The sequence below is a fragment of the Vidua chalybeata genome, chromosome 3 (genome assembly GCF_026979565.1).
Source record: "Vidua chalybeata isolate OUT-0048 chromosome 3, bVidCha1 merged haplotype, whole genome shotgun sequence".
In the NCBI taxonomy this organism is placed as follows: domain Eukaryota; kingdom Metazoa; phylum Chordata; class Aves; order Passeriformes; family Viduidae; genus Vidua; species Vidua chalybeata.
This window is the reverse complement of record NC_071532.1, coordinates 112,316,260-112,386,857: the sequence shown is the minus strand read 5'-3', so window position 1 is coordinate 112,386,857 and position 70,598 is coordinate 112,316,260. Positions and strand designations below refer to the sequence as shown.

Genomic DNA, 70,598 nt, shown 5'->3' with positions numbered 1-70,598 from the left:
GGGTGTTGGGATGCTGCCGGGATGTCGTGCAGAGCACGGGGAATTCCCAGGAGGAACGGCAGCTCTGGAGAAGGAGGAAAGCCCCGGGTGGTGCTGGATCCAATCCCAGGGCTGGGAGAGCTGGGAATGGGCAGCTGGATCGGGGAAGGATCCAGGGAATCCTTGGAGCCGCTCCCCGATCCCAAAGGGGGTCCAGGAGAGCTGGAATTTGGGGAAGGGCTGGAGGGCCAGGAGCCACAGAATGGCTTCCAGTGGGAAAGGGGAGCTTGGGATTTTGGGATCTTGGGAAGGAATTTCTGGCTGGGCTGGAATTCCCAGAGAATCCCCTGATCCCTGTGAATGTCCCAGGAACGTTTGGATCACCCTGGGATCGGGAAAATGTTGGGGCTGGACTGGGATGGGATTTGAGGTCTCTTCCCACCCAAACCATTCCATGATCCGATGGGTCCCTGCTCTGGGAATTCTCTGTTTCTCCCTTCCCAGCTCCCGTTGTCCCTCTCCATCCCAGCCCGGCTTCCCACTGCTTCCCTCTCCCTTTGGAATCCCTGTCCCGGGATCTCTGCTCCCGGCAGAGCTGGATCTGATCCTTCCCATTCCCACCTGGATCCTCCATGGGCTGAATCCCGTCCCTTTTCCCACCCCAGCTCCGTGGGATCCCTTTTCGGGAATGTGGCAGCTCCTGGTTCTCTGCTCCGGGCCCTGCGCCAGCGGCTCCGGGTCCGGAATTCCCGGGAACAAAGGGCAAAGCCCCGATCCATCTTTTCTTCCCAAAACTGGGCACGGGGCCAGGCCTTGGCACTGCTTCCCCCGCGCTCCGGCAGCCAAGGATTGCACAGAATCCCTGGGAAAAGGCCCGGAAAAGGGGATGAGAGGGACTCCTCATGTCTGACAGGCCCGGGCTGGAGAATTCCAGAAAAATCCAGGCACAGGATCCAGGGGGACTCCTGGGATTTGTAAGGCAAGCAGGGTGGGGGGAAGTGGCCCAAGCGAGTCACAGCCGGGCAATTCTGGAATTGGGAGCGGGAATTCCTTGTCCTGCTCAGGGATGAGCCTGGGAATTGCGAGAGGATTCAGAGCCAGCATTGGGATTTTTTTTTTCCCTAAAATAAATGGGGGGGAAATGAAGGAAAAAGGGATTATCCAAGGATACTGAGGGAAGCGGAGTCATTTTCCAGAGGCAAAGCTCCCAGTTTAAACGCAAACCACGATCCCTGGAAACACGGGATGAGGGATTGGCTCTGGATTCGTGTGGCTCTGAGAAAACCCAAGGTGAGCTGGAATTACCCAGCAGGACCCATCTGGGAATTTTTCCCATTTTTCCAAGAGTCTTTTTCCTCCTTCCTCTGTCAGTTTCCAGCACCTGGAAGTGGTTGTGGATTCCCAAGGGTCCTGCCCGCATTCCAGCTGGGATCACTGCAGGGATCGCTTCCACACCAAAGGTTGGAATTGGATAAGCAGGGAATCATCAAATATCCCGAATTTTGGGGATGATCCCAGGCTGGGATCCAGGTGTCCGGAATCGGTGTCAGGATAACTTTGGGATGTTCCCGAATTCCGTGACAAGCCTGGAATGTCATGGATCTCCCATGAACCCTTTGCCGCTCCTCTGTCCCTCCGGGATTTCCTGGAATCCCCAAAGTTCCTCAGATGGATCCGGACACCAAAGTTTGGGAATTGCCCGGAGCCTGGAAAACTGCAAGAGGTTGTTCACAATGCGCTCTGCTCCAAGGAAATTTCCAGTCCTGGAATCATGGAATGGCTTGAGGAGGGAAGGTTTCAATCCCATCCCACTCCATGGGCAGGGACAGCTCCCACGATCCCAGGTTGCTCCAAGCTTCTGGAAATCTGCCCTGGAAAACTTCCAGGGATGGGGCAGCCCCTGGGAATCCTCAGGGATTTGGCTTGGTCCCAGCACATCCCACAGGGCTCGGAATTCTGCTTCCAAGGGGAATCTGTGGAGTGAGAGAGGGTGGAAAATCGGGATTTGCATCCCCCAGGAATCCTGGACAACCTGTCCCTTCCCTGACCTTGTTTCTCCTTCTGGAAAGATTTTCCTGAACTTTCTCCTCCTTTCCTGCATTTGGAGCCTGGAATTTTGCCGGCCACCAGGACACAGGGAGAATCTCTTCCCATTCCTTATTTTTTCCTTTGGAAACAGCAGGATCAGCCCGGCCACAAAAAAAACAATTCCAAATCCTCCCAGCTGCTCCTGCAGGTTGGATTTTCCTGGAAAATCACGGGAAGCAAGGAAAGCAAAGGCCCTGGTGAGCCGGGATCCGGGAGCACCTCGGAATGCCGGGAATCCGAGGCTGACCCCGGGAGCTGCTGGAACCAGGACACAACAACCCCGGGAGCGAGGCTGGAAAAGCCACAGGATGTGACAGGGAGGGAGGAAATCAGGGAAAATCCCAATCTTAGCACAAATCCACCCTGACAGGAAAGAAGGGATCGGAACGTTCCCGGATCCGCCGTGTTCCCGGATCCGCCGCGTTCCCGAATCCGCTGCCTCCCCATGCCAACGCAACAGGATCCACAGCCGGGAAAAAATGGGATCCGGAGCTGTTCCCTGTGTTCCCTGCCCTTCCCAGGGCCTTGTGGTTGCAAATCCCGCCGGGAGCAGCCAGAGGAGGGCTGGGAATGGGATAGTGATCCCAGCCTTGGGACAGTGGGAATCTCCTGGACATCGACGGAATCCAGGGAATGGTACCGGGATGGAGATTCCCCACCAGGGCTCTTCCGGGAAAAATCTTTGGATTCATCCCCCACCAAGTGCAGATGGACAAAGTGGGGAATTCCTGCTGGGAATGAGCCTGGAGAGGTTCCAGAGGAAAATTCCAGGCTCTGTCCATCCTTTTCCTGGATCCAGCTGCCTTACCAAGGCTCTTCCCTGAGGGGATCTTGGAATTTTGGGTGGGAAGGAACCTCAAAGCCCCTCCAGTCCATGGACAGGGACATTTCCCACTATCCCAGCTGGATTTTCCCACATTTCCATCCGTGCTTCTCCTCCAGGAGTGGGAATGGTTGATCCCCCTGGACGAGGCCTCTGGGAGAGGTTTTTTTTTTCCGTGGATTTTCCTCGCCGCTTTTCCCTGCCTTCTGCTGGAGCCGATCCCCACATCCAAAACTTCTCCCAGCAGGTTTTCCCCAGCCTGAATCGCGGGATTGCCACCAAGGCTGGGTGTGGCCGCTCTTCCCTGGCGTTCCACGGTGGGAATCTGGGAATTCCCATCCCACCACATCCCCCCTTCCCCATCCCATCGGGATGGACGGGGCAGATCCCGGATCTCCAGGAGCTCAGGGGGTGTTTTTTTGGGAAAAGGGAGCGGACGGTGGCCCTTGGGGACACTCCCTGGTCCCCGGGCGGTGTCCGTGACCTTGGGAAGGGCAGCGCTGCCGTTGGGAACATTCCAATATTGACGTTTTCCGCTTCCGAGCCCTCGGAGCGGGGCTGTGGTCCGGGACGAGGCTCTCCGGCTCCTCCGGATCAATGGGAACACCACAAGGACCTCCCCGGCGTCCTTGTCCCCGCCGCGGGATGGGGACGGATCATCCCAACCCTGGCTCTTGGGATCCTCCCCATCCCGGATTTTCTGCGTTCCCTTGGAATGCCCCATGCTGCTCTCCAGGGAGAAGGGAAGCCGTGGAATCCCCTGGATCCTGGGAATGGTTTTCCGTGCGGGTGGGAGGAGATGGGGAACGGAGAACACGGGAGATGCTTCAAAATCCCAGGATTTTTGTGCCTAAGGGACAATGCGGGGCTGGGAAGGGCCCTCCTGGAATGTTTGGGAAGGACTCCAGAAGGTTCTCCTGGAGCTGAGCCCTCTCTGGGATGTTTCCCTGACTCCATCACCACATTCCCGGATGTCCCAGCCAGATGCATCCAGCCCCAAATCCCTCCCCATCATGGATTCATCCCCATCCATGAGATTTCATGGAATTCCGTCCTGGTTCGGGTGGGAAGGGACCTTCAATCCCATCCCAGTCCAACCCCGACACTTCCACGATCCCAGGGAGCTCCAACCTTTCCCTGGAAGCTCGCAGGGATTCTCTGGGAATTCCATCCCAGCCCCTCTCCACCCTCTCAGCCAGGAATTCCTTCCCAAGATCCCACCAATCCCTTTGTTGTTCCTCCTTTATTTCCGGTGTGGAAAATCCAGTTCCCCAAGCCTGGAGCAGGGTTTGGAGCACCTTCCACCCCCTCCATTCCGCCTGGAGAGGTGGAAAAGACAGGGAAAAGTGGTGAGGAAAATCCATGGAAAACACATTTCCCAGAGGGATCAGCCTGTCCCCACCTGGAGGAGACGCAGAGGCGGAAATGTGGGAAAATCCAGGATAGCGGGAAGTGTCCGTGCCCATGGAAGGGAGTGGGATGGATGGGCTTTGAGGTCCCTTCCCACCAAAACCATTCCATGATTCCCACCAAAACCATTCCATGATTCCCACCAAACCATTCCATGACTGCCACCAAAACCATTCCATGATTCTCACCAAAACCATTCCATGATTCCCACCAAACCATTCCGTGATTCCCACGCAGACCATTCCGTGATCCCCACCCAAACCATTCCGTGATTCCCACCAAAACCACTCTGTGATTCCCACCAAAACCATTCTGTGATTCCCACCAAAACCATTCCATGATTCCCACGCAGACCATTCCGTGATTCCCACCAAAACCATTCCATGATTCCCACCAAAACCATTCCATGATTCCCACCAAACCATTCCATGATTCCCACCAAAACCATTCTATGATTCCCACCAAACCATTCTGTGCTTCCCACCAAAACCATTCCGTGATTCCCACCAAAACCATTCCATGATTCTCACCAAACCACTCTGTGATTCCCACCAAAACCATTCTGTGATTCCCACCAAAACCATTCCATGATTCCCACCCAAACCACTCTGTGATTCCCACCAAAACCATTCCATGATTCTCACCAAACGATTCTGTGATTCCCACCAAAACCATTCTGTGATTCCCACCAAAACCATTCTGTGCTTCCCACCAAAACCATTCCATGATTCCCACCGAAACCATTCCGTGATTCCCACCCAAACCACTCTGTGATTCCCACCCAAACCATTCCGTGATTCCCACCAAAACCATTCTGTGATTCCCACCAAAACCATTCCATGATTCCCACCAAAACCATTCCATGATTCCCACCCAAACCATTCCATGATTCCAAGGGATTCTGCACCGCCTCTGTCCCAGCTTCCCGCATCCCTCCCCCGATCCTGCTCCGCATCCCTGGAACCAGCAGCTGCCGGAGGCAAGGGCTGCCTTTGATGGTTTTCCAGGAAATCCAAGGACACGGAATGACCGGGAGAGGCCCATTAGGGCCGGCAGGTGCCTGATGGAAAACAGAGACGGCCGCAGGCGCTTCCCAAAATTCAATTAGGGATTGTAAACAGCTCCGCTGGGCTGGGCCTGGACACCGGCATAAACCCTCTGGAAAATGCTCCTGGGGGAAGGGTTTCCTGGGAAAAGGGAATTTTTGGGGCAGCCCAGGGAGCTGGGGGAGGGAAAATGGAATCAAACTCGGCCCAGGTTTGGATCCAGCTCTGTCCCAGTGGTGGGAGAGGAGCCGAGCGGGGGGGAAACGGGCAAAATCCAGGAGCCTCCGGATGCTGGCGTGGCTTTGGGAAGTCACTTGGGCCAGGGAAGTGATGCCATGGCTGGACATGCCACAGGGATACTCCACCTCTGGATTTGGGTTCTGCACCTCTGGCTTTGGGTCTTTCACTCTGGGTTTGGGTCCTCCTCCTCTGGGTTTGGGTCCTTCACTCTGGGTTTGGATCCTCCTCCTCTGGGTTTGGGTCCTTCACTCTGGGTTTGGGTCCTCCTCCTCTGGGTTTGGGTCCTTCACTCTGGGTTTGGGTCCTTCACTCTGGGTTTGGATCCTCCTCCTCTGGGTTTGGGTCCTTCACTCTGGGTTTGGATCCTCCTCCTCTGGGTTTGGGTCCTTCACTCTGGGTTTGGGTCCTCCTCCTCTGGGTTTGGGTCCTTCACTCTGGGTTTGTGTCCTCCTCCTCTGGGTTTGGGTCCTTCACTCCGGGTTTGGGTCCTTCACTCTGGGTTTGGGTCCTTCACTCTGGATTTGGGTCCTTCACTCTGGGTTTGGGTCCTTCACTCTGGGTTTGGGTCCTTCACTCTGGGTTTGGATCCTCCTCCTCTGGGTTTGGGTCCTTCACTCTGGGTTTGGATCCTCCTCCTCTGGGTTTGGGTCCTTCACTCCGGGTTTGGGTCCTTCACTCTGGGTTTGGATCCTTCACTCTGGGTTTGGATCCTCCTCCTCTGGGTTTGGGTCCTTCACTCCGGATTTGGGTCCTTCACTCTGGGTTTGGATCCTCCTCCTCTGGATTTGGGTCCTTCACTCTGGGTTTGGATCCTCCTCCTCTGGGTTTGGGTCCTTCACTCTGGGTTTGGATCCTCCTCCTCTGGGTTTGGGTCCTTCACTCTGGGTTTGGATCCTCCTCCTCTGGGTTTGGGTCCTTCACTCCGGGTTTGGGTCCTTCACTCTGGGTTTGGGTCCTCCTCCTCTGGGTTTGGGTCCTTCACTCTGGGTTTGGGTCCTTCACTCTGGGTTTGGGTCCTTCACTCTGGGTTTGGATCCTCCTCCTCTGGGTTTGGGTCCTTCACTCTGGGTTTGGATCCTCCTCCTCTGGGTTTGGGTCCTTCACTCCGGGTTTGGGTCCTTCACTCTGGGTTTGGATCCTTCACTCTGGGTTTGGATCCTCCTCCTCTGGGTTTGGGTCCTTCACTCCGGATTTGGGTCCTTCACTCTGGGTTTGGATCCTCCTCCTCTGGATTTGGGTCCTTCACTCTGGGTTTGGATCCTCCTCCTCTGGGTTTGGGTCCTTCACTCTGGGTTTGGATCCTCCTCCTCTGGGTTTGGGTCCTTCACTCTGGGTTTGGATCCTCCTCCTCTGGGTTTGGGTCCTTCACTCCGGGTTTGGGTCCTTCACTCCGGGTTTGGGTCCTTCACTCTGGGTTTGGGTCCTTCACTCCGGGTTTGGGTCCTTCACTCTGGGTTTGGATCCTTCACTCTGGGTTTGGATCCTCCTCCTCTGGGTTTGGGTCCTTCACTCCGGATTTGGGTCCTTCACTCTGGGTTTGGATCCTCCTCCTCTGGATTTGGGTCCTTCACTCTGGGTTTGGATCCTCCTCCTCTGGGTTTGGGTCCTTCACTCTGGGTTTGGATCCTCCTCCTCTGGGTTTGGGTCCTTCACTCTGGGTTTGGATCCTCCTCCTCTGGGTTTGGGTCCTTCACTCTGGGTTTGGATCCTCCTCCTCTGGGTTTGGGTCCTTCACTCTGGGTTTGGATCCTCCTCCTCTGGGTTTGGGTCCTTCACTCCGGGTTTGGGTCCTTCACTCCGGGTTTGGGTCCTTCACTCTGGGTTTGGGTCCTTCACTCCGGGTTTGGGTCCTTCACTCTGGGTTTGGATCCTCCTCCTCTGGATTTGGGTCCTTCACTCTGGGTTTGGATCCTCCTCCTCTGGATTTGGGTCCTTCACTCTGGGTTTGGGTCCTCCTCCTCTGGGTTTGGATCCTTCACTCTGGGTTTGGATCCTTCACTCTGGGTTTGGGTCCTTCACTCCGGGTTTGGGTCCTTCACTCTGGGTTTGGATCCTCCTCCTCTGGGTTTGGGTCCTTCACTCCGGGTTTGGGTCCTCCTCCTCTGGGTTTGGGTCCTTCACTCTGGGTTTGGATCCTCCTCCTCTGGGTTTGGGTCCTTCACTCTGGGTTTGGGTCCTTCACTCCGGGTTTGGATCCTTCACTCTGGGTTTGGGTCCTTCACTCCGGGTTTGGGTCCTTCACTCTGGGTTTCGGTCCTCCTCCTCTGGGTTTGGGTCCTTCTCTCTGGGTTTGGATCCTTCACTCTGGGTTTGGGTCCTTCACTCCGGGTTTGGATCCTTCACTCTGGGTTTGGGTCCTTCACTCCGGGTTTGGGTCCTTCACTCTGGGTTTGGATCCTCCTCCTCTGGGTTTGGGTCCTTCACTCTGGGTTTGGGTCCTTCACTCTGGGTTTGGGTCCTTCACTCTGGGTTTGGGCTCTGCACCTCTGAGTTTGGATCTTCCACATCTGGATTTGGGTCCTTCACTCTGGGTTTGGGTCCTTCACTCTGGGTTTGGGTCCTTCACTCTGGGTTTGGGCTCTGCACCTCTGAGTTTGGATCTTCCACATCTGGATTTGGGTCCTTCACTCTGGATTTGGATCCTCCGCATCTGGGTTTGGATCCTGTGGATTTGGGTCCTGCACCCCTGGGTTTGCGTTCTGCACCTCCAGGTTCAAATCCTTCATATCTGGATTTGGATCCTTCACCTCTGGATCGGATCCTTTACCTCTGGGATTGAATCCTTCACCTCTGGGTTTGGATCCTCTGGATTTGGATCCTCCACCTCTAGATTTGAATCCTTCACTTCTGGGTTTGGATCCTTCACCTCTGGGATTAGATCCTTCACCTCTGGGTTTGGATCCTCTGGATTTGGGTCCTCCACCTCTGGATTTGAATCCTTCACCTCTGGGTTGGATCCTTCATCTCCGGGTTTGGATCCTCTGGATTTGGATCCTTCACCTCTGGATTTGGATCCTCTGGATTTGGATCCTTCACCTCCGGGTTTAGATCCTCTGGATTTGGAGCCTTCACCTCTGGACTGGATCATTCACCTCTGGACTGGATCCTTCACCTCTGGGTTTGGATCCTCTGGATTTGGGTCCTCCACCTCTGGGTTTGGATCCTCTGGATTTGGGTCCTCCACCTCTGGGTTTGGATCCTCTGGATTTGGGTCCTCCACCTCTGTATTTGAATCCTTTACCTCTGGATTTGGATCCTTCACCTCTGGGTTTGGATCCTCTGGATTTGGATCCTTCACCTCTGGATTGGATCCTCTGGATTTGGATCCTTCACCTCAGAGATTGGATCCTCTGGATTTGGGTGCTGGGATGGCCTGGAATGCCACTGTCCCTCCCCTCCCATCCCGCTGTGCACAGATTCAGGGAATCATGGAACGGTTTGGGTGGGAAGGGGCCTTCAATCCCATCCCATTCCAACCCTGCCACCTTCCTCTATCCCAGGCTGCTCCAAGCCCTGTCCAGCCTGGCCTTGGACACTCCCAGGGATGGCCATGGGATCTCGGCCAGGAATGTTTTCCTCATTTCTGAGTTTCTGGGGGACAGGGACAAATTGATCCTGTTTTGCTCCAGTTTCAGGGGAGCAGGAGCCTTTCCCTGATCCCGGATCCAGCCGCTCCCTCATCCTGCACATCCCTTTTCCAGCCGGAGATGGGATGTGGGAACAGGACACGGGAGGAGGATGGAGCCAACGGGTTGGAAAGGAGGACAAGGGCTGGAGGGGCAGCAGCCAGGGAATGGCTTCCCTGGGAAAGGGGAAGGAATTCCTGGCTGGGCCAGAATTCCCAGAGAATCCCTGGATCTCTGGCAGTGGCCCAGGAAAGGTTGGAGCACCCCGGGGTCAGGGACGGTTTCAGCATTGATCTGGGATGGGATTTAAGGTCTTTCCCACCCAAACCATTCCAGGATTCCATGGAACATTCAGGCCCCAGCATCCAGAGCAGTCGGAATGAGGAATTGTGGCTGTTCCCTATTCCACAGGCTGGAACAGAGCCGGGATCCAGAGCCTGGACCAATCTGCAAAGTGGAAGATCCTGGCTGGGAGTCGGAATTCCTGATCCCTGTCCCGGGCATTCCGGATGGACTCCCACCACCTCCTCTGCCTGCTTTAAATTTGGATTATTTCACCTCCAGGGCACCTTCCCGTTTTTCCACCCCAATCCCCATTTTCCACTCGTGTCGGATCCGGTGTCCCAAGTGTCCGGTGCCACCATCTGCTTCCCAAAGGGATGGATAAGGAGCTTTCCCTGGGACATAACGGCATTAGGGAGTCTGCCGGGAATTAGGGAAGCGCTCACAGGATTTGTTCCAGAGCTTAATCCAATTCCAGCCGCAGGAGAGTTTGAGCTCCGCATCCACAGCCCTTGGAGCAGGAGAGGCAAATCCAATTCCAATCCCCCTGGAAAACCTCGGCACGGGGTGAGGGCGGCACTCCCGGGATGCTCCACAGCCGCCCTTCACCCAGAGCAGGAATCCGCAGGGCTGGGAGAGAGGGATCCAAACTGGATCGGGGGTGCCCAGGTCACCAACCCCAACATTCCCGATGTCATCAGCTTCAGTATTCCCAACCCATGTCATCCATCCCCAACATTCCCAACCCATGTCACCAACCTGAACATTCCCAACCCATGCCATCCATCCCAAACCTTCCCAATCCATGTCATCCATCCCCAACATTCCCAACCCATGTCACCAATCCCAACTTTCACAATCCATGACACCAACCTGAACATTCCCAATCCATGTCACCAACCTGAACATTCCCAATCCATGCCACCCATCCCAAACCTTCCCAATCCATGTCATCCATCCCCAACATTCCCAACCCATGTCACCAATCCCAACTTTCACCATCCATGACACCAACCTGAACATTCCCAATCCATGTCACCAACCTGAACATTCCCAATCCATGTCACCAATCCCAACATTCCCAACCCATGTCACCAACCCCAACAATCCCAACCCATGTCATCCATCCCCAGCAGTCCCAATCCATGTCACCAACCTGAACATTCCCAATTCATCTCATCCATCCCGAATATTCCCAATCCATGTCATCAGCTTCAATATTCCCAATCCATGTCACCAACCTGAACATTCCCAATCCATGCCACCAACCCCAAAATTCCCAGTCCATGCCATCCATCCCAAATATTCCCAATCCATGTCACCCACAGGGAAGAATTCCTTCCCAAGATCCCAAAATCCCAAGCTCCCCTTTCCCACTGGAAGCCATTCCCTGGCTCCTGGCCCTCCAGCCCTTCCCCAAATTCCAGCTCTCCTGGAGCCCCTTTGGGATCAGGAAGCGGCTCCAAGGATTCCCTGGATCCCATTTTTTTTTGTGCTTTGATCCCTCGGAGCTGCATCCCATAGGATTTGTCTGCTGGGAAACAAAATCCCAGCCTGGAGCCATCCCGGCAGCTCCAGAGGATCCTGGAATGGTTTGGGTGGGAAGGGACCTTCGATCCCATCCCATTCCATTCCCTTTCCCTATCCCAGTTTGCTCCATTCCTATCCAACCTTTCCTTGGGCAATTCCAGGGATGGAGCAGCCCCAGCTTCTCTGGGAATTCCAGCCAGAGCCTCATGTGCTTTTCCCGAATTTTTTCCAAGCCTAGGAAAAATTCACTGGGATTTTCCCTCTTGTTTTGACTCCGAATACAAAGGGAACGCTGGGAAAACTCAGCTCCATTTTTAAATTTTCCTATTTCCTACTTTTAAATTTTCCTATTTCTTACTTTTCCCTATTTATTTATCCTCTTTCCTCGGTTTTTTTTTTTTTTTTTTTCCTGCTTTGTAGCTCTCCCCACTCCAGGAAAACTGTGGAGGAGGGAAACCTATTCCCGAAAAACCATCATCTTCCAGCTGCTCCAGGATTTTCCTGCCTTTTCCCTGGAAAAGGGAACTCCACGCTCCCAGTTAAATCCTGACCTTCTCCTCCCCTCCTCCCTCAGGGAGATCCGTCCTTTCCAGCAGAGACTCCTCCAGGATTTTCCAGGAAAGTCCTGGGAAGGAGCTGGGCTGGGGCCGTGTGGCAAAAATTCCAAGATTTGGGATGGGTTGGTCCCACCTGAGCTCACCTGGAGCCAAAAGGGGAGGCCTAAAGGGGGAGTGCCCGTGGGAAAGTGGGGAAAAAGGAAAATATGGGGGCAAAAAGTGGGAAAAGGAGGGGGAAATAGGTGGGAAAAGAAGGGAAAAGAGGTGGAAAAATAAAGAAAAAGAGATGGAAAAAAGAGGGGGAAATAGGTGGGGAAAAGAAGGGAAAAGAGGTGGAAAAAGAGGAAATAAGAAATGGAAAAAGAGGGAATAAGAGGTGGAAAAAGAGGGGAAAAGAGGTAGAAAAAAGAGGGAATAAGAGGTGGAAATGAGGGGAAAATAGGTGGAAAAAGAAGGGAAAAGAGGTGGAAAAATAAGGGAAAAGAGGTGGAAAATAGGGGGTGATAAGGAAATAAAATGGTGATAAAAGATATAAAAGGAGGGCGATAGGAGATAAAAAGTCATAAAATGATGATAAAAGGGGCAAAATCAGGATAAAAGGGGCTTAAATGGAGGGCGATAAGAGGTTTAAAAGGGGACTGATAAGAGATAGCAAAGGAAATAAAATGAGGTGTAAACTGAGGGTAAAAGAGGTGTAAAAAGGGGTAAAATATGTAAAAAGAGGAGTAAAAGTGGTGCAAAAAGAGGCGTAAGAGTGGTGTAAAAGGGGGTGAAAAAAGGTGTAAAAAGAGGAGTAAAAGTGGTGGAAAAAGAGGTGTAAAAGTGGCGTAAAAAGAGGTGTAAAAGTGGTGTAAAAAGAGGAGTAAAAGTGGCGTAAAAGGGGGTGAAAAGGTGTAAAAAGAGGAGTAAAAGTGGTGTAAAAAGAGGAGTAAAAGTGGCGTAAAAGGGGTGAAAAGGTGTAAAAAGAGGAGTAAAAGTGGTGTAAAAAGAGGAGTAAAAGTGGTGTAAAAGGGGGTGAAAAGGTGTAAAAAGAGGAGTAAAAGTGGTGTAAAAAGAGGAGTAAAAGTGGTGTAAAAGGGGGTGAAAAGGTGTAAAAAGAGGAGTGAAAGTGGTGTAAAAAGAGGAGTAAAAGTGGTGTAAAAGAGGGTGGTAAGAGGTGTAAAAGGAGGGTGATGAGAGACAAAAAAGGAAATAAAAAGATGAAAAAAAGAGGCGTGAACTGAGGGTAAAAGAGGTGTAAAAGGGGGGTAAAAAGGTTTAAAAAGAGGAGGAAAAGAGGTGCAAAAAGAGGAGGAAAAGAGGTGTGAGACGAGGGTAAATGGGTTCCGAAAGGGAGGTGATAAGAGATAGAAAAAAGAAATAGAAATTTCTTTTTAAAGAAAAATTCCTTTTGTTAAAGAAAATATTTTAAAACTTTAAGGTTTTTTTTTTTTTTAATGGTTTAATTTTTTTAATTCCTTTTTTTTTTTTTTTTTTATGAAATGAAATAAAATAAAATGCTGATAAAGGAGATAAACCGAGATGGTCGTAAAAAGTTCTCAAAGGCTCCAGAACGACGACAAAAGAGCTGTAAAAGGGCAGGGACGCGACCCCAAAACTCCCTGCGCTCCCAGGGCCGGGCAAACCTTGGAATTGTGCCATGGAATTGTGCCCCTCTCTGGATCCCATCCCGGGCAGGGATCTGCGGCATCAAGGACGAATTAATGAGAGGCTTTAATTAATTATCCTCCCCGAGGGCGGGGCACAGATGTTGCCCACAGCTGGAGACGGGAGATCCCAATCCCAGCCTCAGGAAGGGACTGGGAGAGCCTGGGAATGAGGATGTGCCTGCCCAGATCCCGCTGGGAATGAGCCCGGCCCCGAGCTGGGAATGGCCGGGAAGGGTCTGGAAGTTGCCACCAGCGATTTCCAAGGGCCCGAATGTGTAATTACAGGGATTAGAGGGATTAGGGGAAAGCAGGACACGGCAATTCCCTTAATTCCACGCGTTCGCGCTCCCGGGAGCATCTGGGGACAGCCTGGAATGGTTTTCCAGGGGGATTCTCCGTCCTTGATCCCAGCCCAGCCATGGATCAGCTCAAATCCCCTGGAATACGGAGTGGGGGGGATGGCTGGAACTAAGTGAGGGGAGCTGGGGGTGGGATTTTGGGAAGGAATTCCCAGCTGGGAGGGCGGGGAGGGACTGGGATGGAATTCCCAGAGAATTCCTGGGAGTGTCCAAGGAAAGGTTGGAGCACCTTGGGATGGTGGGAGATGTCCAAGGTCCCTTCCCGCCCAAACCATTCCAGAATCCTCTGGAGCTGCTGGGATGGCTCCAGGCGGGAATTCTGTCTCAGCAGGCAAATACTTTGGGATGCGGCGCCAAGGGGAAAAAAATAGGATCCACGGAATTCCTGGATGGATTTGGGAGGACATGGAACAGTGGCAGGACTGGAAATTCTGGGAATGGCTGGATCCCGCCTTGGAGAACTTTTCCAACCTCAACAATTCCATGATTCCAGGAGCAGCATCCTCGCTCCTCCCATTCCACCCTCTCCATCCCGCTTTTCCTCTCATCCCCAGGTTGGGTGAAAAAATCTCCAGTCGGGGGGGAAAAAAAATTCCCGAATCCCTCCCGATCCTTCACCTTGTAGTAAACGCCGTTGAGGTTGGAGAAGAAGCACTGGTGGTACCACCAGCCCCCGTGGGAAATCTCGGCGCAGATATTCCCGGAATCCGGAGTGCTGAAGCTCCTCTTGTCGTGGTACCAGGCGAAGGAATCCTCCACGGTGCCGCTGAATCCGTCCACGTGAAGCCGGTAGAAGTTTTCCTCGTCCTCGATGCTGCAGGGGACAAAGGAACGTTTCCATGGGATCGTCGGAATTCCGCCGGAATTTTCGTTTTCCAGCCGGGATCGCGGCTTTCCTAAGGCGGGGCTGCTCCGGCCGCGATCCCTGCTGGGATTTATCGCCTCGAAAAGTCGTGGATGGGGAGGGATGGGGGTGGTGGGGAATTTGGGAATTTCGGGATGAAGTGGGTGGAGCAAGACTGGGAAAACCATGACAAAGGAATGTGGGAGCCTTGGGAAAATCCCTTTAATTATCCAGCGTAAGGAGCATCCCGGAGATGGAGATAATTCGTGGAATCATGGAATTATGGAATGGTTTGGGTGGGAAGGGACCTCAAAGACCATCCCATTCCAACCCTGACACTTCCCACTATTCCCAGGTGGCTCCTGGGATATGGCAGGGCATGGAATGGGATGGGATCGAAGGTCGCTTCCCACCCAAACCATTCCAGAATCCTCTGGAGCTTCTGGGATTGCTCCAGGAGGGAATTCTGTCTCAGCAGGCAAAGACTTTGGGATGCGGCGCCAAGGGGAAAAAAATAGGATCCAGGGAATTCTTGGAGCCGCTTCCCGATCCCAAAGGGGCTCCAGGAGAGCTGGAATTTGGGGAAGGGCTGGAGGGCCAGCAGCCAGGGAATGGCTTCCAGTGGGAAAGGGGAGCTTGGGATTTTGGGATCTTGGGAAGGAGTTCCTGGCTGGGCTGTAATTCCCAGAGAATCCCTGGCAGTGTCCAAGGAAGAGCTGGATGAGATTCTGGGATAGCTGGAAGTGCCCCTGCCCTTGGAATGGTTTGGGTTTTGAGGTCCCTTCCCACCGAATCCATCCCTCAATTTTGGGATCCATCCCTCCTGCTCATCCCAGGAGCATCCAAGGCCTTTGCAGAATTCCTGCCGGGATTTGCAGAGCTCACAGCTCATCCCTTATTTATGATCCCCCCCAAAAAAAGAAAAAAAAAAAAAAAAAAAAGGAATTGTTCCTCTCAAAAAACTGGAGCGGTTTCATCATCCCTGCAGTCAAAGGCAGCTTTTCCTTGGGATTTTTCCAGGTTTTTCCTGCTGACGTCACCGGCATCCATCACCTGCCTGGGACTTCAGAGGTGGAGAGATCCGTGCGGGAAACGCGATCCCGTGTCCCCAAAAAGAGTCCAGAGGGGGAATTCTGAGCTGTGCCAAAGGAATCCAGCAGCAGCTCCCAAGGATTTTGTTAAAATCCAGGGATCTGAAGAGATTCCATCAGAATTACCCGGGAAAACCCCAAGGAATCTTGGAATTGTTTAGGTGGGACAAGAGTTCCGAGAGCACCGAGTCCATGGGGAGTTTTTCCCCCCTCCACGGGGAGTTTGTTCCTCTCCCTTTTCCCGGGAATGTGGATCCTCGAGAGGACATCTCCATCCTGGAGGGCCAAAAGCTGGGAACGGAGCTGGGATTTGCAAATTTCCTGGAATTCTGGAATGGTTTGGGTGGGAAGGGACCTCAAATCCTTCAATCTTATCCCGTTCCAGCCCTGACACTTCCACCATCCCGGGGTGCTCCAACTTTTCCTTGGACACTCCCAGGGATTCTCTGGGAATTCCAGCCCAGCCCCTCCCCACCCTCCCAGCCGGGAATTCCTTCCCAAAATCCCAAACTTCTCCGTTTCAAGCACTTCCTTTCCACGATTTCCCCCCGCGCCACGATCCCCGCTCCATCCCGATATTCCAGCCTCGCCCTTTTCCCGGCCGGGAATTGGGATCGGGAGGGATCTCCCGGTGCAAATCCCACCCGAATGAGGGAATCCCGGAATGCCGGGACACCGGGAATGGAGCCCCCGTGGCAGCGGGCAGGGCTGGCTGGGATTTGGGGCAGGAATTCCTCCCTCGGGAGCTCCCAGGGATGCAATTCCCGAGCTCTTGGTGCCCTCTAAAGGGCTGGACCGGGAGCAGCTGCAGAGCGATCCCGGCAGTGGGAAAAATCCATGGAAAAGGCAAAAAAAAAAAAAAAAATCCTGCCTTGGAATCGCAGGTTTGAACTGGGAGCGGGTCCAGGGCCAGAGGAGGATTTGGGATCGCCCATTCCAGGTGGGAACATCCCTGAAGCCGGAAAGGAATTTCGGGATCAGATCAGCCCTGAGCTTCCGGCCTTCCCGTGAAAGATCCCAAAAAATTCCCAGATCCATCCTGGGTTTTCCTTTGTTTTCCTCCTCCCCCCACCCCGTTTTCCCCCAAGTTTTTTCTTCCTGTTTTAATTTTAATTTTAATTTTAATTTTAATTTTAATTTTAATTTTAATTTTAATTTTCGGGTTTTTCTCGATTTTTGTTGCCTTCGTTTCCTCCTTTCCTTCCTTTTCCTTTTCCTTTTCCTTTTCCTTTTCCTTTTCCTTTTCCTTTTTTCCTTTTCCTTTTCCTTTTCCTTTTTCCTTTTCCTTTTTCCTTTTCCTTTTCCTTTTCCTTTTCCTTTTCCTTTTCCTTTTCCTTTTCCTTTTCCTTTTCCTTTTCCTTTCCTTATCCCCAAATCCTGACCCCAAAATCCCGTTCCCAAATTCCTGACCCCGCAAATTCCTATTCCCAAATCTGGTCTTAAAATCCCAATCCCAAATTCTATCCCCAAAATCCCGTCCGCAAATTCCTGTCCCCAAATCCTGACACCCCCCCCCCCACAAATTCCAGTCTTAAAATCCCAATCCCAAATCCTATCCCCAAATCCTGTCCCAAAAAATCCCATTCCCAAATTCCTGCACCCCAAAATCCCGTCCCCAAAATCCCATCCCCAAATCCTGACCCTAAAATTCTGTCCCCAAATCCCTGCCCCCCAAATCCTGTCCCAAAAATTCTGGGATTTTTTTGGGGAGAGGATTTGGGATCGGGATTTTAAGACCAGATTTGGGGTCAGGATTTGGGGGGTCAGGATTTGGGAACAGGATTTGGGGACAGGATTTTGGGGAGAGGATTTGGGAACAGGAATTTGGAAGCTGGATTTTGGGGACAGGATTTTGGGGACAGGAATTTGGTATCGGGGATTTGGGAACGGGATTTTGGGGACAGGAATTTGGGGACAGGAATATGGGAATGGGATTTTTGGGACAGGATTTGAGAATGAGATCTGGGGCCCGGGATTTGTGGCCAGGATCTGGGGAGCAGGATTTTGGGGGAGTCAGGATTTGGGGACGGGATTTTGGGGAGTCAGGATTTGGGGATGGGATTTTGGGGACAGGAATTTGGGAATGGGATTTTGGGGACAGGATTTGGGGATAGGATTTGAGATCGGGATTTTAAGACCGAATTTGGGAACAGGAATTCGGGGGGTCAGGATTTGGGGGAGAGGGTTTGAGGGGTCAGGATTTGGGGACAGGATTTGAGGGGTCAGGATTTGGGGACGGGATTTTGGGGAAAGGAATTTGGGGACAAGAATTTGGGGATGGGATTTTAGGGACAGGATTTGGGGGACAGCAATTTGGTATCAGGGATTTGGGATCGGGATTTGGGGACAGGAATTTGGGGGGTCAGGATTTGGGGACAGGATTTGGGGACAGGATTTGGGGGGTCAGGATTTGGGGACGGGATTTTGGGGACAGGATTTTGGGGAGAGGAATTTGGGGATGGGATTTTGGGGTGCAGGAATTTGGGAATGGGATCTTTGGGACCGGATTTGGGGATAGGATTTGGGATCAGGATTTTAAGACCAGAATTTGAGGGGTCAGGATTTGGGAATGGGATTTTGGGGACAGGAATTTGGGGTCAGGATTTGGGGGGTCAGGATTTGGGGAGGGGATTTTAGGGACAGGAATTTGGTGTCAGGGATTTGGGAACAGGAATTTGGGGACAGGATTTGTGGAGAGGAATTTGGGGATGGGATTTTGGGGTGCAGGGAATTTGGGAATGGGATTTTGGGGACAGGAATTTGGGAATGGGATTTTTGGGACAGGATTTGGGAATGAGATCTGGGGCCCGGGATTTGTGGCCAGGATCTGGGGAGCGGAATTCTGGGGGAGTCAGGATTTGGGGACGGGATTTTGGGGACAGGAATTTGGGAATGGGATTTGGGGTGCAGGAATTTGGGAACGGGATTTGGGGACAGGAATATGGGAATGGGATTTTTGGGACAGGATTTGGGAATGTGATCTGGGGCCCGGGATTTGTGGCCAGGATCTGGGGAGCAGGATTTTGGGGGAGTCAGGATTTGGGGACGGGATTTTGGGGAGTCAGGATTTGGGGATGGGATTTTGGGGACAGGAATTTGGGAATGGGATTTTGGGGACAGGATTTTGGGATAGGATTTGGGATCGGGATTTTAAGACCAAATTTGGGAACAGGAATTCGGGGGGTCAGGATTTGGGGGAGAGGGTTTGAGGGGTCAGGATTTGGGGACAGGATTTGAGGGGTCAGGATTTGGGGACGGGATTTTGGGGAAAGGAATTTGGGGACAAGAATTTGGGGATGGAATTTTAGGGACAGGATTTGGGGGACAGCAATTTGGTATCAGGGATTTGGGATCGGGATTTGGGGACAGGAATTTGGGGGGTCAGGATTTGGGGACAGGATTTGGGGACAGGATTTGGGGGGTCAGGATTTGGGGACGGGATTTTGGGGACAGGATTTTGGGGAGAGGAATTTGGGGATGGGATTTTGGGGTGCAGGAATTTGGGAATGGGATCTTTGGGACCGGATTTGGGGATAGGATTTGGGATCAGGATTTTAAGACCAGAATTTGAGGGGTCAGGATTTGGAAATGAGATTTTGGGGACAGGAATTTGGGGTCAGGATTTGGGGGGGTCAGGATTAGGGGAGAGGGTTTGAGGGACAGAATTTGGGGGGCAGGGATTTGGGAACAGGAATTTGGGGGCAGGATTTGTGGAGAGGAATTTGGGGATGGGATTTTGGGGTGCAGGGAATTTGGGAATGGGATTTTGGGGACAGGAATTTGGGAATGGGATTTTTGGGACAGGATTTGGGAATGAGATCTGGGGCCCGGGATTTGTGGCCAGGATCTGGGGAGCGGAATTCTGGGGGAGTCAGGATTTGGGGACGGGATTTTGGGGACAGGAATTTGGGAATGGGATTTGGGGTGCAGGAATTTGGGAATGAGATTTTGGGGACAGGATTTGGGGCCAGGATTTGGGGGGGTCAGGATTTGGGGGAGAGGGTTTGAGGGACAGGATTTGGGGGGCAGGGATTTGGGAACAGGATTTGGGGACAGGATTTTGGGGACAGGAATATGGGAACGGAATTTTTGGGACAGGATTTTGGGGAGAGGATTTGGGAACAGGAATTCGGAAGCTGGATTTTGGGGACAGGATTTTGGGGACAGGAATTTGGTATCGGGGATTTGGGAACGGGATTTTGGGGACAGGAATTTGGGGACAGGAATATGGGAATGGGATTTTTGGGACAGGATTTGGGAATGAGATCTGGGGCCCGGGATTTGTGGCCAGGATCTGGGGAGCAGGATTTTGGGGGAGTCAGGATTTGGGGACGGGATTTTGGGGAGTCAGGATTTGGGGATGGGATTTTGGGGACAGGAATTTGGGAATGGGATTTTGGGGACAGGATTTGGGGATAGGATTTGGGATCGGGATTTTAAGACCAAATTTGGGACCAGGAATTCGGGGGGTCAGGATTTGGGGGAGAGGGTTTGAGGGACAGGATTTGGGGACAGGATTTGGGGGGTCAGGATTTGGGGATGGGATTTTGGGGAAAGGAATTTGGGGATGGGAATTTGGAAGCTGGATTTTGGGGACAGGGATTTGGGAATGGGATTTTTGGGACAGGATTTGGGGAGAGATTTTGGGATTGGGATTTTAAGACCAGATTTGGAGACAGGATTTGCGGGGTCAGGATTTGGGGACGGGATTTTAGGGACAGGATTTTGTGGACAGGAATATGGGAATGGGATTTTTGGGACAGGATTTGGGGACAGGATTTGGGATTGGGATTTTAAGACCAGATTTGGGGTCAGGATTTGGGGACAGGATTTGGGATCGGGATTTTAAGACCAGATTTGGGGTCAGGATTTGGGGACAGGATTTGCGGGGTCAGGATTTGGGGACGGGATTTTAGGGACAGGATTTTGGGGACAGGAATTTGGGATTGGGATTTTAAGACCAGATTTGGGGTCAGGATTTGGGAGGGTCAGGATTTGGGGGAGAGGGTTTGAGGGACAGGATTTGGGGGGCAGGGATTTGGGGACAGGAATTTGGGATCAGGAATTGGGGGACAGGGATTTGGGGGATCAGGATTTGGGGACGGGATTGTGGGACAGGATTTGGGGATGGGATTTTGGGGTGCAGGAATTTGGGAACGGGATTTTGGGGACAGGGTTTTGGGGACAGGAATTTGGGGTGCAGGAATTTGGGATCGGGATTTTAAGACTGGATTTGGGGTCAGGATTTGGGGGAATGGGATTTTGGTGGTCAGGAGCTGGGGATAGGATTTGGGATCGGGATTTTAAGACCGAATTTGGGAACAGGAATTTGGCGGGTCAGGATTTTGGGGATAGATTTTGGGATTGGGATGTAAAGACCGAATTTGGGGTCAGGATTTGGGGGGTCAGGAATTTGGGAATGGGATTTTGGGGACTGGAATTTGGGGACTGGAATTTGAGGTGCAGGAATTTGGGAATGGGATTTTGGGGACTGGAATTTGGGGGGTCAGGAATTTGGGAATGGGATTTTGGGGACTGGAATTTGGGGACTGGAATTTGGGGTGCAGGAATTTGGGAATGGGATTTTGGGGACTGGAATTTGGGGGGTCAGGAATTTGGGAATGGGATTTTGGGGACTGGAATTTGGGGTGCAGGCATTTGGGAATGGGATTTTGGGGACTGGAATTTGGGGACAGGAATTTGGGAATGGGATTTTGGGGACTGGAATTTGGGAATGGGATTTTGGGTGCTGGAATTTGGGAATGGGATTTTGGGGACTGGAATTTGGGGATGGGATTTTGGGCCAGGAATTCCCGGAAATTGCACTTTAATTTGCATATTTAATTAGCATCCCTTCCCTGGTTTCACCTCCCTTTATAATGAATAGAATATAATTAGCATTATATTCTCTAATAATATGCTAATTATTCGAGCATAATAAACATACTTAATTAGCATATCCCATTCCCGTGGCTGAATAATTTGCATCTTTAATTAGCATCCCTTCCCTGGCTTCACCTCCCATAATTAGGAAATAATTAGCATATTTAATTACTATATCCCATTCCTGTGGCTGAATAATTTGTATATTTAATGAATATATCTAATATAATGTCTAATATCTAATTAATATAAATAATAAAATATCTTTGCTCTCTAATTAATATTGTAGTTGCTCTCTAATTAATATATCTAATATAATATCTGATACCTAAGTAATATAATTAATAGATTATGATTCCTCTTTAATTAATAAAATATAGTTGCTCTCTAATTAACATATCTCACTCCCATGGGTGAATAATCTGCATATTTAATTAGCATCCCTTCCCTGGCTTCACCTCCCATAATTAGAGAATAATTAGAATGTTTAATTAATATATCCCATTCCTGTGGCTGAATAACTTGCTCTCTAATTAATATATCTAATATAATGTCTAATAGCTAATTAATATAATTAATAAAATACCTTTGCTCTCTAATTAATATGTTTGCTCTCTAATTAATATATCTAATATAATATCTAATATCTAATTAAGATAATCAATAGATCATATTTTCTCTTTAATTAATGAAATATCTTTGCTCTCTAATTAATATTGTAGTTGCTCTCTAATTAACATATCCCACTCCCATGCCTGAATAATTTGCATCTTTAATTAGCATCCCTTCCCTAGCTTCACCTTCCATAATTAGAGAATAATTAGCATATTTAATTAATATATCCCATTCCTGTGGCTGCAAAATTTGCTCTCTAATTAATACATCTAATATAATACCTAATATCTAATTAATATAAATAATAAAATATCTTTGCTCTCTAATTAATATTGTAGTTGCTCTCTAATTAATATATCTAATATAATATCTGATATCTAATTAATATAATTAATAGATTATATTTTCTCTTTAATTAATAAAACATCTTTGCTCCCTAATTAATATATTTGCTCTCTAATTAATATATCTAATATATTACCCAATATCTAATTAATATAAATAATAAAATATCTTTGCTCTCTAATTAATATGTTTGCTCTCTAATTAATATATCTAATATAATATCTAATATCTAATTAAGATAATCAATAGATTATATTTTCTCTTTAATTAATAAAATATCTTTGCTCTCTAATTAATATTGTAGTTGCTCTCTAATTAACATATCCCACTCCCATGGCTGAATAATTTGCATCTTTAATTAGCCTCCCTTCCCTGGCTTCACCTCCCATAATTAGAGAATAATTAGCATATTTAATTACTATATCCCATTCCCGTGGCTGAATAATTTGCACCTTTAATTATGGCAATTATTTCACCGTGGGATTAACTCTGCCGAATCACGGTTAATTAACTCCGGCTGATTAATTAATGAGGAACGGGAAACAGCAGCGGCGCCAAATTCGCTCCCAACCGACCCGCGGACGCTTCCCCGTGAAAACTCCGGGATGAATGCGGGAAGCTCATCCCGGCGCTGGGGGAATTCGGGATGAGCAGGAGCCGCTGGCGAGGCTCCGGGATAATCCCGGGGATTACCGGGATCTCCTGAGGAGGTCACGCCGGGGCTCCTGGGGGAATCTTCCTTCCCGCTATTTTTAGGGCCGTGAGAGGATCAGCGGGAATCAGGATTCCGCGGCCTCCGGACGGAATCCGGCGCTCGCCCTTTCCCGGAGAGTCCAGGGGTGAGTTGGGAATTTCTTGGGGAGCAACGGGATCCCCCCCACACCCCCGGTGTAGCTTATCCGTGGTTTTCATCCGGAGAAATGTCGGGAAAAGGGGCGGGGAATGTTGGGCAGGGGGGGATAATCCGTGACCCGGATCCTTGGGAATGGCTGGGGTGGGATAGGGAATGTGGGGAGGGGTCTGATCCAAGTCCCGGATCTTTGGGAATGCCTGGAATGGGATAGGGAATGTGGGGAAGGGTCTGATCCATGTCCTTTTTTCCTGGGAATGGCTGGAGTGGGATAGGGAATGTTGGGAGGAGTTTAATCCATGCCCTTTTTTCCTGGGAATGGCTGGAATGGGATAGGGAATGTTGTGGGGGGGTCTGATCCGTGTCCTGGATCTTTGGGAATGGCTGGAGTGGGATTGGGAATGTTGGGAGGAGTTTAATCCATGCCCTTTTTTCCTGGGAATGGCTGGAATGGGATAGGGAATGTTGTGGGGGGGTCTGATCCGTGTCCTGGATCGTTGGGAATGGCTGGAATGGGATAAGGAATGTGGGGAAGGGTCTGATCCATGTCCTGAAACCTTGGGAATGACTTGAATGGGATTGGGAATTTTGTGGGCTCTGATCCATGTCCTTTTTTCCTGGGAATGGCTGGAGTGGGATTGGGAAATTTAGTGGGATCTAAACCATGACCTGGATCCTTGGGAATGCCTGGGATGGGATAGGGAATGTGGGGAGGGGTCTGATCCGTGTCCTGGATCTTTGGGAATGGCTGGAGTGGGATTGGGAATGTGGGGAGGGGTCTGATCCAAGTCCCGGATCTTTGGGAATGCCTGGAATGGGATAGGGAATGTTGGAGGAGTTTAATCCACGTCCTTTTTTTCTTGGGAATGGCTGGAGTGGGATAGGGAAATTTAGTGGGATCTAAACCATGTCCTGAATCCTTGGGAATGCCTGGAATGGGATTGGGAATGTGGGGAGGGGTCTGATCCATGTCCTGGATCTTTGGGAATGGCTGGAATAAGATTGGGAATGTGGGGAGGGGTCTGATCCGTGTCTTGGATCTTTGGGAATGGCTGGAATAGGATAGGGAATGTTGGGGAGTTTAATCCACGTCCTTTTTTCTTGGGAATGACTGGAATGGGATTGGGAATTTTGGGTGGATAGAATCCATGTCCTTTTTTCCTGGGAATGGCTGGAGTGGGATAGGGAAATTTAGTGGGATCTAAACCATGTCCTGAATCCTTGGGAATGGCTGGGATGGGATAGGGAATGTGGGGAGGGGTCTGATCCGTGTCCTGGATCTTTGGGAATGGCTGGGGTGGGATTGGGAATGTTGGAGGAGTTTAACCCACGTCCTTTTTTTCTTGGGAATGGCTGGAGTGGGATTGGGAATGTTGGGAGGAGTTTAATCCATGCCCTTTTTTCCTGGGAATGGCTGGAATGGGATAGGGAATGTTGTGGGGGGTCTGATCCAAGTCCTGGATCGTTGGGAATGGCTGGAATGGGATAAGGAATGTGGGGAAGGGTCTGATCCATGTCCTGAAACCTTGGGAATGACTTGAATGGGATTGGGAATTTTGTGGGCTCTGATCCATGTCCTTTTTTCCTGGGAATGGCTGGAGTGGGATAAGGAAATTTAGTGGGATCTAAACCATGACCTGGATCCTTGGGAATGCCTGGAATGGGATGGTGAATGTGGGGAGGGGGTCTGATCCATGTCCTGGATCTTTGGGAATGGCTGGAATGGGATAGGGAATGTGGGGAGGGGTCTGATCCGTGTCCTGGATCTTTGGGAATGCCTGGAATGGGATAGTGAATGTTGGGAGGGGTTTGATCCACGCACTTTTTTTCTTGGGAATGGCTGGAATGGGATTGGGAATGTGGAGAAGGGTCTGATCCATGTCCTTTTTTCCTGGGAATGGCTGGAATGGGATAGGGAATGTTGGAGGGGGCTAATCTGTGTCCCGGATCCTTGGGAATGGCTGGAATGGGACAGGGAATGTGGAGGGGGTTTGATCCATGTCCTTTTTTCCGGGGAATGGCTGGAGTGGGATGGGGAAATTTAGTGGGATCTAAACCATGTCCTGAATCCTTGGGAATGCCTGGAATGGGATTGGGAATGTGGGGAAGGGTCTGATCCATGTCCTGCATCCTTGGGAATGCCTGGAATGGGATTGGGAATGTGGAGGGGGTTTGATCCATGTCCTTTTTTCCTGGGAATGGCTGGAGTGGGATTGGGAAATTTAGTGGGATTTAAAGCATGTCCTGAAACCTTGGGAATGCCTGGAATGGGATTGGGAATGTGGGGAGGGGTCTGATCCATGTCCTGGATCTTTGGGAATGGCTGGAATGGGATAGGGAATGTTGGGAGGGGTTTGATCCACGTCCTTTTTTCCCGGGAATGGCTGGAATGGGATTGGGAATGTTGAGTGGATATAATCCATGTCCTTTTTTCTGGGGAATGGCTGGAGTGGGATTGGGAAATTTAGTGGGATCTAAACCATGTCCTGGATCCTTGGGAATGGTTGGAGTGGGATTGGGAATGTGGAGGGGTCTGATCCATGTCCCGGATCCTTGGGAATGGTTGGAATGGGATTGGGAAATTTAGTGGGATCTACACCATGTCCTGAATCCTTGGGAATGCCTGGAATGGGATTGGGAATTCTGTGGGCTCTGATCCATGTCCTTTTTTTCCTGGGAATGGCTGGAATGGGATTGGGAATTTTGGGTGGATATAATCCATGTCCTTCTTTCCCTGGGAATGCCTGGAATGGGATTGGGAATTCTGTGGGCCGTGATCCATGCCCCTTTTTCCTGGGAATGGCTGGAATGTGATAGGGAATGTTGTGGGGGGGTCTGATCCCTGTCCTGGATCGTTGGGAATGGCTGGAATGGGATAAGGAATGTGGGGAAGGGTCTGATCCATGTCCTGAATCCTTGGGAATGACTTGACTGGGATTGGGAATTTTGTGGGGGGGTCTGATCCATGTCCTGCATCCTTGGGAATGCCTGGAATGGGATTGGGAATGTGGAGGGGGTTTGATCCATGTCCTTTTTTTCTGGGAATGACTGGAACGGGATAGGGAAGTTTAGTGGGATCTAATCCATGCCCTGAGTCCTTGGGAATGCCTGAAAGGATCCAGGAATTTTGGGAGCACCTGTGGATATTCCTCCCAAAAGATTTTCCATCCTCCATCCCCTTTCTCTGATCCCCATTCCCAGGAAACGCCGGAATTCCGGGATACCCAGTCCGGGGGAGCCGTCTCCTCCCCACACCTGATCCCGAGCGGCCGGAATTCCCGAATTCCCGGGAATTCACTCACCTCATCCCGACTTCCACACCCTCCCAGCCGCTCCAGAGGGAGGGAATTGCAGCCCACGGAGCCGGAAGAGAGCGGAGGATCCCAACAGATCCCAGCTTGGAATTTTCCGGGATCCGCGATCTCTCCGATCCCATAAATCCGCATTTTTCTGGACTCTGGGAACAGGGAGTCGACACCCGTCGGGCGGCCCCTTTCCCCCATGGAATTCCACCCGGGAAAAGCCGGGCTGCTCTCCCTCCTCCTCGTGGCCGCGCTGAGCCGCCGATCCCTGGAAAAATCCCTTCCCGCCGGCTACCGGGAGCACGAGGACCCCCGGGAATCTCCGGGGTTGATCCGGTGCGGGGAGTACAGCAACCAGGTGCTTCCGGACGGGCGGTGCCGGATCGTGGCCACGCTGCCGCAGGGGGACGAGCGGCGCTGCCCGGACCTGTTCCGCTGCACCGACGAGGTCTCCTACTGGCTCCACGAGAACGAGGAGCGCAAGCAGCAGATCCTGGAGCTCCGGGAATCCATCGCCGAGCTCCAGGAGGAGCTCCGGAACCACCGGCACCGCGTCAAGGCCCTGGAGATCCAGGTGGGAAAAAGGTGGCGTCCGTGGGTTTGGGGTTTTTTTTTCGGTGGGGAATTCCAGCTCCTGGAATTTGGCTGGGTCGGAACTCGCATTCCAGGCCTGATTTCCTCAACATCAATCCCAAATCCTTGAGTTTCATCCATGGAATCTCCTCCACCATTTTAAGAGTTGGGGATCCTTCCCATTCCCAAAGCCATGGAGATCCAGCTCCTGGAATTTGGCAGGGCTGGAACTTGGATCAGGAACATTCCAGGGATAATTCCCTCAGTATCAATCCCAAATCCTGGAGTTTCATCCATGGAATCTCCTCCACCATTTTAAGAGTTGGGGATCCATCCCATTCCCAAAGCCCTGGAGATCCAGGTGGGAAAAAAGTGACGTCCATCAGTTTGGTTTTGTTTTCCATGGATGATTCCAGCTCCTGGAATTTGGCAGGGTCGGAAGTCGCATTCCAGGGATGATTTCCTCAAAATCAATCCCAAATCCTGGAGTTTTATCCATGGAATCTCCTCCACCATTTTAAGAGTTGGGGATCCATCCCATTTCCAAAGCCCTGGAGATCCAGGTGGGAAAAAAGTGACGTCCATGGGTTTGGTTTTTTTTTTTTCCCCGTGGATGGTTTCAGCTCCTGGAATTCTGATTTCCTCAAAATCAATCCCAAATCCAGGAGTTTTATCCATGGAATCTCCTCCATTTCAGGAAGGGCTGTGGTTCCATCCCATTCCCAAAGCCCTGGAGATCCCAGGTAAAGTTGTCCCTGGGAATTTTTTTGGTGAGTGTTTTCAGCTCCTGGAATTTGGCAAAGCTGGAACTTGGATCAGGAACATTCCAGGGATAATTCTCTCAGCATCAAGGCCAAATCCCTGAGTTTCATCCATGGAATCTCCTCCACCATTTTAAGGATTTGGGATCCATCCCATTCCCAAAGACCTGGAGATCCAGGTGGGGAAAAGTGGTGTCCGTGGGTTTGGGGTTTTTTTTCGGTGGGGAATTCCAGCTCCTGGAATTTGGCAGGGTCGGAACTCGCATTCCAGGTATGATTTCCTCAAAATCAATCCCAAATCCTGGAGTTTTATCCATGGAATCTCCCCCATCTTTTTAAGGGCTGGGAATCCATCCCATTCCCAAAGCCATGGAGATCCAGCTCCTGGAATTTGGCAGGGCTGGAACTTGGATCAGGAGCATTCCAGGGATAATTCTCTCAGCTTCAAGGCCAAATCCTTGAGTTTTATCCATGGAATCTCCTCCACCAATTTAAGGGCTGAGGATCCAGCCCATTCCCAAAGCCCTGGAGATCCAGGTGGGAAAAAGTGGTGTCCGTGAGTTTGGTTTTGTTTTCCATGGATGATTCCAGCTCCTGGAATTTGGCAGGGTCGGAAGTCGCATTCCAGGGATGATTTCCTAAAAATCAATCCGAAATCCTGGAGTTTCATCCATGGAATCTCCTCCACCATTTTAAGAGTTGAGGATCCATCCCATTCCCAAAGCCCTGGAGATCCAGGTGGGAAAAAAGTGACGTCCATGGGTTTGGGTTTTTTTTTTTCCCGTGGATGGTTTCAGCTCCTGGAATTTTGATTTCCTCAAAATCAATCCCAAATCCTGGAGTTTTATCCATGGAATCTCCTCCACCATTTTAAGAGTTGGGGATCCATCCCATTCCCAAAGCCCTGGAGATCCAGGTGGGAAAAAGTGACGTCCATGGGTTTGGTTTTGTTTTCCGTTGATTATTCCAGCTCCTGGAATTTGGCAGGGTTGGAAGTCGCATTCCAGGGATGATTTCCTCAAAATCAATCCCAAATCCTGGAGTTTTATCCATGGAATCTCCTCCACCATTTTAAGAGTTGAGGATCCATCCCATTCCCAAAGCCCTGGAGATCCAGGTGGGAAAAAGGGGCGTCCGTGGGTTTGGGTTTTTTTTTCGGTGGGGAATTCCAGCTCCTGGAATTTGGCAGGGTCGGAACTCGCATTCCAGGGATGATTTCCTCAAAATCCACCCCAAATCCTGGAGTTTTATCCATGGAATCTCCTCCACCATTTTAAGAGTTGGGGATCCATCCCATTCCCAAAGCCCTGGAGATCCAGGTGGGAAAAAAGTGGTGTCCGTGGGTTTGGGTTTTTTTTTTTTCTGTGGATGATTCAGGCTCCTGGAATTTGGCAGGGTCGGAACTCACATTCCAGGGATGATTTCCTCAAAATCAATCCCAAATCCTGGAGTTTTATCCATGGAATCTCCTCCACCATTTTAAGAGTTGGGGATCCATCCCATTCCCAAAGCCCTGGAGATCCAACTCCTGGAATTTGGCAGGGCTGGAACTTGGATCAGGAACATTCCAGGGATAATTCTCTCAGCATCAAGGCCAAATCCTTGAGTTTTATCCATGGAATCTCCTCCACCATTTTAAGGATTTGGGATCCATCCCATTCCCAAAGCCCTGGAGATCCAGGTGGGAAAAAGTGACGTCCATGGGTTTCGTTTTGTTTTCCGTTGATGATTCCAGCTCCTGGAATTTGGCAGGGTCAGAAGTCGCATTCCAGGGATGATTTCCTCAAAATAAATCCCAAATCCTGGAGTTTCATCCATGGAATCTCCTCCACCATTTTAAGGATTGGGGATCCATCCCATTCCCAAAGCCCTGGAGATCCAGGTGGGAAAAAAAGTGACGACCGTTCGGGTTTGGTTTTTTTTTCCGTGGGTGATTCCAGCTCCTGGAATTTGGCAGGGTCGGAACTCGCATTCCAGGGATGATTTCCTCAAAATCAATCCCAAATCCATCGGTTTCATCCATGGAATTTCCTCCACCATTTTAAAGATTGGGGATCCATCCCATTCCCAAAGCCCTGGAGATCCCAGGTCAAAGTATCCATGGATTTTTTTTTCCATTGGCAATTCCATCTCCTGGAATTTGGCAGGGCTAGAACTTGGATCAGGAACATTCCAGGGATGATTCCCTCAGCATCAATCCCAAATCCTGGAGTTTCATCCATGGAATCTCCTCTACCTTTGTAAGGATTGGGGATCCATCCCATTCCCAAAGCCCTGGAGATCCAGGTGGGAAAAAAGTGACGTCCATGGGTTTGTTTTTTTTTTTTTTCTCGTGGATGATTTCAGCTCCTGGAATTTGGCAGGGTTGGAAGTCACATTCCAGGGATGATTTCCTCAAAATCAATCCCAAATCCTGGAGTTTTATCCATGGAATCTCCTCCATTTTTGGAAGGGCTCTGGATCCATCCCATTCCAAGATGCTTTTCCCACACCAGACCTGGATTTCCACCCATGCCATGGATCAGGAGCATTCCAGATATAACATCCCCAAAATGAATTCCAAATCCTCGAGTTTTATCCATGGAATCTCCTCCATTTTTGGAAGGGCTCTGGATCCATCCCATTCCAAGATGCTTTTCCCACACCAGACCTGGATTTCCGCCCATGCCATGGATCCAGAGCAATCCAGAGATAATATCCCAAAATGAATCCCAAATCCTGGAGTTTTATCCATGGAATCTCCTCCAGCTTTGGAAGGGCTGCGGATCCATTGCCAGGCCCGTGGCAGGGATTAGGAAGCGGGAGGGATTTGGGAATTTCTGGATAAATCCTGCCCTGCCATCCAATGGCTACAAGGACGGAGTGGAACATTCCCGGTGGGATCGGGGTGTCCATCCCCTGGAATTCACTCTGGGAATCTCCTGCCTGCTTCACCCTGGATTTTACACGGGATCAGAGCCTGGTTTTCCTGGAAAAAAAAGAGGGAAAGGAAGGAAAATGTTCCTTTAGGGGCATCCAGGGTGGGAATTCTCAGGATGAGGAGAGCACAGAGCCCCTCCAGAGCTGGGAATGTGCAGCTGGATCAGGGAATAATCCAGGGAATCCTCGGAGTCACTTCCCGATCCCAAAGGGGCTCCAGGAGAGCTGGAATTTGGGGAAGGGCTGGAGGGCCAGGAGCCAGGGAATGGCTTCCAGTGGGAAAGGGGAGCTTGGGATTTTGGGATCTTGGGAAGGAATTCCCAGCTGGGCTGGAATTCCCAGAGAATCCCCGGATCCCTGGCAGTGTCCAAGGGTGGGTTTGGATCACCCTGGGATCGTGGGAAGTGTCCCTGGGATGGGATTGAAGATCCATGGATCCCATCCAAACCATTCTGGGATTCTGGGATCGAGGACACTCAGGATCCATCCCGAGGGATTTTTATGGAATTTGGGGATGGAAAAGGGAAGGGAGACCCTTCCTGGAGTCCAAGATTCCAAGTGAAGCCCCTGGATCCCAAAATTCCTTCTCCAGGAGGAGTTGGGATGGGGCTGGATCCAATGCCAGGCTGGGAGAGCTGGGAATGTGCAGCTGGATCGGGAAAGGATCCAGGGAATCCTTGGAGCCGCTTCCTGATCCCAAAGGGGCTCCAGGAGAGCTGGAATTTGGGGAAGGGCTGGAGGGCCAGGAGCCAGGGAATGGCTTCCAGTGGGAAAGGGGAGCTTGGGATTTTGGGATCTTGGGAAGGAATTCCCGACTGGGCTGGAATTCCCAAAGAAGCCGTGTCCACCCCTGGATCCCTGGGAATGTCCACGGAAAGGTTGGAGCACCATGGTGATGGTGGGGCGGTGTCCCTGCCCATGGAATGGCACGAGCTGGAAAATCCCGACGACGAAAGCGTTTGGAAGGAATTCCCACATTCCCAACCCGCTCTTCCCTACCCTTCAGGGAATCCTGGGAATACCAAGCTGGGTAGGGACCTCCCATGAGAATCCCAACCCCAACCCTTGGGATCTTTGACCCACGAATCCACCACCTCGCCGTCATTCCCAATCCCTTTTTTCCCCCCATCCCTCGCAGCAGGAGGAGGCGGCGGGGCGGAACCAGAGCCTGATCCAGAGGGTGCAGGACCTGGAACAGCATTCCCGGGAATCCAGCACGCTCCAGCACATCCAGGCCACGCTGCTCTACGACATCCAGGCCCAGATCAACAACATCTCCGCCCTGGCCGACTGGGCCTGGAGGAACCCCAGCTGCCTCCATCCCGCCGATATCCGCGTCCAGGAGGAGATGCGGCATCCAGGTGATGGGGAATGGGATCGGAATGGGATCGGGAATGGGGTCGGGAATGGGATCGGGAAAAGCGCTTCCCATCCTGCTCCATCCCGCCTCCCTTCCGCAGCTTTTCCAGCTCTGTGGGTGTGGGATGCGCTCAGGATCACACCGGGAGTTTGCGCAAGTCCTGGGGATCTTTTCCATCCAAAAAAATCCACAAAAAATTCCTGAAAATTTGGAGTTTTTACCATTAAAAAAATGATTTTTTTCACTTAGAAACCCAACAATTTTTTGTAATTTCTCTGGTTTTAGTGGGTTTTTTTTGTTGTTTTTTTGCCAGGTTTTTGGTTCTTTTCCAGGAGGAGATGCGGCATCCAGGTGGCGGGAATGGGATCGGGAATGGGACCAGGAATGGGATCAGGAAAGGGATCGGGAATGGAATTGGGAATGGGATCAGGAAAGGGATCGGGAATGGGATCAAGAATGGGATCGGGAATGGGACCAGGAATGGGATCAGGAAAGGGATCGGGAATGGAATTGGGAATGGGATCAGGAAAGGGATCAGGAATGGGATCAAGAATGGGATCGGAAATGGGGTCAGGAATGGGATTGGAAATGGGGTCAGGAATGGGATCAGGAATGGGGTCGGGAATGGGATCGGGAAAAGCGTTTCCCATCCCGCTCCATCTCGGCTCCCTTCCGTAGCTTTTCCAGCTCCGTGGATGTGGGATGCACTCAGGATCACACCTGGAGTTTGCGCAAATCCTGGGAATCTTTTCCATCCAAGAAACACCCGCAAAAATCCCCGGAAATTGGTCACTTTTACCATTAAAAAACTAATTTTTTTCCAGTTAAAAACCCAACTTTTTTTTTTTTTTTTTTTTTTTGTAATTTCTCTGGTTTTAGTGATTTTTTTTTGGCCAGGTTTTTGGTTGCTTTCCCTGGAACAATTTGGGATTCTCCCTGGAATAATTTCAGATTTTCCCTGGAATAATTCCCTTTAAGCTCCGGGAAAATCCCCGTGACTGGTGGGACCTGGACCCTGATCGCCAAAATTCCGTCCCTGAACCTCCAAATCCAGGGATATTTTTTTTTTTTCCCCCATTTTTTTTATGGGAAAAGCTGTAACCGCGGCTCTCTCCCCGTTCCCATTCCCAGAAATCAAACACGGCCGGAATTGTCCCATCGACTGCGCTTCCGTCTACTACAACGGGCTCCGGAGATCCGGCATTTACAGCATCCTGCCCTCGGTCCGCGGAATTCCCATCGAGGTCCTCTGCGAGATGGACACGGAAGGTCCGGAATTCCGAAGGGATTTGTCCCGCGGCAGGGTTGGATCCCAGGGATTCCAGGGGTGGTTGGGCGCTGCGGCGTTCCCAAGACTGCCGGAGATGCGGGAGGGTTTGGGAAAGGCTCTGGTGGGGATTTTGGGATGTCCCGGAGTTGGAGCGATGATCCTGGTGTGGGTCTCATCCGGCTCGGGATTTGAGTCAAAGCAGGTGGAGGGAATCCTAAATCCTGGAATGGTTTGGGTGGGAAAAGGCCTGAAATCCCACCCCATTCCAATTCCGACACCTCCCTCTATCCCAGTGTGCTCCAGCCTTTCCTTGGACATTCCCAGGGGTCCAGGGATTCTCTGGGAATTCCAGCCCAGCCGGGAATTCCTTCCCAAGATCCCAAAATCCCAAAATTCCTGGCAGTGGGAGCTGTTCCCTGTCCTGGCATTCCAGGCCCTTTTCGCAAATCCCTCTCCAGATCTCCTGGATTGGATCCATCCCCATCCCGACTCCTCCTGGAGAAGGAATTTTTGGGATCCAGGGGCTTCACTGGAAATTCGGGACTCCAGGAAGGGTCTCACTTCCCTTTTCCATGCCCGAATTCCATAAAAATCCCTCGGGATGGATCCTAAGCATCCTCAATTCCAAAATCCTGGAATGGTTTGGGATGGGAACCATGGATCTTCAATCCCACGACCTCCGGGTGATCCAACCTTTCCTTGGGCACTGCCAGGGATCCAGGGATTCTCTGGGAATTCCATCCCAGCCAGGAATTCTTTCCCAAGATCCCACTCCAGGCTCACCATTCTAAGGAATTCCCTCCATTCCCAGCTCTCCCAGCCTGGGATTGGATCCATCCCCATCCTGATTTCTCCTGGAGAAGGAATTTTTGGGATCCAGGGGCTTCACTGGGAATTTGGAATCCAGGAAGTGTCTCCCTTCCCTTTTCCATCCCCAAATTCCATAAAAATCCCTTGGGATGGATCCTGAGTGTCCTTGATCCCAGAATCCCGGAATGGTTTGGGTGGGATCCATGGAGCTTCAATCCCATGACCTCGGGGTGATCCCACCTTTCCTTGGACACTGCCAGGGATCCAGGGATTCTCTGGGAATTCCAGCCCAGCTGGGAATTCCTTCCCAAGATCCCAAAATCCCAAGCTCCCCTTTCCCACTGGAAGCCATTCCCTGGCTCCTCCAGCCCTTCCCCAAATTCCAGCTCTCCTTTCCCCCTGGAAAAGGCTCCAAGGATTCCCTGGATCCTTCCCCGATCCAGCTGCACATTCCCAGCTCTCCCAGCCTGGCATTGGATCCAGCCTCATCCCGATTTCTCCTGGAGAAGGAATTTCAGGATCCAGGGGCTTCACTGGGAATTCGGGACTCCAGGAAGGGTCTCCCTTCCCTTTTCCATCCCCAAATTCCATAAAAATCCCTCGGGATGGATCCTGAGTGTCCTTGATCCCAGAATCCCAGAATGGTTTGGGTGGGATCCATGGACCTTCAATCCCATGACCTCGGGGTGATCCAACTTTTCCTTGGACACTGCCAGGGATCCGGGGATTCTCTGGGAATTCCAGCCCGGCCAGGAATTCCTTCCCAAGATCCCAAAATCCCAAGCTCCCCTTTCCCACTGGAAGCCATTCCCTGGCTCCTGGCCCTCCAGCCCTTCCCCAAATTCCAGCTCTCCTGGAGCCCCTTTGGGATCGGGGAGCGGCTCCAAGGATTCCCTGGATCCTTTCCCGATCCAGCTGCACATTCCCAGCTCTCCCAGCCTGGCATTGGATCCATCCCCATCCCAACTCCTCCTGGAGAAGGAATTTCGGGATCCAGGGGCTTCACTGGGAATTTGGGACTCCAGGCAGGGTCTCCCTTCCCTTTTCCATCCCCAAATTCCATAAAAATCCTTTGGGATGGATTCTGAATGTCCATGATCCCAGAATCCTGGAATGGTTTGGGTGGGATCTATAGATCTTCAATCCCACGAGCTCAGGGTGCTCCAACCTTTCCTTGGACACTGCCAGGGATCCGGGGATTCTCTGGGAATTCCAGCCCAGCCAGGAATTCCTTCCCAAGATCCCAAAATCCCAAGCTCCCCTTTCCCACTGGAAGCCATTCCCTGGCTCCTGCCCCTCCAGCCCTTCCCCAAATTCCAGCTCTCCTTTCCCTCTGGAAAAGGCTCCAGGGATTCCCTGGATCCTTCCCTGATCCAGCTGCACATTCCCAGCTCTCCCAGCCTGGCATTGGATCCAGCCTCATCCCGATTTCTCCTGGAGAAGGAATTTCAGGATCCAGGGGCTTCACTGGGAATTCGGGACTCCAGGAAGTGTCTCCTTTCCCTTTTCCATCCCCAGATTCCATAAAAATCCCCCTGAATGGATTCTGAATGTCCTCGATCCCAGAATCCCGGAATGGTTTTGATGAGATTCATGGACTTTCAGTCCCATCCCATTCCAACCCCAATCCCAGGTTGATCCAACCTTTCCTTGGGCACTCTCAGGGATTCTCTGGGAATTCCAGCCCAGCCAGGAATTCCTTCCCAAGATCCCAAAATCCCAAGCTCCCCATTCCCACTGGAAGCCATTCCGTGGCCCCTGGGCCTCCACCCTTTTCTCCCCAATCCCTCTCCAGCTCTCCTGGGCAATTCCAGGGATTTCAATTCTGATGGATCTGCCTGGCACTCCCCGGGTTTTCCCTGGATTTTCCCACCTCCCGTCCTCTCCCGGCAGGGGGCGGCTGGACCGTCATCCAGAGGCGCCAGGACGGATCCGTGGATTTCAACCGGACCTGGAACGAGTACAAGGAAGGATTTGGGGACCTCAACGGGGAATTCTGGCTGGGCAACGACAACATCCACAGGATGACGAGCCAAGGGGATTATTCCCTACGGATCGACCTGGAAGACTGGAATAACAAGCACAAACACGCCTTCTATCAGGTCTTCAGGTAAAAAACCTGGCATAATTCCCGGGATTTCAAACCCTGGGAGACCCTCAGGCAATGGGAATTCTGCCCAGGGAGGTTTCCAGGCCGAGCTCAATCTGCATTTCCCTTCCCACCTGGATTTCATCCCAAATTTAAAGCTGGATGCGAGTTAGGGAATGTGCAGCGTCACGCCCAAAGCCCAAATCCATGGGAAAAAGGAGATGTAGGATCCCATGGATAATCCCTGGATTCTCCCTGTTTTTCCGGCCCGAATTATTGAGCTCTGTGCCCGAAATCCGAGGATTTTGAGGAATTTGCCCCAAAATTCCTCAGAATTCCTCAAAGGGGCTCCCGATTTTTCCTGGTTCGGATTTTTTGTCCTCTCTGCTCCTTTGTTTCCGGGTATCCTTTGGAATCTCCAGCCCTTCCCCTCTTCCCATATTTTATTTTTCCAACCGCATCAGCCGCATCCTGGATTATTCCGGAGTGACCAGGAGTGTCTGGAGTGTCCCAGAGGATCCCACTACTCCCTTTTTCCCCTGGAAATGCTCGCGGCTCCTAAAATCCCGGAATGCTTCGGGTGGGAGGGGACATTTCCAACCTCATCCCATTCCATGGGCAGGGACACCTTCCACAATCCCAGGTTGCTCCGGCCTTTCCTTGGGCACTGCCAGGGATCCGGGTATTCTCTGGGAATTCCAGCCCAGCCAGGAATTCCTTCCCAAGATCCCAAGATCCCAAGCTCCCCTTTCCCACTGGAAGCCATTCCCTGGCTCCTGGCCCTCCAGCCCTTCCCCAAATTCCAGCTCTCCTGGAGCCCCTTTGGGATCGGGAAGCAGCTCCAAGGATTCCCTGGATCCTTCCCTGATCCAGCTGCACATTCCCAGCTCTCCCAGCCTGGGATTGGATCCATCCCCATCCCGATTCCTCTTTCAGAAGGAATTTCAGGATCCAGGGGCTTCACTGGGATTTTGGGACTCCAGGAAGTTTCTCCCTTCCCTTTTCCATCCTCAAATTCCATAAAACCCCCCCTGAATGGATTCTGCATGTCCTTGATCCCAGAATCCCAGAATGGTTTGGGTGGGAAGGGACATCAAATCCCATCCCATGGACACTTCCCACGATCCCAGGCTGCTCCAAGCCCATCCAAACTTTTCCTTGGACACTGTCAGGGATTCTCTGGGAATTCCAGCCCAGCCAGGAATTCCTTCCCAAGATCCCAAAGTCCCAAGCTCCCCTTTCCCACTGGAAGCCATTCCCTGGCTCCTGGCCCTCCAGCCCTTCCCCAAATTCCAGCTCTCCTGGAGCCCCTTTGGGATCGGGAAGCGGCTCAAAGGATTCCCTGGATCCTATTTTTTTTCCCCTTGGCGCCGCATCCCAAAGCCTTTGCCTGCTGAGACAGAATTCCCGCCTGGAGCCATCCCAGCAGCTCCAGAGGATTCTGGAATGGTTTGGGTGGGAAGCGACCTTCGATCCCATCCCATTCCATGCCCTGCCATATCCCAGGAGCCACCTGGGAATAGTGGGAAGTGTCAGGGTTGGAATGGGATGGTCTTTGAGGTCCCTTCCCACCCAAACCATTCCATAATTCCATGATTCCACGAATTATCTCCATCTCCGGGATGCTCCTTACGCTGGATAATTAAAGGGATTTTCCCAAGGCTCCCACATTCCTTTGTCGTGGTTTTCCCAGTCTTGCTCCACCCACTTCATCCCGAAATTCCCAAATTCCCCACCACCCCCATCCCTCCCCATCCACGACTTTTCGAGGCGATAAATCCCAGCAGGGATCGCGGCAGGAGCAGCCCCGCCTTAGGAAAGCCGCGATCCCGGCTGGAAAACGAAAATTCCGGCGGAATTCCGACGATCCCATGGAAACGTTCCTTTGTCCCCTGCAGCATCGAGGACGAGGAAAACTTCTACCGGCTTCACGTGGACGGATTCAGCGGCACCGTGGAGGATTCCTTCGCCTGGTACCACGACAAGAGGAGCTTCAGCACTCCGGATTCCGGGAATATCTGCGCCGAGATTTCCCACGGGGGCTGGTGGTACCACCAGTGCTTCTTCTCCAACCTCAACGGCGTTTACTACAAGGTGAAGGATCCGGAGGGATTCGGGAATTTTTTTCCCCCCCCGACTGGAGATTTTTTCACCCAACCTGGGGATGAGAGGAAAAGCGGGATGGAGAGGGTGGAATGGGAGGAGCGAGGATGCTGCTCTTGGAATCATGGAATTGTTGTGGTTGGAAAAGTTCTCCGAGGCGGGATCCAAACATTCCCAGAATTTCCAGTCCTGCCATTGATCCGTGTCCTCCCAAATCCATCCAGGGTTGGGAAACCTGCCCCAGCCCCGGCCTGGAAAACCCTTTCCAGGCAGGAATTATTCCCAATATCCCATAAACCTCCTCTGGAATTGCTGGAGGCCGTTCCCTCTCATCCCATCTCTTATTCCCGTGGAAATAATTCCTGAATTTTTGTGGCTGGAAAAGTTCTCTGAGGCTGAATCCAACCATTCCCAGAATTCCCAGTCCTGCCACAGATCCGTGTCCTCCCAAATCCACCCAGGAATGGGAAATCTGCCCCAGGAGTCACGGAATTGTCGAGGTTGGAAAAGTTCTCCAAGGCAGGATCAAAGCATTCCCAGAATTTCCAATTCTGCCACTGATCCGTGTCCTCCCAAATCCCACCAGGAATGGGAAATCTGCCCCTGCCCTGGGCTGGAAAACCCTTTCCAGGAAGGAATTATTCCCAATATCCCATAAACCTCCTCTGGAATTGCTGGAGGCCGTTCCCTCTCATCCCATCTCTTATTCCCGTGGAAATAATTCCTGAATTTTTGTGGCTGGAAAAGTTCTCTGAGGCTGAATCCAACCATTCCCGGAATTCCCAGTCCTGCCACGGATCCGTGTCCTCCAAAATCCCTCCTGGAATGGGAAATCTCTCCCTGCCCTGGGCTGGAAAACCCTTTCCAGGCAGGAATTATTCCCTCTGGAATTGGCGACTCCGCCCCCTGAAATTCCAACGTGGCTCCAGAGGGACCTTTGGAAAAATTTGGGCATTTTTGGTTTTTTTTTTGCCCCACCTACATTATCCTGGAATTCTCTGCTCCCGTATTTCCCTGAGGTCGTTTTTTCCCGTGATCCCATCCCGGAGATGCTTCCAAGCGTTTCCCGCTTGTGGTGGTTTTGGTTCATTAATTAATTTAATACTGTTAATAATTTGCTTAAATTACTTTCATAATTTTGTTTATTAACCTTAACAAATTTAATTTATTTTAATTTTTCAATAATTTTCAAATTTTTAGATTTTTCAATCAATGTGTTGATGAGTGTTGGTGGGTTTGGGGTTGGTTAATTAATATTATTGTTGTTATTAATGTATTAATAATATTATTTTCCACAATAGACATTAATAAATATTATAAATAATAGTAATAAATAATACTAATTATTAATTCTTATTATGTAATTATTATATATAATTATATATTCTATATATTATAGTATATTATATATAATTATATATGCTATACTTATATATTATATAATATATAAATATATAAACAAAAAATGCAACTAAATATATAAATATATAACTATATAAATATATAACTAAGTAAATAAAAATATATAACTAAATATATAAAAATAACTATATATAAAAATATAAATATATAACTAAATGAATAATATAAATATAATTATATATAATATTTTATAATATATAATATATAATATATAATATATAAATATTTATATATATAATATATATATAATATAATATATAATATATAATATATAATATATAATATATTATATATTATATATTATATATTTATAATAATATAATATAATTATATATTATATATTATATATTATATAATAATATATAATATATAATATATAATATATCTATAATAATATAATATAATTATATATTATATATTATATATTATATATTATATATTATATATTATATGAATTATATTATATGAATTATATTATATAATATAATATATATTACATAAAATATATGATATATATAACATATATACACTACGCATATAATTATATATATTATTATTAGACATTATTATGATAATTACTATTAATATTGATAAATACTATTATTAATAATCCAAATATAATTATAATATTATCTTTTATTAAAATAATATTAGCATAACATTATATTAGAATATTATTTGATTACTAGAATATTATTGTAATATATAATAATATGATTGATAATTTTATTAATTATGATTATGATGACGATGACGATGATAATTATTATTTTAATATTATAATTTATTATTATTATTATTATTATTATTATTATTATTATTATTATTATTATATTATCATTATATTATTATTATAATTAATTATTATCATTATTAATGTTTTGGTTAATTATTAATTATTGGGGGTTTTTTTTACCACTCCTTTGCTTCCCAGGGTGGCCGATATTCCATAAAAAACCGGAAGATGCTGGGCCCGGATGGGATCGTGTGGTATTCCTGGAAGGACACGGACTACTATTCCCTACGGAAGGTGGTCATGATGATCCGGCCGCGCGCATTCCGGCCCCACCTCTCCCCGTGACCGGATCCCGGGATCTTCCCCGCTTCACATCCCACGGAATGCTGGGAATGGAGGGCCGGGAATCGTGCAGGGAAACGGATTCCGGAAGGACCAAACCGGCGCTCGTGGGTTTTGTGGGAATGGACCCAAGCGGGATCCAACGGGGAACTGATCCCACTCCTCCAACATGGGAGATCTCTTGGGAATGTGGAGGTGATTCCTGGGAAGGGAATGGATCCAACGGGGAATTGATCCCAGTCCTGCAACGTGGGAGATCTCCTGGGAATGTGGAGGTGATTCCTGGGAAGGGAATGGATCCAAATGGGAATTGATCCCAGTCCTGCAACGTGAGAGATCTTCTGGGAATGTGGAAGTGATTCCTGGGAAAGGCATTCCCAAGACTAAATCCAGTTGTTCGGATGCTGGGAATCATCTCCAGGCTGATCCACGTGGAATTCCGTGGCTGCCAATCCAGTTGAATTTCCCGAGGGAAGCAATGGAAGCGCTCCTGGGGGAATTTTCCTCGTGGGATTTGGTGGAGCTGCTTTTATTCCCGAGGATTTGCATCCCGTTTCCAAAGATCCCGAAGATCCACGACCGCAGGGATGCACGGAATCGGCTCTGAGGGAAGCCGGGAGATCCAACGTGCGTTCCCAGGGATGGAATCACAGGAAAACGAGGAAGGATTGTGCTCCACACCTTTGGGAATAAAAATACTCCAAACAAAAGGATTCCAAAGCAAAAAAAAACAAACAAAAAAAAAAAAAAAAAACTGGGAAGTTTTTCCATTTCTCCTTCCGTTTTCATCTCCCCGCCCTTTTTCCGGCAAAGAATTCCGGATGGATTTTCCACCCATCCTAAAAAGGGATCAGGAATGATCAGATTGGATTCAAAACCCTTTTTTTTTTTTTTTTTTTCACTGCCTTACTCTGGATAATTAGAATTGATTTAGCTGATTTGAATAATTAATTTGGATCATGAATTTGGATAATTAATTTTGATTTTCCATGGGTAGTTTCAGCCGGAAGCCTTCCTTTTTTCCCTGGCTTTGCCTTTTCCCGGGATCCGGATTTGGAAGCTGGGACTCGGCTCCGCCCTCCCTGCATTTGATGATGAATATTTAATTTAATTTAATTAATATTTAATTAAATGACCTGTTTTCCTATTCCATGTTTTCTGAGGATGGGAAGTCGGATTTATCCCTTCCAACCATTCCACTCTTGGTGCTCTCCTGGTGGATTCTTCCCGATATTCCGGACTCTGTTTTCCATGGAATGTAGTTTTTTTTTATGGATAAATCCATGGACAAGTTGCCTTCCGAGCATCCCACAAATAAATAATTCCAAGAGAACGAACCGAAGTTTTTTGGCTCTTGGTTTTCCTTGGAAGATTTCCAAGGGTGCGAGGCATTCCCAAGACTCTCCTGGATGTGTCTTGGATCTGATATTCCCATTGGATCACCGGCCAAAATTCCGTGATCCTTCCTGGATAACCAATACCCTGCTAAGGGATTAATTAATCACTTAATAAGCAACAGCTTAATTAATTAATGATCCCATTACTGTTATTAATCCAACATCTGATTTCCCACGTTATTAAACTCGGCAATTCCCAAACCTCGGGAATCCCACACGGCTGATCCGGAGCGAATCCTTCCATCCTTCCTTTCCCACACCTTTTATCCCAGGTGCAAATTCCTCCCCTTTTATCCAAGTCTTGCATCTGGGAAGGATCCAGGGAATCCTTGGAGCCGCTTCCCGATCCCAAAGGGGCTCCAGGAGAGCTGGAATTTGGGGAAGGGCTGGAGGGCCAGGAGCCAGGGAATGGCTTCCAGTGGGAAAGGGGAGCTTGGGATTTTGGGATCTTGGGAAGGGATTCCCGGCTGGGCTGGAATTCCCAGAGAATCCTGGTATTCCTGTCGGTGTCCAAGGGTGGATTTGGATCAGCCTGGGATCGTGGGAAGTGTCCCTGGGATGGGATTGAAGGCCCATGGATCCCACCCAAACCATTCCGGGATTCTGGGATCAAGGACGCTCAGGATCCATCCCGAGGGATTTTTATGGAATTTGGGGATGGAAAAGGGAAGGGAGACCCTGCCTGGAGTCCTGAATTACCTGTGAAGCCCATGGATCCTGAAATTCCTTCTCCAGGAGGAGTTGGGATGGGGATGGATCCAACCCCAGGCTGGGAGAGCTGGGAATGTGCAGCTGGATCGGGGAAGGATCCAGGGAATCCTCGGAGCTGATTCCTGATCCCAAAGGGGCTCCAGGAGAGCTGGAATTTGGGGAAGGGCTGGAGGGGCAGGAGCCAGGGAATGGCTTCCAGTGGGAAAGGGGAGCTTGGGATTTTGGGATCTTGGGAAGGAATTCCCAGCTGGGCTGGAATTCCCAGAGAATCCCTGGATCCCTGGGAATGTCCAAGGAAAGGTTGGAGTATCCTGGGATAGGGGAAGGCATCAATGGGAGAAAAATTATCCCCCAAATCCTCGTTCCTCAGGATTCCTGGAATGCTTTGGGTGGGAGGGGACCCCAAAGCTCGTCCCATTCCATGGGCAGGGACACCTCCCACCATCCCAGGTTTTTCAGGAAGTCTGGATGGATCCATGTCCTCTCTTCCTGGTCCCTTTGGATACAGCCCCTTCCTATCCCGCCTGAATCCCGGCTGCATCCATAGGGAAGCCCAAACCCCTTTCCCTGGATTTGTCTGGTCCCACACTCGAGGGAATCACCCATCCTCAAGGATTCCCAGGATCAGGGAGGATCCTGGGATCCGGGATCTCCTTATCCTGGATCAGAGAGGAGTGGATCAGGAGGACCGGACACTTTGGACCCTCTGGAATGCTGCTCCTAAATTTTGGTCCCATTTTCCAGTGGAACAGAGATGGGAGAGGAAACTTCCCATTGCTTCCACCCTGGAGCTGGAATTCCCGGGATCTCCTCCTGGCCCTGAGGAACGGATGCGATGCCGCTGGCTATTCCATGGAGATTCCATGGAGAGATGATCCCGCCTCATCCAGCTCTTTCCCAGTTTCCTCCTCTCCCCGCACACGGATGGGATTGGGATCCAACTCCCTGCTCCAGGTCTGGGACGGGAAAACTTCATGGAATGAGTTTGGAACTCCCAAAGCTTCCAATCCCACCAGCTTTTCGGGGAATGGGGGAAAACAGCCCAGCCTCCCACCCTAATTCCCTCCTTTCCTCCTTTTCCCGACTCCAGGATGCCCCGATCCCGAAAAAAAACCACACGGGAAGCACCGCAGGGATCATGGAAACCAAAGGAAAGGCCAAGGCAGTTTTATTTACATCCGTTGTGTACAAAAAAAAAAAAAGGACAGCTCGTGCCACAATCCGTCCCCAGTCCCATTTTTCCCCTTCCCAGGATTCTCCCCGGGGCTCCGGGATCAGGGTGGGCACCGGGAAAGAGCCGCGATTCCCTCCGGACCCGGATCGGAGCTCGGAATGTCCTACCCAGACATAGCGGAGACCAAACCCTTCGTTCACATCCGGGTTGGAATTTTGGGGTGCCGCGGCACCGGGGACGCTTCCAGCTGTCAACTGGGAATGCAGGGAATTCCCACCCCCCCCCCCCCCGCCCCCGGAAATTCCAATTTTCCTTCTCCCTTGCATTCCTGGAGGCAAAGATCCCCCAGGAATGGCATGGCAGATCCCAAAAAAAGCATCTGCAGGAATATTTTTGGGGTTTTCCAGCCTCCCTGGTGTCACCAGGAGGTGCCACCGCTGTCCCCAAGAGGTTCCCATGGATATTTTTCCCTGCTCTTCACAGGGCTCCATCCCACCTCCACCTTTTTTCCCGAATTTTCCCTCATTCCCTCCCATCGTGGTCTCCACAGCCCCGCCCGGGCTTCTCCTGCTGCTCCATCTCCGGGAGCCGATGGTTTTCCAGCTGGAAAGGGGGATTTCATCCAAGAATTCCCACCGGGATTTTTTTTTTTTTTTTTTTTGGGAGGTTCTTACAAAAAGCTTCTCTGGGAATTCATGGGGCTTTCCAATGTCACCCTTGGGAAGGATCACGGGCATCTCCAACAGCTGGAAAAAAACCCTTTGGAGCAAGGGAATTTCAATCCCTGACCACCTCCGACGGTGGTAAAAAAAAAACTTCTCCCCCTTCCCAAAACGGTGCTGGAAGGTCAAAAAAAAAACCCCCCCGCCAGATCCAGGAAGAGATCCCAAATCCAGGCGGGAACAAGGGAGGGAGGCACACCACGAGATGCCGCAGCCCACGGATGGGATGGGATTGGATGGAGAAGACTCCGGAGGGATTCCCGCCCGCCCCGCCTGCCCAGCACCAAATTAAAGTCACACACGACGCACATTTCCCACAATTCCCTCCCCACCCGCTCCGTATTCCCGGGATTTCTCCCGGGCATCACCTCCTCAGCCCTGGGCTGTCCCCTCCGGACCTGGCTGGCGGGCGGGACCCACCCGGGTGGGCATCCCAAATCCCGCCCTCATTCCCTTCCCTCCCCACCCTCCCCGGAACGACGACGACGACTCCGATGGCTTCACCCCTCAACTCGTCACATCCACGAACAAAGAAAGCAGAGGAACGTCCACCATTCCCACACCATTCCGACCTGGAGCTGCGGAAGCCTCCGGCACCTCCCCCGGAGCTGTCAGTCCAAGCAGAGCCTCTTTACCTGGAGGCTTCTTCCTTGAGCTCCTTGTTTTTCCTCACTTCTTCCGCGTGTTTGTCCTGCGGGATCGGGAGGGAGGAGGAGGGGAAGGAGGAGGAGGAGGAGGAGGAGGAGGAGGAGGGGAGGGGAACACGCGTTAGCCGGGTTCCAGGATTCCGGGATCCCCACGGACAGCGGCTCCGGAGGGGTTGAAGGCACGAGGTTCATCCCGAGGGACGCCACGGATGGGTCACCAGCGTCCTCTCCTCCCCTGGGGTCACTTTAAGGGCTGCTGGTGGCACTTGGGGACACTTTGTCCTCGCCCTCTGGCTACGAGGGAGACGTCAACCGTCCCGGGAAGCCCCATGGAGCTGGGATTAGCTGGGATTTTCCGGCATTATCTGGCGCTCTCCGCCTCTGCCCCAACGGAGGCGATCGGAGAAGGGCACTGGGCGGGCTCCGGATGTTTTGGAGGGAGCTGGAGGTGGTGAGGGTGGGATTTTCCGTGCGGAGGTTGGGAACAGACCTGATTCGGGAGAGAGAAGAGGGCTGGAAGGGTGGGAATGGCCGGATCCGTGGGAAGGGACCGGGGGAAGATCCGCCAGCCCGGAGGTGGGAGGAGTACAAGGGGAGCGGCAGGGATGTGGCTGGGACAGAATTCCCGGAGAAGCTGTGGCTGCCCCTGGGTCTCTGGAAGTGTCCAAGGAAAGGTTGGGCAGGGCTTGGAGCAACCTGGGATAGTCTGAGGAAAGGTTGGACAGGGCTTGGAGAAATCTGGGATAGTCCAAGGAAAGGTTGGATGGGGCTTGGAGAAATCTGGGATAGTCCAAGGAATGGTTGGATGGGGCTTGGAGCAACCTGGGATAGTCCAAGGAAAGGTTGGACAGGGCTTGGAGAAATCTGGGATAGTTCAAGGAAAGGTTGGATGGGGCTTGGAGAAATCTGGGATAGTCCAAGGAAAGGTTGGATGGGGCTTGGAGAAATCTGGGATAGTCCAAGGAAAGGTTGGATGGGGCTTGGAGAAATCCGGGATAGTCCAAGGAAAGGTTGGACGGGACATGGAGAGATCGGGGATAGTCTGAGGAAAGGTTGGATGGGGCTTGGAGAAATCTGGGATAGTCCAAGGAAAGGTTGGATGGGGCTTGGAGAAATCTGGGATAGTCCAAGGACAGGTTGGATGGGGCTTGGAGAAATCTGGGATAGTCCAAGGAAAGGTTGGACGGGGCTTGGAGAAATCTGGGATAGTCCAAGGAAAGGTTGGATGGGGCTTGGAGCAACCTGGGATAGTCCAAGGAAAGGTTGGACAGGGCTTGGAGAAATCTGGGATAGTCCAAGGAAAGGTTGGGAGGGGCTTGGAGTAACCTGAGAAATTCCGAGGAAAGGTTGGGCGGGGCTTGGAGAAATCTGGGATAGTCCAAGGAGAGGTTGGGCGGGGCTTAGAGCAACCTGGGATAGTCCAAGGAAAGGCTGGATGGGTCTTGGAGAAATCTGGGATAGTCCAAGGAAAGGTTGGATGGGGCTTGGAGCAACCTGGGATAGTCCAAGGAAAGGTTGGATGGGGCTTGGAGAAATCTGGGATAGTCCAAGGAATGGTTGGATGGGGCTTGGAGAAATCTGGGATAGTGAAAGGTGCCGGGGGTGGAACTGGATGATCCTAAAGGTCCCTTCCAACCCAACCATCCCGGGATTCTATGATTCCTGGGATTCTGCGTCCCGTCTTGGTGGGCCACGGGAAAAGGAAGGGCTTTGCTTGTCCATGGACAAGACCCAGATCCCAACTCTCCGACCTCTCCCAAGCCTACGGATCCGGCCGGGCAGGACCCCCCCCCCCCACAAAATCCCAGCGGGACGCTGCGCTTGGATGGGAAGGGAAGCGGGACCCCCTCTTTGGTGGTGCCACCCCGAGAGCCAGCCGTATCCCGAATATCCCAACTCATCCCAATCCCTTTTCCAGGCGCCCACCTTCTCCTGGAGGCGCTCCAGCATGGCCGCCAGGTGGGCCTCGCGGTTCTCCTTGTTGGATTCCATCTTCTGCGCCAGCTTCTCCTTGGCCATCTTGATGAAGTTGTTGTTCTCCTCGATGGCCTTCTGGATCACTTCCCGCTCGTGTTCCCGCTTTTCCGCCAGGTGCTTCAGCAGCTCCGCCTCCTGGTACTGGGAAGGGGACACCACGGGGACATTCCCGGGATAAAGCCACCTCTTCCCAACCCAAAAACGGGGCGAGGGGGGGGAATTCACAGGGCGCCACACCCACCTTTCTCCTCTCCTCCGCCGCTTCCAGCTTCTTCTGGATCTCCTCCAGGGAAGGGTCGCGGCGCCGGGGCAGGGAGGCGTTGAATTCCGGAATTCCGTCGAAGGATGGAGGCTTGAGGATGACCTCAAAGGATTGGCCCGAGGTCCGTTTGTTGAGCTCGATCACTTCCATGTCGGAGATCACGCACCAGGTCAGATCCACCGTGTCTGGATTTGGGGGAAAAAGGGCGCGGGATGAGCGCCGGGAATTCCCATTCCGGGATTTCCGCACCCGTGGAACCCCACGGATACAGCCGGTATCCCTGAGTTTCATCCAGATTTAGCCCAAATGCATCCCTGGGGTTCAGGGATGAGGGGCGTGGGGTAGAAATTTTGGGATTCCCATGGATGGGGCCGAGCTGGGGATATTTGGGAGAGATGAGGTTTGGGAATGTCCAAATGTTGGGGGTGGGGGGCGAAATCCTGGAATTTCGGGGGTTTTTGGGTCCCACGGGGATGCTGGAGGGGCGAAATCCTGGGATTCTGCGGTGGTTCTGGTCCCCTGAGGATTTTGAGGGTGCAAAATCCGGGGATTTTGCAGGGGTCCCAGTCTCCCAAGGATTTGGTCTCTCCATGTGTCCCTGCTTTGGGAAGTGGGAATGGGACCATGATTCCTTTTCCAGTGTAGATCCCCCTGGATAACCTGGAGGAGCCCCCCTGGACATGGATTAGGATGGATCAGCTGGAGTTGAAAAATAGGGATACGGGATGAAGGGATAAAGTCCTGGAGCCTCCCTGGATCCCAACCCATCCACGGGGTCGGGTTGGGAATATTTGGGAGAGTCAAAGTTGGGAATGTCCCAACCATCCCAATGTGGATTGGGATGAATCAGCTGAAGCTGAAAAATAGGGATACGGGATGAAGGGATAAAGTCCTGGAGTCTCCCTGGATCCCAACCCATCCATGGGGTTGGGTTGGGAATATTTGGGAGAGTCAAAGTTGGGAATGTCCCAGCCATCCCAATGTGGATTGGGACGAATCACCTGGAGATGAGAAATAGGGATACGGGATGAAGGGATAAAGTCCTGGAGTCTCCCTGGATCCCAACCCATCCACGGGGTCGGGTTGGGAATATTTGGGAAAGCCGAGGGGTTGGGAATGTCCCAGCCATCCCAATGTGGATTGGAATTAATCACCTGGAGATTAAAAATAGGGATACGGGATGAAGGGATAAAGTCCTGGAGCCTCCCTGGATCCCAACCCATCCATGGGGTCGGGATGGGAATATTTGGGAGAGCTGAGGGTTGGGAATGTGCCTGTCTCTCCATCTCTCCCTGCTTTTGGAACTGGGAATGGGACCATGATCCCTTTTCCAGTGTTGATCCCCCTGGATAACCTGGAGGAGCCCCCCTGGACATGGATTGGGATGAATCAGCTGGAGCTGAAAAACAGGGATACGGGATGAAGGGATAAAGTCCTGGAGCCTCCGTGGATCCCAACCCATCCATGGGGTTGGGTTGGGAATATTTGGGAAAGCTGAGGGGTTGGGAATGTGTCCCTGCTTTAGGAATTAGGAACGGGACCGTGATCCCTTTTCCAGTGCTGGGAATCCTTTTCCATGGCCTCCAGACACGGATCAGGCTGAAAATTACGGAGCCCACGCTCCGGGATGAGGGAATGAAGAGCTCCCAGAGCTCCTCTGGATCCCAACCCATCCATGGGGCCGAGCTGGGAATATTTGGGAGATCTGAGGGGGGGCTGGGTCTGCCCAAGCCCCTCCAGATCCCAACCCAAGCCTCCTGCTGAATTCCCAGAAAACTCCGGAGCCGCCGCCGCGCTCCGTTCAACGTGACCCGGCGAGGAGGGGTTGAAGCCCCCCGGAGATCCCGGAATTCCGGGTGGGATTGGGAAGGGGGTCCCACCTTCGTAGGCGTAGTTGGGCTTGTTGAGGGGGTCCGAGAGGAAACAGGAGCAGAAGAGGGAGACGAGGGGCAGCTCCTTCATCTTCTCCTTGTAGGCTGGGAAGAGACGTCGGCATCGGGATCAGAGGGGCTCCGAGGGCCAGGGAAGGGCTCGGGATGGGGGGAAAAGGGATGGAGGGATTTCCAAGGGACAGGGAAGGGGTGGGATTGGGATCAGAGGGGTGTGGGGGAATTCCATGTGCCAGGAGAAGTTTGGGATTGGGGTCAGAGGGATGTGGGGGAATTCCATGTGCCAGGAAATGTTTGGGATTGGGGTCAGAGGGATGTGGGGGCTCCATGTGATGGGAAAAGTTTGGGATTGGGATCAGAGGGATGTGGGGGCTTCAAGTGCCAGGAAAATTTTGGGATTGGGGTCAGAGGGATGAGGGGGCTCCATGTGACGGGAAAAGTTTGGGATTGGGGTCAAAGGGGTATGAGGGATTTTCATGTTCTGGGAAAAGTTTGGGATTGGGGTCAGAGGCATGTGGGGGAATTCCATGTGCCAGGAAAAGTTTGGGATTGGGGTCAGAGGGGTATGAGGGACTTTCATGTGCTGGCAAAGTTTGGGATTGGGGTCAGAGGGATTGGAGGGGGCTCCATGTGCCAGGAAAAGTTTGGGATTGGGATCAATGGGATGGGGGGGCTCCATGTGCCAGGAAAAGTTTGGGATTGGGGTCAGAGGGATGGGGGGGCTCCATGTGCCAGGAAAAGTTTGGGATAGGGATCAGAGGGATGTGGGGGCTTCAAGTGCAAGGAAAATTTTGGGATTGGGGTCAGAGGGATGAGGGGGCTCCATGTGACGGGAGAAGTTTGGGACTGGGGTCAGAGGGATTGGAGGGGGCTCCATGTGCCAGGAAAAGTTTGGGATTGGGATCAATGGGATGGGGGGGCTCCATGTGATGGGAGAAGTTTGGGATTGGGGTCAGAGGGATTGGAGGGGGCTCCATGTGCCAGGAAAAGTTTGGGATTGGGATCAATGGGATGGGGGGGCTCCATGTGCCAGGAAAAGTTTGGGATAGGGGTCAGAGGGATGAGAGGGTTCCATGTGCCAGGAAAAGTTTGGGATTGGGATCAGAGGGATGTGGGGGCTTCAAGTGCCAGGAAAATTTTGGGATTGGGGTCAGAGGGATGAGGGGGCTCCATGTGACGGGAGAAGTTTGGGATTGGGGTCAGAGGGATTGGAGGGGGCTCCATGTGCCGGGAAAAGTTTGGGATTGGGATCAATGGGATGGGGGGGCTCCATGTGCCAGGAAAAGTTTGGGATTGGGGTCAATGGGATGAGGGGGGGGTTCAATGTGATAGGAAAGGTTTGGGATTGGGATCAGAGGGATGTGGGGGCTTCAAGTGCCGGGAAAATTTTGGGATTGGGATCAATGGGATGAGGGGGGGTTCAATGTGACAGGAAAGGTTTGGGATTGGGGTCAGAGGGATGTGGGGGAATTCCATGTGCCAGGAAAAGTTTGGGATTGGGATCAGAGGGGTATGAGGGACTTTCATGTGCTGGCAAAGTTTGGGATTGGGGTCAGAGGGATTGGAGGGGGCTCCATATGCCGGGAAAAGTTTGGGATTGGGTTCAATGTGATGAGGGGGGTTCAATGTGCTGGGAAAAGTTTGGGATTGGGATCAGAGGGATGTGGGGGAATTCCATGTGCCAGGAAAAGTTTGGGATTGGGGTCAGAGGGATGAGGGGGCTCCATGTGATGGGAAAAGTTTGGGATTGGGGTCAGAGGGATGGGGGGGCTTCAAGTGCCAGGAAAAGTTTGGGATTGGGGTCAGAGGGATGAGGGGGCTCCATGTGACGGGAAAAGTTTGGGATTGGGGTCAAAGGGGTATGAGGGATTTTCATGTTCTGGGAAAAGTTTGGGATTGGGGTCAGAGGCATGTGGGGGAATTCCATGTGCCAGGAAAAGTTTGGGATTGGGATCAGAGGGGTATGAGGGACTTTCATGTGCTGGCAAAGTTTGGGATTGGGGTCAGAGGGATTGGAGGGGGCTCCATGTGACAGGAAAAGTTTGGGATTGGGGTCAGAGGGATTGGAGGGGGCTCCATGTGACGGGAAAAGTTTGGGATTGGGGTCAATGGGATGAGGGGGGGGTTCAATGTGATAGGAAAGGTTTGGGATTGGGATCAGAGGGATGTGGGGGCTTCAAGTGCCGGGAAAATTTTGGGATTGGGATCAATGGCATGAGGGGGGGTTCAATGTGACAGGAAAGGTTTGGGATTGGGGTCAGAGGGATGTGGGGGAATTCCATGTGCCAGGAGAAGTTTGGGATTGGGGTCAGAGGGATGTGGGGGCTCCATGTGATGGGAAAAGTTTGGGATTGGGATCAGAGGGATGTGGGGGCTTCAAGTGCCAGGAAAATTTTGGGATTGGGGTCAGAGGGATGAGGGGGCTCCATGTGACGGGAAAAGTTTGGGATTGGGGTCAAAGGGGTATGAGGGATTTTCATGTTCTGGGAAAAGTTTGGGATTGGGGTCAGAGGCATGTGGGGGAATTCCATGTGCCAGGAAAAGTTTGGGATTGGGGTCAGAGGGGTATGAGGGACTTTCATGTGCTGGCAAAGTTTGGGATTGGGGTCAGAGGGATTGGAGGGGGCTCCATGTGCCAGGAAAAGTTTGGGATTGGGATCAATGGGATGGGGGGAATTCCATGTGCCAGGAAAAGTTTGGGATTGGGGTCAATGGGATGAGAGGGTTCCATGTGCCAGGAAAAGTTTGGGATTGGGATCAGAGGGATGTGGGGGCTTCAAGTGCCAGGAAAATTTTGGGATTGGGGTCAGAGGGATGAGGGGGCTCCATGTGACGGGAGAAGTTTGGGATTGGGGTCAGAGGGATTGGAGGGGGCTCCATGTGCCAGGAAAAGTTTGGGATTGGGATCAATGGGATGGGGGGGCTCCATGTGCCAGGAAAAGTTTGGGATTGGGGTCAATGGGATGAGGGGGGGGTTCAATGTGATAGGAAAGGTTTGGGATTGGGATCAGAGGGATGTGGGGGCTTCAAGTGCCGGGAAAATTTTGGGATTGGGATCAATGGCATGAGGGGGGGTTCAATGTGACAGGAAAGGTTTGGGATTGGGGTCAGAGGGATGTGGGGGAATTCCATGTGCCAGGAGAAGTTTGGGATTGGGGTCAGAGGGATGTGGGGGCTCCATGTGATGGGAAAAGTTTGGGATTGGGATCAGAGGGATGTGGGGGCTTCAAGTGCCAGGAAAATTTTGGGATTGGGGTCAGAGGGATGAGGGGGCTCCATGTGACGGGAAAAGTTTGGGATTGGGGTCAAAGGGGTATGAGGGATTTTCATGTTCTGGGAAAAGTTTGGGATAGGGGTCAGAGGCATGTGGGGGAATTCCATGTGCCAGGAAAAGTTTGGGATTGGGGTCAGAGGGGTATGAGGGACTTTCATGTGCTGGCAAAGTTTGGGATTGGGGTCAGAGGGATTGGAGTGGGCTCCATGTGCCAGGAAAAGTTTGGGATTGGGTTCAATGTGATGAGGGGGGTTCAATGTGCTGGGAAAAGTTTGGGATTGGGATCAGAGGGATGTGGGGGAATTCCATGTGCCAGGAAAAGTTTGGGATTGGGGTCAGAGGGATGAGGGGGCTCCATGTGCCAGGAAAAGTTTGGGATTGGGGTCAGAGGGATGGGGGGGCTTCAAGTGCCAGGAAAAGTTTGGGATTGGGATCAGAGGGATACGGGAATTCCACATTCCAGGGAAGGAGTGGGATTGGGATCAGAGCGATGGGGGAAATTCCACATTCCAGGAAAGAGATGGGATCAGGATCAGAGGGATGGGTTAATTCCAAATTCCCAGAAAGGGATGGGATTGGGATAAGAGGGATGAGAAAATTCCAAATTCCAGGGAAGAAGTGGGAACAGGATCAGAGGGACGGGGGAATTCCAAATTCCCAGAAAGGGATGGGATCGGGATCAGAGGGATATGGGAATTCCACATTCCCGGGAAAGGGATAGGATCAGGATCAGAGGGATATGGGAATTCCAAATTCCAGGGAAGGAGTGGGATGGGGATGAGAGCGATGGGGGGAATTCCACATTCCAGGAAAGGGATGGGATCAGGATCAGAGGGATGGGTTAATTCCAAATTCCCAGAAAGGGATGAGATCAGGATCAGAGGGATATGGGAATTCCAAATTCCAGGGAAGGAGTGGGATCGGGATCAGAGGGATGGGGGAATTCCAAATTCCCAGAAAGGGATGGGATCGGGATCAGAGGGATGAGAAAATTCCAAATTCCAGGGAATGAGTGGGATCGGGATCAGAGGGGTTGGGGGAATTCCACATTCCAGGAAAGGGATAGGATCAGGATCAGAGGGATGAGGGAATTCCAAATTCCAGGAATGGATTTGGATCAGGATCAGAGGGATGGGGGAATTCCAAATTCCCGGAAAGGGATGGGATCGGGATCGGAGGCATATGGGAATTCCAAATTCAGGATGAGCCGAGGACCCAGGCATGCAAATGGAAAACTCGGGAAGGACTCGGGATTATCCCAGGCTGTCGATCCCGGTTTGTCGCCACCGGGATGCCGGGAGAATTCCAGGGCCGGGATGAGCCCGGGAAACCGTGGGATGGGGTTGGGGTGCCGGGGGCGGGGTGGGGGGTTTGGGGTGGCGTACCGGCCAGAGTCATGGCGAGGAAATCCTTGGAATTCTGCAGGAAGAGCGATCCTGGGGCCTGCGGAGCGAAGGAAGGGACGGGGTCAGTGGCGGGGTCTTGGGAATGGGATGATGGGAATATGCTGGGATGATGGGATAATGGGATAATGGGATGGGATGATGGGATGGGATAATGGGATGGGATAATGGGATGGGATGGGATGGGATGGGATGGGATAACGGGATGGGATGGGATAATGGGATAGGAACACACTGGAGGCATGGGATGGGATGGGATTATGGGATGGGAATGGATTGGGATTGGGAGGGGATGGGATGGGATGGGATGGGATAACGGGATGGGATGGGATGATGGGACAGGAACACACTGGAGGGATGGGATGGGAAGGAATGCACTGGGATAATGGATGGGATGATTTGGGATGGGATGGGATAATGGGATGGGACGGGACAGGATGGAGGGGATGGGATGGGATGGGATGACACACTGGAATGATGGGATGGGATAATGGGATGGGATGATGGGATGATTTGGGATGGGATGGGATAAAGGGATGGGAACACACTGGAGGGATGGGATAATGGGATGATGGGATGGGATGATGGGATGGGATGGGATGGGATGGGATGGGATGGGATGGGATGGGATGATGGGATGGGATAATGGGATGGGATAATGGGATGGGATGGGATGGGATGGGATGGGATGGGATGGGATGGGATGGGATGGGATGGGATGGCATGGCATGGCATGGGATGGGATGGGATGGGCACGCACCGGGATGACGGACACATCCCATGGGATGTTCCAGGCACACGCAGCCCTTCCCAGCTCCGCATTCCCAAAGCACACGTGTGAGGACACGTGCCAGGAGCCACACACAGACACACCTGGACACGCCTGGACACGCCTGGACACGCCTGGACCCCTCCCAGATTCTCCCTCCAATTCCCCCCACTCGTGTCCCGACATTCCCAGTCCTCAGCTCCCCCTTCCTGATGCTCCAGGATCCTCTCCCCCATCCCACTGGGGTCATTCCCGGGGTCTCCATGGACGTGGGAACATCCCCAGGACCCCCACCCACCCCCGGGGCTTGGAAGGGGAATTGGGAATTGTGAAAACCGGAATAATCCGGGCTGCTCCCCATTCCCGGGGTTTTTGGGTGTGGAAATGTGGAAACGCCCTTCCCAGCTGCACCAAAGCATGGAACGAGGCGGGATTTGGGGACTATTCCCGGATTTTGATCCCCAAATCCATCCTTACAAAGAGGGGTCCTTAAATCCCCGCAGCTCCCGAGGGAACGAGCATTCCCGGGCTGCGCCACGCCCCGCCCATCCCGAGAAATCCCAGCCCTCATCCCCCCAATCCTGCTGGGATCTGCCCCGGGAATCCCAAAAAATAACCCGGCCGCAGCTTCCAGGGGCTGCTGGGGGGTGGGAACAGGGAGAAAAAGTGGGAATATCCAGCTGGGATCACGAGGTGGGGCGGGGGGGGGGTCGGGTGGGGATAATGGGATGGATGGATTCCTGGATTCCGGTTATCCATGGATAAGCCGGCTGGAAAGCGATTCCCTGGCTCCTGCCCTCCCCGCTGCCGGCATTCCCGCCCCAAATCCTGCTTTTTCCCTGGGATTCCGCTGGAATTCCGTGCCCGTTCCCCAGACCTCACGTGGCGTTCCCACGGGATGAAACGTGGGGATCGCCCACCAGAGCCGGAACGGGTGGAAAACGGGATCTGTCCCTATGGATACGGCGGGATGGGAGGGGAGTGGTCCAGCCCCGCTCCTGCCTGGGTGATTTTCCAGGGGTTTGGAGGAGGGAATTCCGTCCCTGCCCCATTCCCCATGGGAGCGCGCTGTCGGGGACCTGCTGCCGTCACCCCAAAATCCCAGTGGGGAGAGAATGATCCCAATCCCGACCAGGAGATCCCATTCCCAGACAGGTGATCCCAATCCCGACCAGGAGATCCCATTCCCAGACAGGTGATCCCAGTCCCAACCAGGCGATCCCACTCCTGACCAGGAGATCCCATTCCTGACCACACAGTCCCATTCCCGACTATGTGATCCCATTCCCAACGACGTGATCCCATTCCAAACCGTGCCATCCTATTTCTGGCCGCACAATCCCATTCCCAACCACACGATCCCATTCCCAACCATGCAATCCCATTCCTGACCATGCGATCCCATTCCCGATCACTCGATCTCATTGCCAGCAGCACAATCCCATTCCTGAGCACACAATCCCATTCCCAACCATGCGATCCCATTCCCAACCATGCGATCCCATTCCCAACCACACAATCCCATTCCCAACCACGCAATCCCATTCCCAACCACACAATCCCATTCCAAAACACACGATCCTATTTCTGGCTGCACAATCCCATTCCCAACCACACGATCCCATTCCCAGCCACGCAATCCCATTTCCTAACCACACAATCCCATTCCCAACCACATGATCCTATTTCTGGCTGCACAATCCCATTCCCAACCACACGATCCCATTCCCAGCCACGTGACCCCGTTCCCAACCACGCAATCCCATTCCTGACCACGCAATCCCATTCCTGACCACGTGATCCCATTCCCAACCACACCATCCTATTTCTGTCTGCACAATCCCATTCCCGAGCACACAATCCCATTCCCAGTCATGTGATCCCATTCCCAATCACACAATCCCATTCCCAACCACACGATCCCATTCCCAACCACGCAATCCCATTCCTGACCACGTGATCCCATTCCCAACCACGCCATCCTATTTCTGGCTGCACAATCCCATTCCCGAGCACACAATCCCATTCCCAGTCACGTGATCCCATTCCCAATCACACAATCCCATTCCCAATCACACAATCCCATTCCCAACCACACAATCCCATTCCAAACCACGCCATCCTATTTCTGGCTGCACAATCCCATTCCCGACCACACGATCCCATTCCCAGCCACATGATCCCATTCCCAACCGTGCAATCCCATTCCTGACCACGCGATCCCATTCCCAACCACGCGATCCCATTCCCGACCACGCGTTCCCATTCCCAGCCAGCCGCACGTGGCAGGGCGAGGGATCCCGCGGGATCCACCCCCCCACAGGGCTGCGACCCCTTTTTCCCACCCTGAATTCCAAGGGAAGGACCCTCCCATCTCCCATCTTTTCCCCTGGAAAAATCATCCAGCCATGGATGGAGGAATGGGAAGAGTCTGGGAGGGGGGGACGGGGGGGGGGGGGGGTCTCCCCATTCCCTGCCTGGAAGCTTGGGAGGCTCCAGAGGGGGAAAAATGGGATGGCAGCGCCTTCTCCCTCCTTCCCTCCCCATCCCTTTTTCCTTTTCCCTGGAATAAAAAATTCCAGCGGCTGCAGGAATTCGGGTCCTGCCCTCGTTGTGGGGGGAGGGGGGGGGTGTGTCCCCGCTCCCACATTTTGGGGGGCTCTGGGTGGGGCCGCGAAGCCCCCGAGACATCCCCAGGGAAGCAGGGGGGTGCAAAATCCCGGGAATGCTGAAGAGGATCCTGCCAGGATAACAGGGTGAGGGGTCTCCCAAAAATTCGGGGCGGGGATCCCAGGAATGCGGAGGGGAGCGGGGTCCGCCCCGGGAATTCGGGACTCAGAGGATGCTGGGGGGGCGAAATCCCGGGATTTTGGGGGTTTTTGGGTCCCTCGAGGATTTTGAGGGTGCAAAATCCCGGGATTTTGGGGGGGTTCAGGTCCCCCAAGGATTTTGAGGGTGTAAAATCCCGGGATTTTTGGGGGTTCGGGTCCCCGAGGATTCTGAGTGTGCAAAATCCCGGGATTTTGGGGGGGTTCCAGTCCCCCGGGGATTCTGAGTGTGCAAAATCCCAGGATTTTGGAGGGGGTTGGGGTCCGCTGAGGATTTTGAGGGTGCAAAATCCCAGGATTTTGGGGGTTCCAGGTCCCCTGAGGATTTTCAGGGTGCAGGATCTTGGGATTTTTGGGGGTCCGGGTCCCCTAAGGATTTTGAGGGTGCAAAATCCTGGGATTTTGGGGGCGTTCCAGTCCCCCGGGGATTCTGAGTGTAGAAAATCCCAGGATTTTGGGGGGGGGTCGGGTCCCTCGAGGATTTTGAGGGTGCAGAATCCCGGGATTTTGGGGGGGGGGGGTTGGGGTCCCCCGAGGATTTTGAGGGTGCAGAATCCCGGGATTTTGGGGGGGGGGGTTGGGGTCCCCCGAGGATTTTGAGGGTGCAGAATCCCGGGATTTTGGAGGGTCCGGGTGCCTCAGGGATGCTGAGGGTGCAAAATCCCGGGATTTTGGGGGGTCCAGGGATGCTGGAATGGGGGTCCCCCCCCCCCAGGAACGGGGCTCCCCGAGGATCCTGGGAAAGCGGGGGGGGGGCGTCTCCCTGAAAGATTTTGGGGGTGGCGGATTCTGCGGATCCCCGGAAAATTCTGGGAATTCTGGGAATGGGGGGTGCAGAATCCCTCGGGAATTCTGGGGGTGCGGAGCCCCCCCCGAGGACGCTGATCCAACCCCCTCTCCCCTCCCCCCAAACCCAAACTGGGGGCGGCAGCCGAGGATGAGGATGAGGATGAGGATGAGGATGAGGATGAGGATGAGGATGAGGATGGGGCGGCGGGGAGGGAAAGGGGGGGGAAATCTCCAAAAAGAACGGGATAAGGAATTCCAGAGGGCTGGAAAACGCCCCGGGAAGAGCGGGACCAGCACCCCAAAAAGGGGATGGGGGCCAAAATGAAGACCCCGGAGCAAAACCCGCCCCCCCCCTCCCCCACAAAACCTTTACCCACCCGCCAAAAAAAAAAAAAAAAAAAAAAAAAAAAAAAATAGAAAAAAAATTTTTAAAAAAATCATACATCACCCCCACCCCAAATCCACCCGAAATCCACCCAAAATTCCCCAAAATAGCCCCCCGAAATCGCAGCGGGGGCTCCGGGACTCACCCCGCGGCGGTGGTCGCGCTGCTGCCCGCGCTCTCCCGGCTCCTTTAACGCGGCTTTGGAACATCCCGGGCGGGGGGTCCCCAGCGCCCCCCATGACATCATCGCCCAGCCCTCTGATTGGTCGAGAGCCCGTGAGGATGAGGGCCCCGCCCGGTGACGTCACAGCCCGCAGCTATTTTGGGGTTGGAGCAGGGAAAAAGGGGAAAAAAAAAAAAAAAAAAAAGGGGGGGGGGGAAAAAAGGGATGGGTGGAAAAATTGAGGGATGAAAAAAAAATTTAAAAAAAGGGGTTTGGGGTGAAAAAGGGGGATTTTGGGGGTGGGTGGGAAGGGGGGGTGCGGAGCAGGGCGGGGCTGGGGGGGGGGGGACAAAGTGACAAAGGGACGCGGAGGGGGTCGGGGCGTCGCAAATGGGGGGGCAAAGTGTCCCCATGTCACTTCTGGTCACATCGAGGGGACATTGGGGGGCGCCCCGAATTTGGGGAGCTGTGGGGTGACAACTCCAGGGTGGGGGGACAGTGGGGTGACATCGATATGGGGACAGTGGGGTGACATCGATTTGGGGGCACAATGGGGTGACATTGATATGGGGGATAATGGGGTGACATCGATATGGGGGGACAGTGGGGTGACATCGATATGGGGGGGACAGTGGGGTGACATCGATATGGGGGGGACAATGAGGTGACATCAACATGGGGGATAATGGGGTGACATCGATATGGGGACAATGGGGTGACATCGATATGGGGAACAACGGGGTGACATTTCCAGGGTGGGGGACAATGGGGTGACATCGATATGGGGGGACAATGGGGTGACATCGATATGGGGGATAATGGGGTGACATTGATGTGGGGGGACAATGGGGTGACATCGATATGGGGGATAATGGGGTGACATCGATATGGGGGACAATGGGGTGACATTGATGTGGGGGGGCAATGAGGTGACATTGATGTGGGGGGACAATGGGCTGACATCGATATGGGGGGACAATGGGGTGACATCGATATGGGGGATAATGGGGTGACATCGATATGGGGACATTGGGGTGACATTTCTAGGGTGGGGGACAATGGGGTGACATCGATATGGGGGGGACAATGGGGTTTTATCAATAGGGGGGTTATTGGGGTGACATCGATATGGGGGGACAGTCAGGTGACATCGATATGGGGGGCAATGGAGTGACATCGATATGGGGGGAAAATGGGGTGACATCGATACGGCGGGACAATGGGGTGACATCGATATGGGGGGACAATGGGGTGACATTGATGTGGGGGGACAGTGGGCTGACATCGATATGGGGACAATGAGGTGACATTGATGTGGGGGGACAATGGGGTGACATTGATATGGGGGGACAATGGGGTGACATCGATATGGGGAACAACGGGGTGACATTTCCAGGGTGGGGGACAATGGGGTGACATCGATATGGGGGGACAATGGGGTGACATCGATATGGGGGGACAATGGGGTGACATCGATTTGGGGGACAATGGGGTGACATCGATATGGGGGAAAATGGGGTGACATCGATATGGGGGGACAATGGGGTGACATCGATGTGGGGGGACAATGGGGTGACATCGATATGGGGGGACAGTGGAGTGACATCGATATGAGGGGACAGTCAGGTGACATCAATATGGGGACAATGAGGTGACATCGATATGGGGGGACAATGGGGCAACATTTCCGGGGTGGGGGACAATGGGGTGACATCGATATGGGGACAATGGGGTGACATCAATATGGGGGGACAATGGGGTGTCATCTGCAAGATGGGGGACAAAGGGTTGTCCCCTTCGTCCTGGGGTGTCCCCTCCATCCTGAGGGACAATGAGGTGTTATCTCTGAGATAATGGGGTGACATCTCCAGGATCTGGGGACAATGGGATGTCCTGCCCATCCTGGGGGACATTGGGGTGTCCCCTCCATCCTGAGGAACAATGAGGTGACATCTCCAAGATAATGGGTGACATCTCCAAGATTTGGGGACAACGGGATGTCCCCTCCACCCTGAGGGACAATTGGGTGACATCTCTAAGATAATGGGGTGACATCTCCAGGATTTGGGGACAAAGAGGTGACATCTCCAGAATTTGGGGACAATGGGGTGTCCCCTCCATCCTGAGGGACAATGGGATGTCATCTCCAAGATAATGGATGACATCTCCAGGATTTGGGGACAAAAGGGTGACATCTCCAGAATTTGGGGACATTGGGGTGTCCCCTCCACCCTGAGGGACAATGGGGTGACATCTCCAAGATAATGGTTGACATCTCCAGGATTTGGGGACAACGGGATGTCCCTTCCATCCTGGGGGACATTGGGGTGTCCCCTCCATCCTGAGGGACAATGGGGTGACATCTCCAGGATTTGGGGACAACGGGGTGTCCCTTCCATCCTGTGGGACATTGGGGTGTCCCTTCCATCCTGAGGGACAAAGGGGTGACACCTCCAGGATCTGGGGACAACGGGATGTCCCTTCCATCCTGGGGGACATTGGGGTGTCCCCTCCATCCTGAGGGACAATGGGGTGACATCTCCAGGATTTGGGGACAATGGGGTGTCCTTTCCATCCTGTGGGACATTGGGGTGTCCCCTCCACCCTGCCATCCCCAGGACATGTCCCAGTCCCATCCTGACCCATTCCCAGCCCCAAATTCCCGCCCGGACTCGTCCTCCTCCGTCCCAAATCCGGGCCATGGGAACACGGAGAGGCCGAGCCCCAGATCCCAAAACTATTTCGGGGCGAGCGGAGGCTCCAGGGAATGCGGGCGGAACAAGGGCACCTCCGGAGCGCCGAGTCCTTCCCAAATTCCGGCTCTCCTTCCCTAAATCCGCCTCATCCCGGCCTATTTTCCGCCGCTCACGTGCCCGGCGCCTCTGGGAATCATCCCGGTATTTTTAGGTTCTGGATTTCTCCGTTACGCACGGAGCACCGGGAGGGTTTTGGGAACGCGGATCGCTCCGGAAAAGGGATTTAGGGTGGGTCTGGGGGGATGGCCCCGCTGGAATTGGGGGTGGATGGGGTGTTCCGGGTCTGGAATGTTCGATTCCAGGTTGGATGGGGATTGGAGAAACCTGGGATAGGGGAAGGCGTCCTTGGGGTGGGATTTAAGGACCACTCCCACCCAAACCGCTCCATGATCCAATGATTCCATGGCAGGGACACCTGGAGCTCATCCTGCTGAAATTCCCGGAGGATCCTCCCGGGATCCTTTTCCCACCCAGGTTCCACGCGGGCAGGATTTGGGATTCCCACGGGAATTGCGCTGGAGCACATTCCAGAGGGACAAAGGCCGGGAAAGGGTCAAATCCCAGTGGCCAAGCTGGGGACAAAGAGCCCTTCAGTGGCTCCGGGGACATCCCGGCCGTGCCTGGCACCGGTGGCTCCTTTGAGATTCCCGGGATCCAGGCCCTTCCCGGGATCCCAGCTCCGGGCACCACCCCCTCCCTGGTGGCCTTGGTGGCCATGGATCAGCTGGAGCTGGGAATGACACTGGGAGCACTGGGAGGGTCACACCTGGAGGTGGCTCCCTGATTTCAGGAGTGCCTTTTTTTAGGGATGGATTTTGGGAACAAATCCTGGAGCTGGGAACAGCTCTGGGAAGGTCACACCTGGAAGTGGCTCCCACATTTCAGGAGTGGCTTTTTCAGGGATGGGTTTTGGGATCAAATCCTGGAGCTGGGAATGGCTCTGGGAAGGTCACACCTGGAGGTGGCTCCCACATTTCAGGAATGGCTTTTTTAGGGATGGGTTTTGGGATCAAATCCTGGAGCTGGGAATGGCACTGGGAGGGTCACACCTGGAGGTGGCTCCGTGTCCCACATGTTAGGAGTGGCTTTTTCCGGGATGGGTTTTGGGATCAAATCCTGAAACTGGGAATGGCTCAGTAAAGGTCACACCTGGAGGTGGCTCCCACATTTCAGGAGTGGCTTTTTCAGGGATGGGTTTTGGGATCAAATCCTGGAGCTGGGAATGGCTCTGGGAAGGTCACACCTGGAGGTGGCTCCGTGTCCCACATTTTAGGAGTGGCTTTTTTAAGGATGGGTTTTGGGATCAAATCCTGGAGCTGGGAATGGCTCTGGGAAGGTCACACCTGGAGGTGGCTCCCTGATTTGAGGAGTGGTTTTTTTAGGGATGGGTTTTGGGATCAAATCCTGAAACTGGGAATGGCTCAGTAAAGGTCACACCTGGAAGTGGCTCCCACATTTCAGGAGTGGCTTTTTCAGGGATGGGTTTTGGGATCAAATCCTGGAGCTGGGAACGGCTCTTGGAGCAATGGGAAGTCATACCTGGAGGTGACACCCTGATTTTAGGAGTGGCTTTTTTAGAGATGGGTTTTGGGATCAAATCCTGGAGCTGGGAACGGCTCTTGGAGCACTGGGAGAGTCACACCTGGAGGCAACTCCCTCATTTCAGGAGTGGCTTTTTTAGGGATGGATTTCGGGAACAAATCCTGGAGCTGGGAATGGCTCTGGGAGGGTCACACCTGGAAGTGGCTCCCACATTTCAGGAGTGTCTTTTTTAAGGATGGATTTTGGGATCAAATCCTGGAGCTGGGAACAGCTCCGGGAAGGTCACACCTGGAGGTGGCTCCATGTCCCACATTTCAGGAGTGGCTTTTTTAAGGATGGATTTTGGGATCAAATCCTGAAACTGGGAATGGCTCAGTAAAGGTCACACCTGGAGGTGGCTCCCACATTTCAGGAATGGCTTTTTCAGGGATGGATTTTGGGATCAAATCCTGGAGCTGGGAACGGCTCTGGGAGGGTCACACCTGGAAGTGACTCCCTCATTTCAGGAGTGGTTTTTTTAGGGATGGGTTTTGGGATCAAATCCTGGAGCTGGGAACGGCTCTGGGAGGGTGACACCTGGAAGTGACTCCCTGATTTCAGAAGTGGCTTTTTTAGGGATGGGATTTGGGATCAAATCCTGGAGCTGGGAATGGCTCTGGGAAGGTCACACCTGGAGGTGGCTCCCTGATTTCAGGAGTGGCTTTTTTAGGGATGGGTTTTGGGATCAAATCCTGGAGCTGGGAACGGCTCTGGGAGGGTCACACCTGGAAGTGACTCCCTGATTTCAGAAGTGGCTTTTTTAGGGATGGGATTTGGGAACAAATCCTGAAACTGGGAATGGCTCTGGGAAGGTCACACCTGGAGGTGGCTCCCTGATTTCAGGAGTGGCTTTTTTAGGGATGGGTTTTGGGATCAAATCCTGGAGCTGGGAATGGCTCTGGGAAGGTCACACCTGGAGGTGGCTCCCTGATTTCAGGAGTGGCTTTTTTAGGGATGGGTTTTGGGATCAAATCCTGGAGCTGGGAATGGCTCTGGGAAGGTCACACCTGGAGGTGGCTCCTCCTGATTTGAGGAGTGGCTTTTTCAGGGGCTGGAATTCCCAGAGAATTCCCGGATCCCTGCAAGTGTCCAAGGAAAGGCTGGATGGGGCTTGGAGAGACCGGGGACAGTGGGAGGTGTTGGGGATTCCGGGAGCAAGGACACTCAGGATCCATCCCGAGGGATTTTTATGGAATTTGGGGATGGAAAGGGGAAGGGTGAAACTTCCTGGAGTCCCGAATTCCCAGTGAAACCCCTGGATCCCAAAATTCCTTCTCCAGGAGGAATCGGGATGGGGCTGGATCCAATGCCAGGCTGGGAGAGCCGGGATTGTGCAGCTGGATCTGGGAAGGATCCAGGGAATCCTTGGAGCCGCTCCCCGATCCCAAAGGGGCTCCAGGAGAGCTGGAATTTGGGGAAGGGCTGGAGGGCCAGGAGCCAGGGAATGGCTTCCAGTGGGAAAGGGGAGCTTGGGATTTTGGGATCTTGGGAAGGGATTCCCGGCTGGGCTGGAATTCCCAGAGAATCCCGGGGGGTGTCCCAGGAAAGGCGGGATCACCCTGGGATGGCGGGAGGTGTCGGGGTCGGAACGGGGCGGGATTTGCGCTCCTTCCCACCCAAACCTTTCCCCTTCCCACGATTCCTGTCCCTGGGAATTCCGGCGGCTCCCAGAATTCCAGGAGAACCTCCCCGGGAAGCTCCCGCATCCCCCAAAAATCCCCCCCAAAAATCTCCCAACCCCCCCCCCAAATCCTTGGGATGCTCCGGGAACAGGGAGGGAGGGGAGGGGCGGGGCAAAGGCGCGGTGTCGGGCGCTGATTGGTCAGAAATGACATCATCGGTGTTAGGCGGCCAATAGGAAGGCGCCGTTTATGGAGGCCCCGCCCCAAATCCTCGGAGGGCTCCAGGGGGATCCCGGGAATGGGGCGGGAATTGTGGGAAAAAAATTCCCACAATAAAATAAAAATAAAATATGGGAAAAATACAAATAAAAATGGGAGAATGGGATTGGGGGGGATGCGGGAAAAATATGGGGGAAGTTAATGAAAATAAATGTGAAATAAAATTTAAAACGGATGTCAAAAAATTGAAATAAATTGAAAATAAATGCAAAAATAAATTGAAATAAATGTAAAATAAATGCAAAATAAATACGGAATAAATGTAAAATAAATGCAAAAATAAATACGGGATAAATGTAAAATAAATGCAAAAATAAATACGGAATAAATGTAAAATAAATGCAAAAATAAATATAAAATACATTTAAAATGAATGCAAAAATAAATTTTGGAATAAATGTTAAAATAAATTCAAAAATAAATATAAAATACATTTAAAATGAATGCAAAAATAAATTTGGAATAAATGTTAAAATAAATGCAAAAATAAGTGTAAAATAAATTAAAATTATATGGAATGAATATAAAAGAATATAAATATAAACCCCCCAAAATATGACAGAAAAGAAATATAAAAAATTACGAAATAAATTAAAAATAAATGAAAAAATATATGTTAAGGGAATGGATATTATTGAATAGATATAAATTATTTATATGAAATTTGAAATGCAAAATAATATATAGAATAAATATAAAAAGATAAGCAAATAGTTTATTTAAACACAAATTAATTAATTTTTTTAAATGAAGGTAAAGATTAAAAAATAATGAAAGTAAATGTAAAAATAGGAAGAGACAAAAAAAAAAAAGTAAAATGAAAATTTAAAAAAACAAAATAAAAAAAAAAACGGAAAAAATAGTTTTGAAATTAAAGTCAAAATAAGTCAATAAAAATAAAAATTAATTTTTTAGCATTTTAGAAATACAACTATTTTAATGTTAAAGTTGAAATAAAATTTTAAATTTTTAAAAAACCTACCAAGGGACAAAAATAATTTGAAAATTTAGACTTAAAACCTAAACCCAAAATTAATCAAAACACAAAAAAAATAAAAACAAATTTTGAAAAAAAGAAATAGAAATAGAAATAGAAATAGATAGAAAAATAAAAATAAAATAAAAATAAAAATAAAAATAAATAGCAAAATAAAAGTAAAAATAAAAATAAAAATAAAAATAAAAATAAAAATAAAAATAAAAATAAAAATAAAAATAAAAATAAACTAACGCTAAAACTAAAACTAAAAATTTAAATTTAAATAAAAATTTAAATAAAAATAAAAACAAAAATAAAAAATTAAATTTAAATTAAAAAAAAAAAAAAAATAAAAAGAAAAAGAAAAATGAACGAGACCCTTCCAAGCAAGAATCCGCTTTTTCCCACGTGGAATTCCAGGTTTTGGGATGGGAGAGGTGGAGAGGGACCCCTCGACCCCCACCAGCGTTTCCCCCACATTTATCCTCCAAAATTCCCAAAAAAAAAAGGGGAAAATTCCAGGCCTCTCATTCCCGAGCGCATCCCAACCGTGCCTGAGTTGTTTTTGGGATGCTCGGAATTCTGGGAAGTGCCAGGATTTTGGGGTGATGGGAAATGTTGGGATACGGGACAGGGAGGGGGGATCGGGATGGAGCAGGATTGGGATTGGGATTGGGATTGGGATTGGAATGGGATTGGGATGGAATTGGGATGGAATTGGGATGGGATTGGGATTGGGGATGGGATTGGGATTGGGATTGGGATGGAATTGGGATGGGATTGGGATTGGGATTGGGATTGGGGTTGGGATGGGATTGGGATTGGGATTGGGAATGGGAATGGGAATGGGATTGGGATTGGGATGGGATTGGGATTGGGATGGGATTGGGATTGAGGCTGGGATGGGATTGGGACTGGAATTGGGGTTGGGGATGGGATGGGATTGGGATTGAGATTGAGATTGAGATTGGGATTGGGAATGGCATTGGGATTGGGGTTGGGGTTGGAATTGGGGTTGGGATTGGGATTGGGATTGGGATGGGATTGGGATTGGGATTGGGGCTGATATGGGATTGGAATTGGGGTTGGCATTGGGATGGGATTGAGATTGGGATTGGGGTTGGGATTGGGGTTGGGATTGGAATTGGGATTGGGACTGGGACTGGGACTGGGATTGGGACTGGGACTGGAATTGGGATTTGGGATGGAATTGGTGTTGGAATTGGGGTTTGGATTGGGGTTGGAATTCTGATTGGGATTGGGGTTGGGAGGGGGGATCGGGATGGAGCAAGATTGGGATTGGGATTGGGGATTGGGATGGGATTGGGATTGGGATTGCGATTGGGGTGGGATTGGGATTGGGATTGAGGTTGGAATTGGGATTGGGGTTGGAACTGGGGTTTGGATTGGGATTGGGATGGGATTGGGGATGGGATTGGGATTAGGGTTGGAACTGGAGATGGGATTGGCATTGGAATTGGGATTGGTATTGGGGCTGGAATTGGGATTGGGGTTGGAATTGGGATTGGATTGGGATTGGGATGGGATTAGGGTTGGGATGGAATTGGGGTGGGAGGGAATGGGATTGGGATTGGGATGGGATTGGGGTTGGAATTGGGATTGGGGATGGAACTGGGATTGGGATGGGATGGGATTGGGGTTGGGATTGGGATTGGGTTTGGAATTGGGATTGGAGTTGGAACTGGGGTTTGGATTGGGATTGGGATGGGATTGGGATTGGGGATGGGATTGGGATTGGGATTAGGGTTGGAATTGGGGATGGGATTGGCATTGGAATTGGGATTGGGATGGGATTGGGGCTGGGATTGGGATTGGGGTTGGAACTGGGATTGGGATGGGATTGGGGTTGGGATTGGGATTGGGGCTGGAATTGGGATTGGGGCTGGAATTGGGATTGGGGATGGGATTGGGATAGGATTGGGATGGGGATGGGACTACAGAGTTGGGGTGGGATGGGATTGGGATTGGGATGAGAGAAGGGATGGAAATGGATTGGGATGGGATTGGGGGTGGGATGGGAATGCAGGGTTGGGGTTGGGATTGATATTGGGATGGAGCAGGATTGGGATTGGGATGGCGTGGGAATGCAGGATTGGGGTGGGATGGGATTAGGGTTGGGATTGGGGATGGAGCTGGATTGGGATTGGTATTGAGATGGCACGGGATGGGATAATGGGATAATGGGATGGATGGAGGGAGGGCAGATGGGATTCAGGGATTTGGGATGCTGCAAATCCCTTTTTCCCTCCCTTGCCGTATCCAGGGATACGCTGTGGGAGGATCCCGGCGTCGCCCCCAGCTCCAGCCTCTCCCTTTTGTTTTCCCTCCTCCGGCTCTTGTTCCCGAGGAGATTCCCGAGCAAATGGCGGGAAACCATGGAAACCACCCGCTCCCGTCGGAATCCGGGCAGGAAAAAGGCAGGAATGGCCACCCAGGCCCCTTCCCTTTCCCCACGGAATCACCCAAAATCCCAAGGACTCATCTGGATTCAGGAAAAAAAACGTTTGGGCAGGATTAACTCCGGGTAAAAACTCCAAACTTCCTCCATTTCCCAACACTGATGACGCATTTCACCGGATTCCCAGAGCTGGGAATTCCAGGGAAAAAAACCCCCTCGGAGGGATAAAGCTGTGGGGAAAAGGGTGGAGGAGGTGGGATCCTCCCAGGGGTGTTCCCACTGATGGTTTTCCGTGTGGAGGCACCCCTTGTCCAGACAAATCCCGTGGGATGTTCCCATTCCAAGAGCCGGGATAAGGATCGCCGTTCCCAGCAGGGATTCCTGGATCCCTGAAAACTGCGGGAAAAGCCCCTAAATGGTTTCATTCCTGGTTTGTCAGGGAAATCCCTTCTTCCCAAAGCATTCCCAGTTTGCATCCAGGACAGAGAGGGGCAGGAAAATTCGGGATTTGGGAACAGAACCTCAACATGGGGAGACGCACCGATAATATTTCTAATATTTATTGATGTTTATTAATGATAAAAACCTGAGACATTACAAACAAGCGTTCCTTTTTATCCCTGCTGATTTTGCTTCTTTTTTTTTTTTTTTTTTCCTGGAAAAGCCGGAAAAGCACCTGGGAGAGCCCCACCAGGAAAGCTGGAGGAGCACGCGGAGAACCCCACCAGGAGGCAGGAGACGCCTAGGTCGGGACGTCCTCAAGGACACGGACGCGGAGCGGGCAAATCCGGAGCGTCTTGGTGTCGGCGGCCCCCTGGGAATTCCCCACGTAGAAATAGGGGAAGACGACCCCGCCGAACTTCTCGTGGAATGTGTAGATGTGGCTCTGGAGGTCGGCGTCGTAGAAGGACAACTCCCCCTCGGTGCAGTCCAGCTCCACCCGGACCCGCCGGATGTTTCCCAGCGCCGCCTCCGAGCGCACGGCGTTGGACGCCCGGCACTCGTCTTTCCCGTGGAGGTGGTAGATGTACCAGAAGCCGGAGCGGGAATCGTGGTGGAAACTCCAGTGGGAGCCTTTGTGGGGCCGGGACACGCCCACCCTCCAGTTGGTCAGCCCGCCCAGGTCCACCTCCCAGGTGTGGAAGCCTTCGGAGAAGCCGCGGGATCCCAGGATGCAGGGGGCGGAGGTGAAGCGCTCCGGGTTTTCCACGGAGGCTTTGTAGCTGCAGCTGGAGACGCTGGAGAGGTCCTCGGACACGGAGAGCCAGCCGGCGGCCGAGTTGGGATCCAGGCTGAACGGGACTGGCCAGGAAGGGGAATGTTTTATGGGAAGTTGGCAGCTCGGTGGAGATCTGTCCGTCCCTCCGTGGAGCCCTCCATGGATTCATCCCTCCATTCATCCATGGATTCATTCATGGATCCATCCATGGATCCATCCATCCATCCATCCTTGGATCCTTCCATGGATCTATCCATCCATTCATGGATTCTTCCATGGATCCATCCCTCAATCCATCTGTCCCTCCATCCATGGATCCATCTGTCCCTCCATTCATGGATCCATCTGTCCCTCCATTCATGGATCCATCCCACCATGGATCCTTTCATGGGTCCATCCATCCATGGATCCATCCATCCATTCATGGATTCTTCCGTGGATCCGTCCAT

The 70,598-nt window shown here is 51.6% G+C and overlaps 3 protein-coding genes across 4 annotated transcripts in view; 1 reads left to right on the top strand and 2 right to left on the bottom strand.

Annotated features, from left to right (window-relative positions):
• The first annotated feature begins 26,718 nt into the window (after positions 1-26,718).
• LOC128785251 (fibrinogen-like protein 1) lies at positions 26,719-40,907 on the top strand. The gene is made up of 6 exons (XM_053937552.1): positions 26,719-27,093; positions 31,911-32,133; positions 33,264-33,401; positions 36,106-36,322; positions 38,200-38,395; positions 40,761-40,907. The coding sequence occupies exons 1-6, from the start codon at positions 26,719-26,721 to the stop codon at positions 40,905-40,907; spliced, it is 1,296 nt and encodes a 431-aa protein (XP_053793527.1).
• A 3,241-nt stretch (positions 40,908-44,148) lies between these two features.
• Positions 44,149-59,346, bottom strand: STMN4 (stathmin 4). Of its 2 annotated transcripts, none has more exons than XM_053939448.1 (6): positions 59,277-59,346; positions 54,343-54,400; positions 49,675-49,770; positions 47,774-47,979; positions 47,482-47,673; positions 44,149-45,599 (listed from the first exon to the last, which is right to left on the bottom strand). In XM_053939448.1, the coding sequence occupies exons 2-6, from the start codon at positions 54,353-54,355 to the stop codon at positions 45,540-45,542; spliced, it is 567 nt and encodes a 188-aa protein (XP_053795423.1). In that variant the 5' UTR covers positions 54,356-54,400; positions 59,277-59,346; the 3' UTR covers positions 44,149-45,539. The 2 variants fall into 2 exon arrangements, with proteins under 2 accessions (XP_053795423.1, XP_053795422.1); XM_053939447.1 differs by lacking the exon at positions 44,149-45,599 and adding an exon at positions 45,628-46,045.
• A 10,128-nt stretch (positions 59,347-69,474) lies between these two features.
• TRIM35 (tripartite motif containing 35) overlaps positions 69,475-70,598 on the bottom strand; it is an 11,831-nt gene continuing 10,707 nt past the window's right edge. Inside the window, exon 7 of the mRNA XM_053939469.1 lies at positions 69,475-70,232. Within this exon, the coding sequence (XP_053795444.1) occupies positions 69,673-70,232 (560 nt within the window). The 3' untranslated portion in view covers positions 69,475-69,672. The remainder of the gene's footprint in view (positions 70,233-70,598) is intronic.

Bases quoted from the DNA above. Each gene is read 5' to 3' on its own strand.
- LOC128785251 (XM_053937552.1), top strand. From the start codon at position 26,719: ATGGAATTCCACCCGGGAAAAGCCGGGCTGCTCTCCCTCCTCCTCGTG. The intron at 32,134-33,263 runs GTGATGGGGAAT...TCCCATTCCCAG, and splicing joins GGAGGAGATGCGGCATCCAG to AAATCAAACACGGCCGGAAT. The intron at 36,323-38,199 runs GTAAAAAACCTG...TGTCCCCTGCAG, and splicing joins GCCTTCTATCAGGTCTTCAG to CATCGAGGACGAGGAAAACT.
- STMN4 (XM_053939447.1), bottom strand. The intron at 47,674-47,773 runs GTGGGTGTGGCG...TCCCCTTCCCAG, and splicing joins CGGCGGAGGAGAGGAGAAAG to TACCAGGAGGCGGAGCTGCT. The intron at 46,046-47,481 runs GTGGGCGCCTGG...CTCCCGAATCAG, and splicing joins TGGAGCGCCTCCAGGAGAAG to GTCTGTTCCCAACCTCCGCA.